Below are 72,089 nucleotides of genomic sequence, written 5' to 3'. Positions count from 1 at the left end.
AACAAGTGACTGCTCTGAGTATCTATTTTGTCTTTGATGAAAAGTCTAAAAAGATATGACATCTCAGGGGGTCAAAAATTAGGGTATGACAGTATCATTTTTAGATCTTTGATGGCAGATCGTTCTGGAACCTTCTGAGGTCTCAGCTTTAGATCTTTGATGATAGATCGTTCTGGAACATTCTGAGGTATCAGCTTTAGATCTTTAATGGTAGATCGTTCTGGAACCGTCTGAGGTATCAGCTTTAGATCTTTGATGGTAGATCGTTCTGGAACCGTCCAAGGTATCGACTTAGATCTGTGTTGCTTGTTTTTAAGTTGATAGGTGATTTTGAAAGAGAGATCTCTTCAGAATGAACCTTCGGCTTGATTATATCTGAGAGGAATGTTCGTCTGAATAGAATTCAGGGGAACACTGTATGTGATCAAGAACAACTTTGCTGAGGATATTCGTCCACCTGAAAAAAAATCAAGTTAGCGTCATGCAATGTCATGATGCATGTAATGTATGAGATTTTTGAACTAAAGGAGAAATATGCATGTTATGTATGCGTTTGTCATGAAACATTATATGTTGTGTATGAATATGCGTATGATATATTATGTATAATGTGTGATGTATGATGTATGATGTATGACTTATGCAGTCTTGAGCGTATCAAGCTTCTGGTTGGGAAAATAAATCTCCGCTAGCCATTTGGAAATGAAGGCATTGTGACCGTTGATGATTTTTGTCGTCTTGCTCGAGTATACTCGGCTGAGGGACCTTCTTTGAGAACCAGGGTGCTCTGTTGAAGGATCTTTGACTACCGCTTGGGGATGAAAGGTAATTTGAAAGTCCGACTTTGATGCCCTTTGAAGTTGGAATGAGGAAGATGCATAATCCTCCGATGCACTATTTGACCAAGTCCTGGTGTGGAGACCACACTTTCTGGGGATAGCACTCTTGAACAGTCCTGCTGGGGAGTAAGATTTCTCGAATCACTTTGTGAGAGAGAGAAATCTCATTGAGGAATTTGCTGAGAAGTGCATCTCTGTTGGGGATTTTTCTTCTAATGCTGGTTTCGGGATGATGTCCAAATGATTGGGACATTACCTGAATGCTATTCCTGTTTTTCTGGTAAACATCAATCATATTCAAATGCACATGTTCATTCAAAATTATCATTGGGACGTTTACGTATTCAAAACAGAAAAAGTGAAAATGTTAATTTTTGAGCCTGAGCTGCATTGATTTTTTTTGAAAAAGAGCCATAATAGGCTGATTAGTACAAGAAGACAAAAATCCCAGTAGTAGGAAATTGTCATAAGGCTTTGAAAAGTATTTATAGCTATGTGAAAATAATCCAGTCAAGTTTCAATTCTGCTATTGCCAATCTGTCTTCGAGTATCTCATCCCTCACTTGTTGGAAGAAAGTGATTGGACTGATCGGTGTCTTTGATGTGTTGAACCTTGAAGATGAGTAGGTAGCCAAACGGAACATAGTTGTACGCTTTATTCCCTAACTTTGCCTAGACTGCCTTTTCAGGTTTTCAATCCACCGAGACGCTCATTTTTGCCTAAGTTGCCCTTTCAGGTTTTCAACTTAGCGAGCTTTTCTTTAAGCGAAATACTTTTTCACTATGTCCGCATTTACAGGATGTGGGAAATCCTCGCCATCCATAGTGGTAAGCAGCATGGCACCGCCGGAGAATATTTTCTTGATTACAAACGGTCCCTCATAAGTGGGAGTCCACTTGCCCCTGGGGTCACCTTGTGGTAGGATGATGCGTTTAACAACCAAACCACCGGTTTGGTATGCTTGACTTTTGACTTTCTTGTTGAAGGCTTTGATCATACGCTTTTGGTACAACTGACCATGACAAATAGCTGCGAGCCTCTTCTCATCAATCAAGTTTATCTGGTCCAACCGAGTCTGAATCCAATCGTCTTCGTCTAGATCAGCTTCTTTCATAATCCTTAGGGAAGGAATCTGAATTTCAATTGGAAGAACTGCCTCCATACCATAGACTAAGGAGAATGGAGTCGCCCCTGTTGAAGTACGTGCTGATGTGCGATAACCATGAAGAGCAAAAGGTAACATCTCATGCCAGTCTTTGTAGGTTACTGTCATCTTCTGTATGATTTTCTTGATGTTCTTGTTGGCAGCTTCCACTGCGCCATTCATCTTTGGTCGATATGGAGAGGAATTATGATGTTTGATCTTGAACTATGTGCAGAGTTCAGTAATCATTTTGTTGTTTAAATTTGTGCCATTATCTGTGATGATCCTTTCAGGGATGCCATACCGACAAATGAGATTATGCTTGATAAATCGGGCCACAACATTTTTTGTGACAGAAGCAAATGAAGCTGCTTCTACCCATTTTGTGAAGTAGTCAATAACGACTAGGATAAAACGATGTCCGTTGGAGGCAGTAGGCTTGATTTCTCCGATCATATCAATACCCCACATTACAGAAGGCCAAGGAGCCGTCAGGACGTTTAATGGGACCGGAGGTACATGTACTTTGTCGGCATATATCTGGCATTGGTGACAGGTTCTGGAGTGATGATGGCAGTCTGTCTCCATGGTAGACCAATAATAACCTGCTCTTAGGATCTTTTTAGCCATTGTATGTCCACTTGAATGAGTACCAAAAGCACCATCGTGTATGTCTTCCATAATCTGTTCTGCTTCCTTCTTGTTTAAACAACGAAGTAAAGTCGAGTCATGGTTGCGTTTGTATAGGGTTCCATTACTTAGGAAGAATTTGGCAGCAAATCTTCTTAGAAACTTTCTATCGTTAATGGATGCCCCTTCAGGGTACTCCTGAGTTTCGAGATATCTTTTTACTTCATGGAACCATGGTTTTTCTTCCGTTCCTTCGGCATTGATCTCATTGCAATAGGTTGGTTCATCCTGTCTGTAAATGGTGATCATCGGCGCCTCATTGTCCCACCTGACTTTGAACATAGATGACATGGTAGCTAGAGCGTCAGCTAGTTGATTTTCTTCGCGCGGGATGTGTTCAAAAGTGATTTCTTCAAAGTAAGGAATCAAACTCAGCACATATTCTTTGTAAGGAATTAGATTCGGGTGCTTTGTGTCCCATTCCTCTTTGACTTGATAAATTACAAGTGCCGAGTCTCCGTAGACCTCCAGGAACTTGATTCTTAAATCGATTGCAGCTTTGAGACCCATAATACATGCTTCATACTCGGCTATATTGTTAGTGCAGTTGAAGCATAATCTGGCAGTGAATGGTGTATAACCTCCTGCAGGGGAAATGGTCACAGCTCTGATGCCATTGCAGAGTGCATTAGAAGCTCCATCAAAAACCATAGTCCATTGGGATCCTGGCTTGGGTCCTTCTTCCGGTCCTGGTTGCTCGTAATCAGTGACTTGCATAATGTATTCATCTGGGAAGTCAAAGTTCAATGCTTGATAATCATCCACTGCTTGATGAGCCAGATGATCAGCTACCACACTTCCTTTGATTGCTTTTTGTGAAGTGTACTGGATGTCATACTCTGTTAAGATCATTTGCCATCTTACTATTCTTCTAGAGAGAGCAGGTTTTTCAAACACATACTTGATAGGATCCATTTTGGAGATCAGGAAAGTGGTCTGGTTTAGCATATACTGTCTTAGTCGGCGAGCCGCCCATGCTAAGGCACAACAAGTTTTCTCGAGTAGTGAGTATCTTGTTTCACAATCGGTAAACTTTTTGCTAAGATAGTAGATTGCATGCTCCTTTCGGCCGGACTCGTCATGTTGCCCCAGTACACACCCCATTGAATCTTCTAACACAGTTAGGTACATTATCAGAGGTCTTCCTTCCACTGGTGGTAACAAGATTGGCGGTTTTTGAAGATATTCTTTGATCTTATCAAAGGCTAACTGACATTTGTCATTCCATCTTTCCACTTGATCTTTCTTCAACAGTTTGAAGATCGGCACACAAGTAGTAGTCATATGGGCAATAAATCTGGCTATGTAATTCAGACGTCCCAAGAATCCTCTGACTTGTTTCTCGGCACGGGGTATAGGCATTTCTTGAATGGCTTTGACCTTGGCAGGATCAACCTCAATACCTTTGCTGCTGACAATGAAACCTAAGAGTTTGCCGGATCTTACTCCAAAGGTACACTTTTTCGGATTCAGTCGCAACCTGTATTTCTTGAGTCTGTCAAACAGCTTGTGCAGATGACCCAGATGTTCTTCTTCGGTGTTGGACTTTGCAATCATATCATCGACATAAACCTCTATCTTCTGATGAATCATATCATGGAACAGAGCTACCATTGCACGCTGATATGTTGCTCCTGCATTCTTTAAACCAAAGGGCATTACTTTGTAACAAAAGGTTCCCCAAGGTGTTGTGAAGGTTTTTTTTTCCATGTCTTCGGGCGCCATCTTGATTTGATTGTACCCTGAGAATCCATCCATAAAGGAGAATACCTTGCATTGTGCAGTATTGTCAACTAGTACATCGATGTGAGGTAAAGGGAAATCGTCTTTGGGGCTTTCCCGATTCAGATCTCTGTAGTCTACACACATTCTGACTTTCCCGTCTTTTTTAGGCACAGGCACGATGTTAGCTATCCAAGGAGGATAACTCACAACTTTCAGAAAGCCAGCATTGAATTGCTTTTCAACCTCGTCTTTGATCTTCTTTGACATATCGGGCCTACTCCTCCGCAGTTTCTGCTTAACTGGAGTACCACCTTCTTTGATCGGTAGGCGATGAACCACAATATCTGTGTCAAGGCCAGGCATATCTTCATAGGACCAAGCGAATATCTCAACGTAGTCTTGTAACATTTGAATCAGTCTTTGCTTGACACTATCTTCTAGATCAGCCCCTATCTTGACTTCTTTCTTTTCTTCGTCATTGCCCAAGTTGATAACCTCAATTGGTTCTTCATGCGGCTGTATAGTCTTTCCTTCTTGTTCTAACAGCCTTGCAAGTTCTCTTGGTACTTCACAATCTTCCTCACTTTCGTCCTCAGTTTGGTATGTCAGATTTTCAAAGTCATGACTGGCAATAGCAGAATCGTTATCAACAGGATCCAGAGTGAATGTGAATCTGCATTTATATATGTGGGTGTGTGTAAGAACACATAGCTATTTGAAAAATGAATAAAGCAAAGAAAAAGGATCACAAAATTTGAATATGCAAACGTCCCATGTGTTAGAACAAGATTTGTTCTGATCAATATTCTTAGTTTTGATGATAACAAGGATATGAATTTTGTGAGATGATGTGGTACTCTAATACATTGCAATTTCCCTTTCAGGAAATATATAAAGAGTATGCACAAATCAGCGCTCAGAAGCTTTGACTCAGAAGGTTCAGCATGCAACATCAGAACATGGTCTGGCAAGACATCAGAAGATGGTCAAGGCAGAATCAGAACATGGGTCTATGGAAGCATCAGAAGAACTTGAGTTCAGAAGCAGAAGCACTGAAGTTCTCATGGTATCACGCTCAGAAGCACTTCAAGGTCAGAAGACAAGAAGATGTTATGCACCAAGCTGTTTGACTCTGATGATATTCAAACGTTGTATTCACAAACATCAGATCAGAAGCAAGTACAAGTGGCAGGCTACGCTGACTAACAAAAGGAACGTTGGAAGCTATTAAAGGCAACGTCAGTAGACACAGCATGAACAAGGCTCGAGGTAGTTGACAAAAGCGTGAAACATTAAATGCAATGCTGTACAGAATATGCAAAGCATTAAATGCTCCCAACGGTCATCTTCTCAAGTGCCTATAAGTATGAAGTTCTGATGAGAAGCAAGGTTGACGATTTCTGTGAATATTAACTTGCTAAAACGCTGTTCAAATCAAAGCTCTCAAACTTCATCTTCATCAAAGCTCACTACATTGCTGTTGTAATATATTAGTGAGATTAAGCTTAAACGTTAAGAGAAATATCACTGCTGTGATTATAGCTTTTCAGAAGCATTTGTAATACTCTTAGAATTGATTACATTAATTTGTAAGTAACTAGAGTGATCAAGTGTTGATCAGGATACTCTAGGAAGTCTTAGCTTGGGTCTAAGCAGTTGTAATTAGAGTGATCACGTGGTGGTCAGGATACTCTAAGAAAGTCTTAGCTTGTGTCTAAGCATTTGTTCCTGGAGTGATCAGGTTGTGATCAGGATACTCTAGAAGACTTAGTCGTGGACTAAGTGGAAAACCATTGTAATCTGTTGCGATTAGTGGATTAAATCCTCAGGTGAGGTAAATCACTCCGTGGGGGTGGACTGAAGTAGTTTAGTTAACAACGAACCAAGATAAAAATAACTGTGCAAATTGTTTTTATCGTTCAAGTTTTTAGACTACACTTATTCAAACCCCCCCTTTCTAAGTGTTTTTCTATCCTTCAATTGGCACCAGAGCGCCGGTTCTAAGGTGCAAGCACTTAACCGTGTTTAGAAAAGATTCAGGAAGAGAAAAACGCTTCAGTAAAAGATGGCTGGTGAAATTCCAACAGATCCACCTGCATCTACATCTGGCTCTGCTGAGCAATACAATGGTAACAATGGTTATACTAGACCACCAGTATTTGATGGTGAAAACTTTGAATACTGGAAAGATAAACTGGAAAGTTACTTTCTTGGTCTAGATGGTGAACTATGGGATCTTCTGATGGATGGTTACAAACATCCAGTGAAAGCTAGTGGCGTAAGGCTTACAAGGCAAGAAATGGATGATGATCAGAAGAAGCTTTTCAAGAATCATCATAAATGTAGGACTGTTTTGCTGAATGCTATCTCTCATGCTGAGTATGAGAAGATATCTAACAGGGAAACTGCCTATGATATATATGAGTCATTGAAAATGACCCATGAGGGAAATGCTCAAGTCAAGGAGACTAAAGCTCTTGCTCTAATCCAGAAATATGAAGCCTTCAAGATGGAGGATGATGAAAACATCGAGAAGATGTTCTCAAGATTTCAAACGCTAACTGCTGGATTAAGAGTTCTGGATAAAGGCTACACCAAGGCTGATCATGTAAAGAAGATTATCAGAAGTTTACCCAGAAGATGGGGTCCAACGGTGACTGCATTCAAGATTGGCAAGAATCTGAATGAAGTTTCTTTGGAAGAACTTATCAGTGCCTTGAGAAGCCATGAAATAGTGCTGGATGCAAACGAGCCTCAGAAGAAAGGTAAGTCTATTGCGTTAAAATCAAATGTTAAAAAATGTACTAACGCTTTTCAGGCTAGAGAAGAAGATCCTGAAGAATCAAAATCTGAAGAAGAAGATGAACTGTCCATGATCTCCAGAAGGGTAAACCAACTCTGGAAGAGCAAGCAAAGGAAGTTCAGAGGCTTCAGAAGTTCAAAAAGATTTGAACGAGGAGAATCTTCTGGTGAAAGAAAATCTGACAAGAAGAAGACTGTCTGCTATGAGTGCAATGAGACTGGACATTACAAGAACGAGTGTCCAAAACTTCAGAAGGAGAATCCCAAGAAGAAGTTTCATAAGAAGAAAGGTCTTATGGCAACATGGGATGATTCTGAATCAGAATCGGAATCAGACTCTGAAGGAGAGCAAGCCAACTTCGCGCTGATGGCTACAGAAGATGATGGATCAGAATCTACATCAGAATCAGATTCTGAAGAGGTATTTTCTGAACTATCTAGAGAAGAGTTAGTTTCCAGTTTAACAGAACTTCTGGAACTCAAGGCTCATCTTGGTATCAAATACAAAAATCTGAAGAAGCAGTTTGAATCTGAAACTAAGAAGCTGGAATTGGAAAATTCTGAACTGAAGGAAAAAGTTTTAAATCTATCCAAAGATAGTGGATATCCTTCTGAAACAGAAAAATCCATTCCTAGCATGAATCATATTCTGAAAGAATATGACTCAAGCTTCAGAAAGTTCTTATCTAGAAGTATTGGCAGAAGTCATCTCGCTTCTATGATATATGGTGTTTCTGGAAACAGAAGGTTTGGCTTTGGCTATGAGGGTGATACCTCACATAAATTTGAACCTATTAATGATCTGAAGATCACATACAAGCCATTGTATGTTCAGTTCAAATATGGCCATGCACATGATATTAGACTCACTTCACATGCACAGAGTTTTAACACTGTTCACACCAAGAAGCATGTGACACATCATAAGAAATATCATGCTGACAAACCTAAAGAATATCATGCTGTTCCTCCTATTAAATATTTTGCTAAACCCAAGTTCAATCAGAACTTGAGGAGAACTAACAAGAAAGGACCCAAGAAATTGTGGGTACCTAAGGAGAAGATAATTTCTGTTGCAGATATCCTTGGCGGCAAAGAGGACAAAAAGCAAAATGTCATGGTACCTGGACTCTGGGTGCTCGCGACACATGACGGGAAGAAGGTCTACATTCCAAGACCTGGTGCTTAAACCAGGTGGATAAGTCAAGTTTGGAGGAGATCAGAAGGGCAAAATCATTGGCTCTGGAACCATAAGTCTTGGTAATTCTCCTTCCATAACTAATGTACTTCTTGTAGAAGGATTAACGCATAACTTATTATCCATAAGTCAATTAAGTGACAATGGTTATGATATAATCTTCAATCAAAAGTCTTGCAAGGCTGTAAGTCAGAAGAATGGCTCAATCCTATTTACAGGCAAGAGAAAGAACAACATTTATAAGATTGATCTTTCAGATCTTGAGAAGCAGAAGGTGACTTGCCTTATGTTTGTTTCTGAAGAGCAATGGGTCTGGCACAGAAGATTAGGACATGCTAGTTTGAGAAAGATTTCTTAGATTAACAAACTAAATCTGGTCAGAGGACTCCCTAATCTGAAATTCAAATCAGATGCTCTTTGTGAAGCATGTTAGAAGGGCAAGTTCTCCAAACCTGCATTCAAGTCTAAGAATGTGGTTTCTTCCTCAAGGCCGTTAGAACTCTTGCACATTGATCTGTTTGGCCCAGTCAAAACAGCATCTGTCAGAGGGAAGAAATATGGATTAGTCATCGTTGATGATTATAGCCGCTGGACATGGGTAAAGTTCTTGAAACACAAGGATGAGTCCCATTCAGTGTTCTTTGAATTCTGCACTCAGATCCAATCTGAGAAGGAGTGCAAGATCATAAAGGTCAGAAGTGATCATGGTGGCGAATTTAAGAACAGATTCTTTGAGGAGTTCTTCAAAGAAAATGGTACTGCCCATGATTTCTCTTGTCCTAGAACTCCACAACAAAATGGAGTTGTAGAGCGAAAGAATAGGACTCTACAAGAAATGGCTAGAACCATGATCAATGAAACCAATATGGCTAAGCATTTCTGGGCAGAAGCAATAAACACTGCATGTTACATTCAGAATAGAATCTCTATCAGACCTATTCTAAATAAGACTCCTTATGAATTGTGGAAGAACAGAAAGCCCAACATTTCATATTTCCATCCCTTTGGATGTGTATGTTTTATTCTGAATACTAAAGATCATCTTGGCAAGTTTGATTCTAAAGCACAAAAGTGTTTCCTTCTTGGATATTCTGAACGCTCTAAAGGCTACAGAGTATACAATACTGAAACATTGATTGTAGAAGAATCAATCAATATCAGGTTTGATGATAAGCTTGGTCTTGAAAAACCAAAGCAGTTTGAGAATTTTGCAGATTTTGATATTGATATATCAGAAGCATTAGAACCAAGAAGCAAAGCTGCAGAAGCTGGCAGTCTCAGAAGCAATGGATCAGAAGATCAAGTTGCTGCATCTTTAGAGAATCTCAGGATTTCTGAAGAGCCAACAGTCAGAAGATCACCTAGACTTGCTTCAGCTCATTCAGAAGATGTGATCCTTGGGAAGAAAGATGATCCTATCAGAACAAGATCATTTCTAAAGAATGACAATCAGAAGCATTGATCAGAATCAGAAGGCGTAAAGTTCTTTCTGAAAAATATAGGTGTCATCTATTTTCGGATGGTGAACGCGTGTCTGTGCGGTTAGTAAAAAGAGTGCAGTTGAAAAGACGCCGATCTAGGTAACTGTGTTAAATCATTTCATTTACCACGTTCTCTCACCTAACGTCACTCACCATTTAATGTAATTGATTTCTTTTGATTCTGTAACTGTTCATTCTCAAAATTTTATTGCATATTGTTTTAAATCCGTCTCTATATATTCTTTTCAAATCATATCATTTATCTTTTTCGCTCCCATTCTCTCTTTCTTCTTGCATACTTTCTTTTAAAAAAAACTTCTTAGTCTCTTCTAAAACCCTAACCGAAAACCCAGAACTTGTTCTTCTTATTTGTTCATTCTGCTTCAATGGCTGCTTCTTCATCTCAAAATGTTGGTTCATCTGCTCCTCTCCATATTCAAGATGAAGAAAATTAGGAACTCACTCCAGTCGTTGCGTGCTCCATTCCTAAGGATAAATTAGAAGTTCTATGTGAACTCATGGTTGATTTTGATAACATTGAAGAACACCAATTTCATCTCAAAGAAGATATAATTTTTCAAGGATGGACTTTGTTGTTCGCTGAGTTCTGTGGACCAGTCTACCCAGATCTTGTCAAGGAATTCTGGGTACATGCAGTTGTCGCCCCTAAATCAATCTTGTCTTTCGTCCATGGAAAGTTTGTGGTAGTGACTGAGAACATCCTAAGGATGATGTTTGATCTGAGAAACCCTGAGGGAGCTTTTGAAATCGATCAAAGGGCTAATTGGAAAGATGTTTTATCTACTCTCTACACAGACGTAAATGAAACAAAGAATGTCAAGGACATGAGACACCTCTACAAAATCTGGACCAAGATTCTTCTTGGGTGTTTTTATCATAGGAAAGGGACACATGCTTCTGACTTCGTCAGCAATGAGCAAAAATACATTCTGTATTGCATTGCCACTAAGAAGAAGGTTGATGCTATCTACATTATCTTCAACCATATGTGGAAAGCTGTGAAGGATTCCAGAAATTCCTTCAGAGAAAAAAGTTGTACCACCATTCCTTTCGGTAGAATTATGACAAATCTTCTGGTTCATTCCAAGATTGTTGAGAACCTGGAAACTGAAGGTACTATCAAAGACCTTGCTGTCACCTCTGGGGCCTGCCTGACTGCTTTCACTTTAAAGAAGATGAAGGTGATTAAGACTATCATCAAGACTCCCCAACCTCTTGCTGGAACAAGAATCAGAAGAGAACCTGTTCTAGCTGAATTTGAAACCTTCTTCAATAGTGAGGTACCAGAAGTCAGAACTAGGTATCTAAAGTCACAAAAAGAGGATAAAAGTATTAAAGATCAAGAGAAAGGTGCTCCTATTAAAGTAAATCGCAAGAAGGAAGAAAGGACCAAAAGAAAGTTTGATCATCCTTCTGTTAATCAGGTGAAGGTAGTTCAGAAAGTTGCTGCTACCACTGAGAAAGAAGTAGTTCCGGAAGAAATCATTGCGAAGGTTGTTAAAGCTGTTTATGTTGATTTTGAGAAGAATAAGAAGGAAGCTGAGAAGAAGAAGAAGTCAAATAACAATGCTGAGATTGTTGAAGTTGTTGAGAAGGAGAAAACCAGAAAAAGGAAGCTGATAATTCAAGACTCCGATGAAGAAAATGATGTTCAAGAGGCTGTGAATCAGCAGGAAGTTCTGGCGAGCGTCAGAAGGAAAGAGATCTCTAGCGGCAAAACAAAGATTGTTGAAGAGCCGAAGAGTGAGAAACAGAAGAAGACTGAGGCTGTGGTCAAAGCTATTCAGAAAGCATCCAAAGGTATATGTATTTCTGAACCTGATTCTACTCCTGCTGGTATTTCAGAAGTTGCACCAATAGCGGTTGCCCCTATCCCTGAACCAGAAAAAGCCCCATCAGAATCACCTATAAATGTCCATGTTCTTACACCTCCATCTTCTCCTGTAACCATTCCTTCTTCTCCACCCACCATCAATCCTGTTTTAGATATACCACCTCTTCAAACTCTCTTTCCACCTCACTCAAATATCTCCATCTCTCAACCTCCTCCTCATGCCAACTTTGAACACATTCCTTCCACCTCTCAAAACAACCATAGTGGTTCTGATCTTCCAACCTCTGCATCACATGAGCAACTGCTCCGTGACTGCAACTACACTCCAAAGCCTCGTCCTGAAGCTGAACTGGTTGTGTTAGAGTCCGATAATGAAGCAGAATCTTCTTATAGGTTGGATAGAGAACCTCAACCGTATTTCATCCCCAACCCTGCCTTTTCAAAAACCAAAATAAAATCCCGCCTTGTCTACCCTATTGGTGTAATTTTTGAAAAGGTAAAGAGAAATCTCAGAAGTATCTTTGATACCCTCAAAATTGCTGAAAGTTCTGGCCTGAATGACGTCGCTATGAGGAAGTTCTGGAGGATCTTACGCAGAGAATCAGATGCTCTGTTTTTAGAACTTCAGGAAGCCTGTGTAGAAGCTGCTCCACGGCCTCGTGGAATTCTGAGAAGTTATGAAGATTTCTGGTTTGCTCGTCTCGGAGGGAGATATACCCTGGAAGAGAAGCAGTTTGTGGATGAATTGGAAGAAGCAAGACTGGCTGCTGCATTGGAAGTTAACCCTTGCAGGGAGATTGTGGTCTGGATACCTCAATATCCTGTTCTACTTGGGGATTTCAAGACTCTCTTTAAGGGAAAACCCTTCTAAGAAAGACCCAAGCTTGGTCATTCCAGAAGTTATTGACCCACCAGAAGTTGAAGGTCCTTCAGCCCCTAGGAATCTAGGTGCCATTCTTCAGGCACTTGAGAATGGAGATTCTGAGATTCCGGCTGCAGAATATGAAGATGTTTCTATGCAAGAAGCAGATGTAGAAGATCATGTTGCTGAATCAGTTCCTGTTGAGGAAATCCCTGCAAATGATCTATCAATGGAAGCTACAGATCACAATGCCATCCCGTTGGATAGAAGCTGTGAAGCTTCTCCTGATGAACCTTCCCGTCTTGCAAGGACTCTGGAAGTTCTTCAGAAGAACCAGGATGAGCAAAGCTCAGTCAATGCTGAGTTTAGAGCTTTCATAGAGAAGCAGAATGAGCACAACAATGGGGTTCAAGAGATGCTGGCCAAGATCTTGTCGAGGCTAGGGTCATCTTAGATTGAGTCTTAGTTGTTTTGTTTTTGCTTTTGCTGCATCTGTTTTGTGCATCTTCTCTTCCTTATCTTCTTGTACTTCTGTACTTTTGTCTGCTTGAACTTCAATGAAAATTATCTTTTTCTTCCATGTGTTTCTTTTTGTTTTTCATCTGAATCTTTTATGTTTTTGATGTTATGACAAAAAGGGGGAGAAATATGTGATAAATGATTTGATTTAATCAGTTGCTTTACTAACAGAACTTGCAAAGTTCTATGCTTTAAGCTGTGTTATTGCAGGAATTGAAGATTCAAGATCAACATAAGAAGCAACAAGATGAATCAAGCTCTTGGATTCTTGAAGCAAGCTGAGTGCTATGCAGCTTCAGAATCAGAAGCAAGAAGCAAGAAGGAAGAATGTTCAGATATTCTGATGATAGAATATGATCTGAAACATTGTGTCTATTTGTTATGATACATTTTATATGGCTCTGATACATATTATGTGTTCTGAAACATATTCTATGTTCTGACTCATTCATGCTGACTTTTGTCGTTTAGTTTTGTTCTGTAACATTTCAGGATGTAGAGATGCTCTGATGATGCTCTGGTACTTTCAATAATGTTCTGATACAATCTAGCATGAAGTGATGTAAGAAGAAATTCAAGCTCTGAAGCTGTCCCAATGGAAGCAGGAATCAGAAGCTGTGAATGTTCTGAAGATCAAAGATATTCAAGTTCTGAAGCTGTCTGATGGAAGCAGAAGTCAGAAGCTGTGAATGTTCTAAAGATGAAAGAAATTCAAGTTCTGAAGCTGTCCTATGGAAGCAGAAATCAGAAGTCATGAATGTTCTGAAGATCAAGCATATGTGAACGTCTCTACTGAAATACTCAGGGAAGTCTTTTATTTATAAAATTCTTCTAGTATTAATTTCAGGGGGAGATTGTTAATCTCAGGGGGAGACATATTCACATGCTTATGCTATAGCTGTGTAAATTGTCTTTAGCCGTCTGCTCTTTCTGATCGCAAATTCATATCATTTATATATGTTTTTGTCATCATCAAAAAGGGGGAGATTGTTAGAACAAGATTTGTTCTGATCAATATTCTTAGTTTTGATGATAACAATGAATTTTGTGAGATAATGTGGTACTCTAATACATTGCAATCTCCCTTTCAGGAAATATATAAAGAGTATGCACAAATCAGCGCTCAGAAGCTTTGACTCAGAAGGTTCAGCATGCAACATCAGAACATGGTCTGGCAAGACATCAGAAGATGGTCAAGGCAGAATCAGAACATGGGTCTATGGAAGCATCAGAAGAACTTGAGTTCAGAAGCAGAAGCACTGAAGTTCTCATGGTATCACGCTCAGAAGCACTTCAAGGTCAGAAGACAAGAAGATGTTATGCACCAAGCTGTTTGACTCTGATGATATTCAAACGTTGTATTCACAAACATCATATCAGAAGCAAGTACAAGTGGCAGGCTACGCTGACTGACAAAAGGAACGTTGGAAGTTATTAAAGGCAACGTCAGTAGACACAGCGTGAACAAGGCTCGAGGTAGTTAACAAAAGCGTGAAACATTAAATGCAATGCTGTACAGAATACGCAAAGCATTAAATGCTCCCAACGGTCATCTTCTCAAGTGCCTATAAGTATGAAGTTCTGATGAGAAGCAAGGTTGACGATTTCTGTGAATATTAACTTGCTAAAACGCTGTTCAAATCAAAGCTCTCAAACTTCATCTTCATAAAAGCTCACTACATTGTTGTTGTAATATATTAGTGAGATTAAGCTTAAACGTTAAGAGAAATATCACTGCTGTGATTATAGCTTTTCAGAAGCATTTGTAATACTCTTAGAATTGATTACATTAATTTGTAAGTAACTAGAGTGATCAAGTGTTGATCAGGATACTCTAGGAAGTCTTAGCTTGGGTCTAAGCAGTTGTAATTAGAGTGATCACGTGGTGGTCAGGATACTCTAAGAAAGTCTTAGCTTGTGTCTAAGCATTTGTTCCTGGAGTGATCAGGTTGTGATCAGGATACTCTAGAAGACTTAGTCGTGGACTAAGTGGAAAACCATTGTAATCTGTTGCGATTAGTGGATTAAATCCTCAGGTGAGGTAAATCACTCTGTGGGGGTGGACTGGAGTAGTTTAGTTAACAACGAACCAAGATAAAAATAACTGTGCAAATTGTTTTTATCGTTCAAGTTTTTAGACTACACTTATTCAAACCCCCCCTTTCTAAGTGTTTTTCTATCCTTCAATTGGCATCAGAGCGCCGGTTCTAAGGTGCAAGCACTTAACCGTGTTTAGAAAAGATTCAGGAAGAGAAAAACGCTTCAGTAAAAGATGGCTGGTGAAATTCCAACAGATCCACCTGCATCTACATCTGGCTCTGCTGAGCAATACAATGGTAACAATGGTTATACTAGACCACCAGTATTTGATGGTGAAAACTTTGAATACTGGAAAGATAAACTGGAAAGTTACTTTCTTGGTCTAGATGGTGAACTATGGGATCTTCTGATGGATGGTTACAAACATCCAGTGAAAGCTAGTGGCGTAAGGCTTACAAGGCAAGAAATGGATGATGATCAGAAGAAGCTTTTCAAGAATCATCATAAATGTAGGACTGTTTTGCTGAATGCTATCTCTCATGCTGAGTATGAGAAGATATCTAACAGGGAAACTGCCTATGATATATATGAGTCATTGAAAATGACCCATGAGGGAAATGCTCAAGTCAAGGAGACTAAAGCTCTTGCTCTAATCCAGAAATATGAAGCCTTCAAGATGGAGGATGATGAAAACATCGAGAAGATGTTCTCAAGATTTCAAACGCTAACTGCTGGATTAAGAGTTTTGGATAAAGGCTACACCAAGGCTGATCATGTAAAGAAGATTATCAGAAGTTTACCCAGAAGATGGGGTCCAACGGTGACTGCATTCAAGATTGGCAAGAATCTGAATGAAGTTTCTTTGGAAGAACTTATCAGTGCCTTGAGAAGCCATGAAATAGAGCTGGATGCAAACGAGCCTCAGAAGAAAGGTAAGTCTATTGCGTTAAAATCAAATGTTAAAAAATGTACTAACGCTTTTCAGGCTAGAGAAGAAGATCCTGAAGAATCAAAATCTGAAGAAGAAGATGAACTGTCCATGATCTCCAGAAGGGTAAACCAACTCTGGAAGAGCAAGCAAAGGAAGTTCAGAGGCTTCAGAAGTTCAAAAAGATTTGAACGAGGAGAATCTTCTGGTGAAAGAAAATCTGACAAGAAGAAGGCTGTCTGCTATGAGTGCAATGAGACTGGACATTACAAGAACGAGTGTCCAAAACTTCAGAAGGAGAATCCCAAGAAGAAGTTTCATAAGAAGAAAGGTCTTATGGCAACATGGGATGATTCTGAATCAGAATCGGAATCAGACTCTGAATGAGAGCAAGCCAACTTCGCGCTGATGGCTACAGAAGATGATGGATCAGAATCTACATCAGAATCAGATTCTGAAGAGGTATTTTCTGAACTATCTAGAGAAGAGTTAGTTTCCAGTTTAACAGAACTTCTGGAACTCAAGGCTCATCTTGGTATCAAATACAAAAATCTGAAGAAGCAGTTTGAATCTGAAACTAAGAAGCTGGAATTGGAAAATTCTGAACTGAAGGAAAAAGTTTTAAATCTATCCAAAGATAGTGGATCTCCTTCTGAAACAGAAAAATCCATTCCTAGCATGAATCATATTCTGAAAGAATATGACTCGAGCTTCAGAAAGTTCTTATCTAGAAGTATTGGCAGAAGTCATCTTGCTTCTATGATATATGGTGTTTCTGGAAACAGAAGGTTTGGCTTTGGCTATGAGGGTGATACCTCACATAAATTTGAACTTATTGATGATCTGAAGATCACATACAAGCCATTGTATGATCAGTTCAAATATGGCCATGCACATGATATTAGACTCACTTCACATGCACAGAGTTTTAACACTGTTCACACCAAGAAGCATGTGACACATCCTAAGAAATATCATGCTGACAAACCTAAAGAATATCATGCTGTTCCTCCTGTTAAATATTTTGCTAAACCCAAGTTCAATCAGAACTTGAGGAGAACTAACAAGAAAGGACCCAAGAAATTGTGGGTACCTAAAGAGAAGATAATTTCTGTTGCAGATATCCTTGGCGGCAAAAAGGACAAAAAGCAAAATGTCATGGTACCTGGACTCTGGGTGCTTGCGACACATGACGGGAAGAAGGTCTACATTCCAAGACCTGGTGCTTAAACCAGGTGGAGAAGTCAAGTTTGGAGGAGATCAGAAGGGAAAAATCATTGGCTCTGGAACCATAAGTCTTGGTAATTCTCCTTCCATAACTAATGTACTTCTTGTAGAAGGATTAACGCATAACTTATTGTCCATAAGTCAATTAAGTAACAATGGTTATGATATAATCTTCAATCAAAAGTCTTGCAAGGCTGTAAGTCAGAAGAATGGCTCAATCCTATTTACAGGCAAGAGAAAGAACAACATTTATAAGATTGATCTTTCAGATCTTGAGAAGCAGAAGGTGACTTGCCTTATGTTTGTTTCTGAAGAGCAATGGGTCTGGCACAGAAGATTAGGACATGCTAGTTTGAGAAAGATTTCTTAGATTAACAAACTAAATCTGGTCAGAGGACTCCCTAATCTGAAATTCAAATCAGATGCTCTTTGTGAAGCATGTCAGAAGGGCAAGTTCTCCAAACCTGCATTCAAGTCTAAGAATGTTGTTTCTTCCTCAAGGCCGTTAGAACTCTTGCACATTGATCTGTTTGGCCCAGTCAAAACAGCATCTGTCAGAGGGAAGAAATATGGATTAGTCATCGTAGATGATTATAGCCGCTGGACATGGGTAAAGTTCTTGAAACACAAGGATGAGTCTCATTCAGTGTTCTTTGAATTCTGCACTCAGATCCAATCTGAGAAGGAGTGCAAGATCATAAAGGTCAGAAGTGATCATGGTGGCGAATTTGAGAACAGATTCTTTGAGGAGTTCTTCAAAGAAAATGGTACTGCCCATGATTTCTCTTGTCCTAGAACTCCACAACAAAATGGAGTTGTAGAGCGAAAGAATAGGACTCTACAAGAAATGGCCAGAACCATGATCAATGAAACCAATATGGCTAAGCATTTCTGGGCAGAAGCAATAAACACTGCATGTTACATTCAGAATAGAATCTCTATCAGACCTATTCTAAATAAGACTCCTTATGAATTGTGGAAGAACAGAAAGCCCAACATTTCATATTTCCATCCCTTTGGATGTGTATGTTTTATTCTGAATACTAAAGATCATCTTGGTAAGTTTGATTCTAAAGCACAAAAGTGTTTCCTTCTTGGATATTCTGAATGCTCTAAAGGCTACAGAGTATACAATACTGAAACATTGATTGTAGAAGAATCAATCAATATCAGGTTTGATGATAAGCTTGGTCTTGAAAAACCAAAGCAGTTTGAGAATTTTGCAGATTTTGATATTGATATATCAGAAGCATTAGAACCAAGAAGCAAAGCTGCAGAAGCTGGCAGTCTCAGAAGCAATGGATCAGAAGATCAAGTTGCTGCATCTTTAGAGAATCTCAAGATTTCTGAAGAGCCAACAGTCAGAAGATCACCTAGACTTGCTTCAGCTCATTCAGAAGATGTGATCCTTGGGAAGAAAGATGATCCTATCAGAACAAGATCATTTCTAAAGAATGACAATCAGAAGCAGTGATCAGAATCAGAAGGCGTAAAGTTCTTTCTGAAAAATACAGGTGTCATCTATTTTCGGATGGTGAACGCGTGTCTGTACGGTTAGTAAAAAGAGTGCATTTGAAAAGACGCCGATCTAGGCAACTGTGTTAAATCATTTCATTTACCACGTTCTCTCACCTAACGTCACTCACCATTTAATGTAATTGATTTCTTTTGATTCTGTAACTGTTCATTCTCAAAATTTTATTGCATATTGTTTTAAATCCGTCTCTATATATTCTTTTCAAATCATATCATTTATCTTTTTCGCTCCCATTCTCTCTTTCTTCTTGCATACTTTCTTTTAAAAAAAACTTCTTAGTCTCTTCTAAAACCCTAACTGAAAACCCAGAATTTGTTCTTCTTATTTGTTCATTCTGCTTCAATGGCTGCTTCTTCATCTCAAAATGTTGGTTCATCTGCTCCTCTCCATATTCAAGATGAAGAAAATCAGGAACTCACTCCAGTCGTTGCATGCTCCATTCCTAAGGATAAATTAGAAGTTCTATGTGAACTCATGGTTGATTTTGATAACATTGAAGAACACCAATTTCATCTCAAAGAAGATATAATTTTTCAAGGATGGACTTCGTTGTTCGCTGAGTTCTGTGGACCAGTCTACCCAGATCTTGTCAAGGAATTCTGGGTACATGCAGTTGTCGCCCCTAAATCAATCTTGTCTTTCGTGCAGAGAAAGTTTGTGGTAGTGACTAAGAACATCCTAAGGATGATGTTTGATCTGAGAAACCCTGAGGGAGCTTTTGAAATCGATCAAAGGGCTAATTGGAAAGATGTTTTATCTACTCTCTACACAGACGTAAATGAAACAAAGAATGTCAAGGACATGAGACACCTATACAAAATCTGGACCAAGATTCTTCTTGGGTGTTTTTATCACAAGAAAGGGACACATACTTCTGACTTCGTCAGCAATGAGCAAAAATACATTCTGTATTGCATTGCCACTAAGAAGAAGGTTGATGCTATCTACATTATCTTCAACCATATGTGGAAAGCTGTGAAGGATTCCAGAAATGCCTTCAGAGAAAAAAGATGTACCACCATTCCTTTTGGTAGAATTATCACAAATCTTCTGGTTCATTCCAAGATTGTTGAGAACCTGGAAACTGAAGGTACTATCAAAGACCTTGCTGTCACCTCTAGGGCCTGCCTGACTGCTTTCACTTTAAAGAAGATGAAGGTGATTAAGACTATCATCAAGACTCCCCAACCTCTTGCTGGAACAAGAATCAGAAGAGAACCTGTTCTAGCTGAATTTGAAACCTTCTTCAATAGTGAGGTACCAAAAGTCAGAACTAGGTATCTGAAGTCACAAAAAGAGGATAAAAGTCTTAAAGATCAAGAGAAAGGTGCTCCTATTAAAGTAAATCGCAAGAAGGAAGAAAGGACCAAAAGAAAGTTTGATCATCCTTCTGTTAATCAGGTGAAGGTAGTTCAGAAAGTTGCTGCTACCACTGAGAAAGAAGTAGTTCCGGAAGAAATCATTGCGAAGGTTGTTAAAGCTGTTTCTGTTGATTTTGAGAAGAATAAGAAGGAAGCTGAGAAGAAGAAGAAGAAGAAGAAGTCAAATAACAATGCTGAGATTGTTGAAGTTGTTGAGAAGGAGAAAACCAGAAAAAGGAAGCTGATAATTCAAGACTCCGATGAAGAAAATGATGTTCAAGAGGCTGTGAGTCAGCAGGAAGTTCTGGCGAGCGTCAGAAGGAAAGAGATCTCTAGCGGCAAAACAAAGATTGTTGAAGAGCCGAAGAGTAAGAAACAGAAGAAGACTGAGGCTGTGGTCAAAGCTATTCAGAAAGCATCCAAAGGTATATGTATTTCTGAACCTGATTCTACTCCTGCTGGTATTTCAGAAGTTGCACCAATAGCGGTTTCCCCTATCCCTGAACCAGAAAAAGCCCCATCAGAATCACCTATAAATGTCCATGTTCTTACACCTCCATCTTCTCCTGTAACCATTCCTTCTTCTTCACCCACCATCAATCCTGTTTTGGATATACCACCTCTTCAAACTCTCTTTCCACCTCACTCAAATATCTCCATCTCTCAACCTCCTCCTCATGCCAACTTTGAACACATTCCTTCCACCTCTCAAAACAACCATAGTGGTTCTGATCTTCCAACCTCTGCATCACATGAGCAACTGCTCCGTGACTGCAACTACACTCCAAAGCCTTGTCCTGAAGCTGAACTGGTTGTGTTAGAGTCTGATAATGAAGCAGAATCTTCTTATAGGTTGGATAGAGAACCTCAACCGTATTTCATCCCCAACCCTGCCTTTTCAAAAACCAAAATAAAATCCCGCCTTGTCTACCCTATTGGTGTAATTTTTGAAAAGGTAAAGAGAAATCTCAGAAGTATCTTTGATACCCTCAGAATTGCTGAAAGTTCTGGCCTGAATGACGTCGCTATGAGGAAGTTCTGGAGGATCTTACGCAGAGAATCAGATGCTCTGTTTTTAGAACTTCAGGAAGCCTGTGTGGAAGCTGCTCCACGGCCTCGTGGAATTCTGAGAAGTTATGAAGATTTCTGGTTTGCTCGTCTCGGAGGGAGATATACCCTGGAAGAGAAGCAGTTTGTGGATGAATTGGAAGAAGCAAGACTGGCTGCTGCATTGGAAGCTAACCCTTGCAGGGAGATTGTGGTCTGGATACCTCAATATCCTGTTCTACTTGGGGATTTCAAGACTCTCTTTGACTTTTTGAGGGAAAACCCTTCTAAGAAAGACCCAAGCTTGGTCATTCCAGAAGTTATTGACCCACCAGAAGTTGAAGGTCCTTCAGCCCCTAGGAGCTGTCCCCATACTGTGCAACCACCTTCTTCGATCACAGCTTTGGCATCTTTGAGAGAAGCCATAGTTGGAGTTATTTTTGTAGCAGGAGTAGCAGAAATATGTTTGGTAGTGGAGACATCTGGAGAGACCACCTCAAAAGATTGGCAGGGAGTTTCGATGAACTCGTCATCCAACTCAACATACTTGGAGTTGCTCAGGTGGCTAACCACATATTCTTCTTCGCCATAAACTGTGACAACCTTGCCTTTTATTGGATACTTCAACTTCTGATGTAGGGTAGAAGTTACAGCATTTTCCCCATGTATCCAAGGGCGTCCTAGTAAACAGGAATATGCTGGGTGAATTTCCATTACGTAAAAGGTAGAATCAAAGATCTGAGAGCCCACTCGGATTGGGAGCTTCACCTTTCCGTACACTGTTCTTGTTGACCCGTCGAAGGCTCTTACCACAACATCGCTTGGTTGTAACACAATTCCTTCAAAGTCAAGCTTTTCCAGTACTGCTTTTGGTAACACGTTCAAAGAGGAGCCGTTATCTACCAGCACATGAGATAGAGTGGTGCCGTTACATTCAATAGAGATGTGCAGGGCTTTATTGTGATTTTTTCTAGCAGGGGTTAGATTAACATCAGAGAAACCGAGACCATTATTCATTGTTAGATTGGCAACACAATTTTCAAATTGATTGACTGAAATCTCTTGTGGTACATGTACAGCTTTTAGGAACTTCATCAGGGCATTGACATGAGCTTCTGAATACTTTAGAAGAGACAACATTGAGATTTTTGAAGCAGTGTGCCCCAGCTGTTCGACAATATTGTAATCACTTTTGCAGATGATTTTCAATATTTCCTCCATTTCTTGCTTCGACGGATCTTCACCAGTGACTTCCACCGGTACTTGAACTGGTTCAACTAACGGCTCTTTGCCTCGAGCGTCGATATCTTGATTAGAAACTGGGACCTGGACTGGATTAGTAGCAACATTTGGAGAAATTTCTGGTGAAAAGATTCTTCCACTCCTCATAATCTTACTAGTACCCACAATATTATCAACAGTCGGAGTAGTAAAATTCATGGCCTCTTCAGTCAATGTGTCTTGCTTAACTCCATGGACATAAACATTAGTGTCATAACTCCACGGGACAGCTTTGTCTGAGGAGTATGGAAACGGAGTCGGACTGGTAATGATTACCGATGCCACCTTGGGTGCAGCAGAAATTTTGAATGGAGCTTTGGTAGGGATTTTCAATGGTATGTTAGAAACCACTGAGACGTCCTCTATTCTCATCCCGTTTGAAAAAAACTTCGCATAAATCGTCCATAGAAGGGAGCCTTTCAAACATAATGATACGGAGATCCATCCACTTTTGGATTCCTATTTTCAGATTCTCACAACCATTGGGTAGGTGTGCACAATAAAAGCAATCAGGGTCACAACCTGGAAAGTAACCAGCTCGGATTAGCTTTCTTTTGACTTCAAGGAGTGGAGTTGACAATTCTCTCACATCATAGATATAAATAGTGTCTATGATAGCATTAACGGTCTTGTCATGTTTCGGCATGGGTGCAGTGATGACATTTGGAGTCTCTGGAGGATCGAACTCAATTTCCCCAGCATCTATCATGTCTTGTATTTTATTTTTCAGGGTCCATCAGTGATCTGCGTCATGTCCTGGACAGTTAGAATGGTATGCACATGTTTCATCGGGGCGATAACTTGGAGAGGAAGTGTTGACATTCTTTGGAGGGTCTTTCAATGTAATCAGATTTGCTTTTAACAAGTGTTGTAATGCTTGAGAGATTGGCACATTGATTCTGGTGAAGTTTCTTCTTGGTGCATCTGGTCGACGCGTATACTTCGGCGACTGATCTTTCTGAGGTGCAGATGCAGAGATCAGAACTGCCCCTACAGATTGGTGATGCTCACTTTTTCAACCTTTCTGACTATGCATTGTATTGACTTCGTTTCTCCCACTGATGGGCCTCTTTGTAGTACCAGAGGAGGAGCCTATTTGAATTTTTCCACTTTGAATACCGCTTTCGACACGCTCTCCAGTTAATATCAGGTCAGTGAAACCTGATGATGAGCTTCCCAGCAAATGACTGTAGAAAGGGCCAGTTAAAGTGCCCATGAACATGTCGACCAGCTCGCGATCAGATAAGGGTGGTTGAACCCTTCCAGCCAGATCTCTCCATTTTTGTGCATACCCTTTGAAAATTTCTTTTGGTGCCATAGACATGCCTCGCAGTTGAGTACGGGTTGGTGCAAGGTCAGCGTTGTATTGATACTGTTTGTAGAAAGCAGCAGCCAAATCTTCCCAAGTGTGAACTTTTGTACTTTCCAGTTGGTAGTACCACTCGAGTTGTGTACCCGACAGACTTTCTTGGAAGAAATGAATCCACAATTTGTTATCTGCCGTATGAGGTAGTATCTTCCTCACATAGGACCTCAAATGTAGTTTTGGGCAAGAAACTCCATCATACTTTGCAAAGACAGGAATTTTGAATTTTGGAGGAATAACAATATCTGAGACGAGTCCAAGATCATTGAAGTCTAAACCAGGTATTTTTTGTATCTCCATAGCTTTCATGCGTTCTTCCAACAGCTGGTATTTGTCATCACCCTGCTCGTCTTTGGAATGATAATCTTCTTCGTTAGAAGAGAGGGAGGGTTTGGCAGAACCCTGGTTGCTGTGATTGTCTTCTTGATCACCTTCACCGACTATTTCAGGGATCGGTGGCTTTTTGGGCCTTTTGACTGGGATTTTGACCTTCCTTGCAAGGTGACTTAAGCCTGCAGATCCTTTGGGCTTCTTTTTCTTCTTGATTATCAGGGATCTCAGTTCTTGTTGCCCCTTTGCTAGCTCAAGAATTGCTACCTGAACTTGGGCATTCTGTGCTTCGAGATTCTTGATGCTTGTTTCGGATTTCATCTCTTCTAACTGAAATAAACAGCGAGGAGATGAGAAACCCATCATGTGAACCTGTTATGTAATGTTTATGAATGAAATGCATATGCAATGTTTTCAAGGATCTTGGAATTTAGATTTGTTTAAAACAAAGGAGAAACAAACATTTATTAGTTAAACAATTTATTTCTTTTCTTTTGCCTCTTTTGGGCTTACAAAACAGAAAATGAAGGATCCCTCAGGTCTCCCATGGACGCTTTCTCTTTGCACCCAGGAATGTGTTGATCTGTTGTTCTTCTTGGAGTTGTCTGGTGAGCTCCAACACTTTCCTCTCATAGTCTTGACAGTGTGCTTTGAAGGTGTCTCTTTCCTCTTTTAGTTGAACCCAAGATTTGTGCAGCTCTTCTAGGTCAGTTGGCATGTCCGGATGTAGAATAACTCGAGGTTCGTCTCCTTCGACTTCTGGCTCAATAGTCACAGGTAGAATAGCGGGATATGGCATGATGAACTTCTGAGCATGAGCACGCACCCATCTGAGGTAAGGTTCCATAGGAATAGAGTTCCATTGCCCTAAAGTTTTGCTTTCTATTCTATAGACACTGCCCCACGCATGTATAAACCTTCGTCGATGTCTGTGGGAATCATCTTCGTAATCAAACACAATGCCACGGATAATCATGTCGTGAGGACCGTTTCTTCGTGCATATCCGAATTGGCGCAAAGCTACAGAGGGGTTATAAGTGATGCCTCCCCTGATGCCAAGGAGTGGCACATTAGGGTACTCTCCACAATGGTCAATGATAGTAATGTCTCTTTGAAAGAAGTTGTTCCACCGGATATCTGAATGAGACAAAGACATAATCCTGCGAGACCATTGCATCCTTTGTTCATTTCTCAACACTGATCGGGGAAGGTGTAATGTAAACCATCTAGCCAGTAGTGGTACACAGCACATAAGATTTCCTCGTTTCTTCATGGTACGAGTGTGTAGAGAATGTAGAATGTCTCCCAGCAAGGTAGGTATCGGGTTACGGGTTAAGAAAATGTTGATAATGTGCACACTTATGAACTGGTCGGGATTAGGGAATAAAACCAACCCATAGATCAAAAGAGCCACAACTTCCTCAAAAGCTAGGTAACTTTTTTTTTAGTAGTAATCGAGCCTTTTCCATTAAGAACTTAGCAAGCAAACCCTGGACTCCACTCTTTGTTTCCCAATTGGACTCGATTTCTGATTTTCGCAAATGTAAGGCAGCAACAATGATTTCAAGTTTTGGAATCTTTTCTAAACCAGTGAAAGGTAATTGATCTCGAACAGGTAACCCAATCAGTTCAGAGAACTCTTCCAATGTGGGTACTAACTGGTAATCAGGAAATGTAAAACAATGGTGTTCGGGATCAAAGAACTGGAACAGGACCCGTATCATGTCTTCTTCAAACTTCGAGGTAACCAAATGGAGTAGGTGACCGTGCTTTTCGGTGAATTGAGCATTCTTGGGAAATTCTGATATTAAGTCCTTAAGTTCAGATGGTACTGTTGAAATATTGATTCGGATGTAATCTCTGGTAGCGGGAGCCATTACCTGCAATAATAGAACAAAGGTAAACTCTTCGATCCTTGAAATGATTAGTGAGAAAATGATATGCTTATGATGCTTATGATGTCATGATGTCAAACATGTGGCACACACAAACAAATCAAACAATAGCCTTAGGTTTAAAGGCTTGCATGAGGTTGATAGGTGATACCCTCCCCTACTGAAGTTTAGTTGGTTAAAACCTGTCCTAGAATAGTATTCGGGTTCTATGATCCTTGGAGGTAACATCTCAATACGGCGCTCGGACGGCCGATCAAAATATTCCACGAGGATAACTAACTTCGATCAATTTCAAAGCTAGTTGTCATACCCCGAAATTTACCCGATATAATTCGTATCTTCTAATTTATTAAGGGTGTTAAAAATTAAGAGCCATAGGGTTTAATATATCAATTATTAAACTCGACCTCTTATAAAATTCCTTTATAAATTGGTTGAAATAAAAAAAAGGGGTTGGAATAGCAAGTATTTTGGGATCTAAACAGTGGGCCCAGTTGTTACGAGAATTTTATGATTTTTTGGAAAAATCATTTGGGTTTTTACTAACATTTGTTTTTTATTTAAATTATTAAACTTTCATTAACATTATGATTATTATTAGGTAGAATTAGGATTAATTAGGTTTTTATTCGTAATTAGGTTTTATTAATTATATAATAATTAGGATTATTAGTTTTATTTGGGTCATTAGAATTAATCACTAGGATTATTATTATTAGTTATTATTGTTATTATTATTAGGTTTTTAAAATAAAAAAATAAAAAAATAAAAACAAAAGACCAAAGAGGTGAACACGTTCTATCAGCATTCTATCAAAAATTTCCAAAACCAACCTGTTCCAAATCTTCCAAAATTTGCATAAAATTATTCTTCAATTTAATTTCAACCCTAAAAGACCCCAACTATAAAGCTGAAGAGATTAGCAGTAAAGAAGGGGACGGAATTCGGCCTCCAAAAACCGTGAACACTCAAAAAAAAAAAGAAAATCGAATTCAATATTAAAGGCTAATTCAAGGAGTCCTAGTGATCCAAAGACGTTTCTGGCACATGATAGAAGGTTTCTCGGTGATCCTCCAAGGCCGCAGCATCAAGAGTCACGTCGAGACTGGTCACGGTTTGCTCACATGAAACTTACGTTCGTTTTCGTAAATTTAGCATGCCTAAACTATGTTTGATTTGATATTATTGATTGGTACAAGGTTTACATCGTTTCTGGGTTGGTAATTGTTTCTTTGCGTGCTTATATAATAATCCACCATTATTGAGTTTTAGGGTTTTCTTTTGGGGTTTTCTGATACAGGATAAATTGGACCGAAATAAGGGCATGGTTGGAATTGTGATAATGATACGAGTTTAGCCATAGTCTCCTTTTTTATTTTCATGCTTGTTTGAGGATTTTGTGTAAATTACAGGTGTAGTATTTATTAGCTTTTACAGCTAATTTTCGGAAAGAGGCTGCAAAAATACATCTGCAGGTTGCAACGATGAAGAAGACTGGGCAGCGCATGTTTTGGTTTTTTTGTTAGTTTCTTTGTCCGTTTTTTTTTTATATATAATGTTTGTAAATAGCGCTATTAACAGCAAACACCAAGTGCTTGGGTGGAGAAATCGTCCGTCCTAAGGATTCGAGCGCGGGGGGAGGGGTTCGAATCCCATCTCCTTCAAATATTTTCTTCATTTTCTTTGAGTCTTCTTGTTTGCAGGTTCAGTGTGTTTCAGCCCCCAGGGTTCACCATGCGCCTCTTCATCTGGCCAATGGATCAGCATCATCTTAGATCTGATGCATATAAGGTGGAAGTGTATCATGGAGCCTCAAAGGTCACACACACCAGATCAATGCCCAGGTTTTATAAATTATTTTCTATTTTATGGTTTGTTTAATTGAGATTAGGAATTAACTAATTATGATTAATTAAATTAATTTTTAAATTAGGATTAGGGAAATATAATTAAATTAGGATTATGATTATAATAATTATTTCTTTCGATGGTATTCTCGATTATTCGAGTAATTTGATTAATTAATTTTTAATTATAAATCGCAACAACCCTAGGAAAGCTTATTAATGCATTAGGGTTTATCTAATCCCATTGAGCACGTAGCCAAAGATATTAGGATTTAATTTATTATTCGTTCCGACTAAAGCTATTGGTCGCAATGGTTAATAATCGATTAATTATTTAATCAAATCCAATAATTAAAATAATAATTATTTTGCTAAATGGTTTTAACCATCTTATTGGTTATGATGATTAGCATATTTCCCCTTATCAATTCGTTATTATTTGTAATCGAATCTATCGATTATGAGGGGTAACGATAAATTAATAATTAAAATACTTTAATTTGCTAAAAGTGATAATCGAATCAATCGATTAGAATTGCCAGCAATCCTTTACTAATCTGTTAACTATGGTGATCGAATCTATTGATCATTGCGGTTAATAGTGCCATATCAAATCAGGGTTGTACGCCCGAATTTTAAAACACTAAACCACGATACTACAGATTTTCATCTCTTCAATTATGCGATGTTCAAACTACGATAAGGTAATTCAAAATACCTTCGAACTTCGCATTTCAAAACAATTCAAAACAACTTCAAATACAATCAAATTCTAATTCTAAGGCGTACAATCCTGTGCCCGAACTACGTAGACTCTGATCCTCCATAAGGAGGTACGTAGGCACTTGGCAACAAGGCGAGTCCCCCTCCTCAAAATCTCAATTTTCCCCCTGTTCGATTCTTTAGCTATAAAACCTTAACAGTTAGCCATAAACCTTTATCTTTAAATGTTAGCCTTTAGGAAAGGGTTGAGGGTGCCTAACACCTTCCCTCGACCTGAATATAGTATCTTACCCCGATCTCTCAACTACGTAAGGTTTCCTATTCGCCTTGGTAGAATAGGTGGCGACTCTAGAATCTTTATTTTTAGGGCAGGTTGCTACACTAGTCACTTAATAGGCCACAGGTCAAGTTCAACTAAAAGGTTCTAAGACAAATTAGTGTTTAATGACATTTCAGAAGCCTAACATACTCCTTGATCGTTTTCAAGGGATATCAATACAGACCAAAGTGTCGCACTAATGGTGACTACCAGATCAACCATATCGGTACATGCCGTACAGTTTCCTTGGTCTATTGTCACATACTTAAGGTATCTCGAGATTCGGGTTAGAATCTTTCACACAAGCAAATACCCAAACAAACCTTTGAAAAATAGATCAATCAAGACAAGCAATTGAAAACATCGAAGTGATCTATACTCTAAGGTAACCCCTTTTGAAAACATTTTGTTTTTTGAAGTCCCTAGTAGAGTCGCTAGTTCTGTCGCCCTCGGTTTTTTACCGTACCTCTCGTGGAGAGATATACGAACTGACACTCTTCTCTTTGCTTTTGTGTTTTTGAAAAATCAGAGAGTCGCCACCGACTTTTATTTTATCCAATTAAGGAAAGGTTTATAAAAGAAAAAGAAAAAGACCTTTAAGAAATTCTGGGTAAGGGGGTTGGTTATACAAAGGGAATGTGTTAGCACCCTTTGTATCCATGGTTATCCATGGGCTCTTAGTTTGCTTAGCTCACTTGTTTTGAATCATTTTTTTTCTTGCCTTGAAATGCTTGTATGTGGTTTCAAATACCTTTGTAAATTGACTTTGTAATGATCCTTGTGCGGATGTATACAAAGTGTTTTATCTTTCGAAAGATGTTTTGAAAAAGAAAAAAAAGAACGTTAACTTCGTAATAATCCTTGTTTGGATATATACCAAGTATTGTCTTTTTTTTTTGAAAGTTTTATTTTGAAAACAATGATATATGAGACATTTGTTTGTTTTGATTTGAGCAAGCAAATTAGGAGGTCTACCCTAAGTTATAAGGTCTTTTCCTATTTCCTTTAGAAAATTCTCCTTTCACCGGATGTAAACGAAAGTTCGATTTTTTGCATTTGAAACAGTAGAATTTGATTTTGATTTTGAAAAGAGTAAAAGAGGGATTACCCTAAGAGGTGCAAATTTGATTGTGTTTTGATTCAGATATTTTATCTTTGAAGTTAGTGATCTAACGCTTCAGTTTCTATTCTTGACATACACGCAGTTTTATATGTGCTGGAATTAAAATGCGGAATGTAAAATGCGGAAAGTAAATCTACGCTATTACATCGATTGTGCGGGAAATGTAAACTACGCTATTTACATGAATTTGACAACCTATACACTTGATCTAGGAATTTAAATTTGCAATAAGATAAGAGAAATATTTTTGGATTTTTTGTATAATTGATTTTAATTAGAATTAATGCATGATTAATTTAATTAAAATGAGGAAAAAGGTAGAAATAAAATATAAACCTAAGAATTAAGTTTAAAATATGTTCAAAATGCTTATTAATTAATTTTAAAATAAAACTAATTTTTTTGGAATTTTTGAAATTGTTTTGAAAACTATTAAGTTAAATAACATATAATTATGCAAATAATTACATAAATAATTAAAACTTAAAGAGAAAAATATTCTATATATGTACAAAATTAGTCTAAAATATATAAACTAAATTTAATATAAAGAACAAATTTTTTTATGATTTTTTGATTGGTTGAATAATTAAAAAGCAAATATATAAATATATACTAATTAATTAAACAAAATATTTTAATTATTAAGAAAAATAAAATATTTTTATGTCAAAAAAATAATAGATTATTTTATAAACCTAGAAATATTTTTATTATATTTTTTTGATTTTTGAAACTATTTTAAATTAATTTTGTAAAGAAAATAAAATAAAATAGAAAATATATAAAACAATAATCATGTGTGGCAAACCCCTAGGGTCTATGGTGAACCTGCAAGACAAGGAGCGTTAGATGAGAGAATTAAAATGATCTAATGGACAAGAACGTGTGGCGCATGGCAATAGTCTAGTCAGCGAAGCATCAGATCCGAGAATAAGACAAAACGCGCGCTTTTTCAAACTGGCCAATCAGATGGCGCCATGCCTTCGTCTTCAACCTCCAGCCAATACTTTTAATAGCGTTTTTTGCCAAAAAGCGCTGTAATAGATGAAACTCATCCCTGCAAAATAGCGAATAGGGGTAAACAAGCATAGAAATTTTTCGCGACATATCCATTTGATTCGTCATGATTCACTGAATTCAACCATGCCCTTAATTTTGTCTAATTTTGCCTTTTAAGAAAAACCCTAAAATAGAGTTCAAGAACCCTAAAATGGTATCTTCATGGATACATGTTCAAACTTCAATTAACCATCCAGAAACGATCAGAACAATGAACTAAATTCAAATATATGATTACATCGTGCTAGATGTGAGTGTATGATGAGATTTTGTTAAGTTTTTGTTTGCACAAACCGTGAGCTATGGTGCTCGATTCATTGTGTTTCAAAGCTTGAAACTGATTGGAACAGGTTCAATGATGCTCAGAGATGATGTTTGAGTGTTTAGTTAGGATTAAAAATGACTTAAACTGAAAATTCAAATTTCAAGTTTCTTTGAAAATTTCAAATGTGTTACAAGTGAGTTACAAACATAGGTTTGGTTCTGATCTTCCTCTTTTTCTTAATGAAGTGTTGTACTTCATTTATAGGCAAAGAAAGTGCTTAAAAACTAAGCTAGGAAGCATTGATGATTTTGTTGAATTTTTGAATATTATAACATATGTAGCTTTGAATTCAAGCAACCATGGCTTGATTTTTCCACTCTCTTCTGCTGTACTAGCTTCTTGTGGCAGAGTTGAATGTTTCTTGATGACCTTAGCTTAATATCCAAGCCACATAACATTATCCTTCCATTTCTTTTTTTAATTTAATCTTAAATGTAATAAAATTAAACCAAAAAAAGAAATAAAATGTTATGGGCCTTTGGTTGATCATGGGAGGCCCTTAGCATTGTTAGAAACATGTTTGGATCATGGAAATTTGGTCTCCTTTGGAAAAAAACACTTTTGGTCAATGTTGATTTCATGCATTTTCCCAAAAAATAGCCAACTTCAACAAGGCATAAATCCCTCAATTTTTATCATATGAAGGAGTTCTTGTACTTGTTAGAAACCTCAAGATGTCCTATACAAGCCACTTTGGAAACTTTTTTTCATTTGGAGAAGTTATCTTGATGTTATGGCCTTTGACAAAAAACCACTTTTTGTTGACTTTGAAAATGACCTGTAATGTCTTGGTTCATATTTTTCAAATGGTGAATCTAATGACCATGGGACCAATTGCATTTGAAAGATAATTGAATTTCTTTAGATCCTTAGAACACTCACAGCTTCTGATTCCTGCTTCCATCGTGGACAGCTTCAGAACTTGAATTTCTTTGATCTTCAGAACATTCACAGCTTCTGACTTCTGCTTCCATTCAGGACAGCTTCAGAACTTGAGTTTTCTGGATCTTCTAGAACATTCACATCTTCTGATTTCTGCTTCCCTCGGATAGCTTCAGAACATTGAATGTCTACCAATCATCACTTCATGCTAGATTTGTATCAGAACATTGTTGAATGTACCAGAGCATCATCAGAGCATCTCTACATCCTGAAATGTTACAGAACAAAAACTAAACGACAAAAGTCAGCATGAACGAGTTAGAACATAAAATGTATATTCAAATACATGATATGTATCAGAGCCAAATGTATCAGAGCATTTAGGCTAAAAACGTGTATCAGAGCAAATAATGTATCAGAGCCATAACATTATATGTATCAGAGCAAATAGAATTTTGTCAGAACAGGATAGACAATGATATTCAAATTCTATTATCAGTGCTTCTGATTCATTCTTCTTTCTTGCTTCTGATCTCTGAAGCTTGACAGCACTCAGCTTGCTTCAGTTTCCAAGAGCTTATTCCTTTTACAGAATAACGCTTCTTATGGTTTTGCTTCTAGTGTTTGCTTCTGAAGATTCACTTCACTTCTCTGTACCTGCAAAACACTTAAACCATATAGAACTTGCAGTTCTTGTTAGTGAATGTGTGACTGATTAAATCAAATCATTTATCACAGTATTTCTCCCCCTTTTTGTCATATCATCAAAAAATAGAAAAGATTCAGATGAATAAAACAGAACACATGGAGGAAGAAGATGATTTCATTAAGGTTCAACCAATGGGTACAAAAGTACAGGATGAAAAGATCAGATGCACAGAAACAAAACAGATGCAAAGAAAAGAAAGAAACAACACAGACTCAATCTAAGATGGCCCTAGTCTTGACAAGATCTTGGCCAGCATCTCTTTAACATCGTTGTTGTGTCCTTCTTGCCTTTCAATGAAAGCATCATACTTGTCATTGAGTGAGCTTTGCTCATCCTGTCTCCTCTGAATCGCTTCTAGAGTCCTTGCAAGACGAGAAGGTTCATCAGAAGAAGCTTCACCGCTTTCAACCACAGGAATGGCATGTTGATCTGCAGCTTCCATAGAAGTATCATTTGCTGGGATATCCTCAACAGGGTCTGATTCAGCAACATGATCTTCAGCATCTGCTTCTTGCATAGAAGCATCTCCATACTCTGCAGCAGGAATTTCAGAGTCTCCATTCTCTAGAGCCTGAAGAATGGCAGCTAAATTCCTGGGAGCAGAGGGACCTTCAGCTTCTGGTGGGTCAACAACTTCTGGAATGACCAAGCTAGGGTCTTTCTTAGAAGGGTTTTCCCTCAGAAAGTCAAATAAGGTCTTGAAGTCTCCAAGCAGAACAGGATACTTAGGAATCCAGAGAACCATGTCCCTGCATGGGTTTGCTTCCATTGCAGCAACCAGTCTCAACTGTTCCATCTCATCCACAAAGGGCTTCTCCTCAGCAGCAACACAATTTCTGAGAGGATGGTAGTATATACCATTATCTTCCTCCAGAAGGTAACCAGGGTAACCAGGGGCAGCAGCCACTAGTCTTTTCTGAACTCCCATTGCTTCTACTTGAAAATCCTTGCGAAATCTTCTCCAGAGATTTCTTGTAGAAACATCATCCAGACCATTTAGGAATGCATCCTTCAGAAGGTCTAGACTGCTAATCACCTCATGTCTGAAGAGTTCCAGGTATGTAGAAGGTTCAGGTTCAGGCGGATTGAAGGTGAATTTGTAGTCAGGATAGAGAAGACAGTAGGGTTGGGATTTTCTGGTAGGTAATGGATGAGATATAGAAGGTGGAGGTGCGGTGGTTGAGGAGGAGGGGATATCTGAGAGAATGATTGATGAGGTTGGAGTGTCAGATGGGATGGATTGAGGAGAGGGTGGAGTATTTGTAAAGGGAATTGGTGAGGGGAAATTATCAGAAGGAGTTGGTGGAAGAATGCTCAACGGTGTGGGGTTTAGAATGGGAGAGGAGAAGGATGATGGAGAAGGATTTTGTAAAGTGAAGTTTACTTTTGGTCCAGAAGGAGGTGATTGGGGAGAAGGTTTAGGGACAGAAGGAGGTGGAGTATAAACCTGCCTTGAAGATCTGGTTCTGTGTAGGGAGTCTCTGATCCTCTTATTTCTGTATTCAGAAGATCCCACCTTGTCAGGATCATAGGTGACCCTTAACTTCTTGGCTCTTTCAGCCTCATCTTCTTCAGCCTTTCTTTTTAACCTCGCCTGTCGTTCCTTCTTATCCTTCTTCAGAATATCCTCTTTAGACGGAAGTACTCTGCCACGGATCCAAGCAGGATCAACATCTGATTGCTTCCTCACGCAATCTTCCAAGTAAAACTTGACAACTTGATCAAGTTCTTTATGAAACAGAGAGATGAACCCTTTAACAGCAATTCTTCTAGACAGAATGTCAGGAAAGCTTGTGCACATAACAGGTACATTCTTAATGACTTACAGTCCGAACAGATCAACACCATTGAAGATGGGACCTTGAGTTACTCCAAGAAAATGCGAGGCATTACGATTTCTGATGGAGTCCACCACTTTGCTTTCAATCAGAATGTCTGAAATCATCCTTCCGAAAGGAATGGTTGTTCTTGGAATATGAGGGTACTTCGCCCTTTCATCTTCTCTTGACTCAAAGATAGAGGTTTTCAGATTCTCAAATAGAATATGGGAGATGTTGATCTCTATCTTTTTGCCAATGCAGAAAAGAGTATACTTGTGAGTTGGACTGATGAAGGAGGAGCAGCGCATCTTTTTTCTATGGTGAAGAGAACCCAGAATAATCTCAGCCCATACTTTATAAAAAGGCCTTAAGTTGCCTGTGAAGTGAGAATCAACTCCAACAGCTGTAGAGATTTGTTTTTCAACTAGAGCCCAGTCAATTGTATGTGGTTGAAACTCAGACCAACCTTCTTCATCATCAAGATTGTACAGCTTTCTGATGAGTTTCTCAGTGATAGTCACTTCATGCCCTAGCACGAATGAAATGATGGCAGTTGGGGTAACTGTTGCATGTACCCAAAACTCCTTTACAAGTTCAGGATAAATTGGACCAACCAATCTATCAAGATATTTAGACCATCCTTGCTCAAAGATTCTTGCATCACACTGAAAGCCATTTGCTTTAAGGTTGTTGACGTCCACAGCCGATTCACATAGAACTTCCAGTTCTTTCGTGGGTATTAAGCATGTTTTCAACGGAGCATCATTTTTGCTTAAACGGTTCTGTGTGGAAGTGATACTATCTTTAGAGATTGATGAACGAGAAGATGGATTCATTATGATAATGCTTTGTGATCAAATCAAGAACTAGGGTTTGAAGAGAGATGCAACGAGATGAATGCACAAAAGAGAGAGAAAGAGAGAAAAAGTGGGAATGAAGATGAAGCGGGTTATTTAAAAGATTTAAAAAGAAATCATTATGCATTTAATGAGAAATGACATTAGGAGAGAGAACACAGTAAATGAAATGATTTAATACAGTTACCTAGGTCGGCGTCTTTTCAACTGCACGCTTTGTACAAACCGTACAGACACGTGTTCATCATCAGAAAGTAGATGACAGCTGTAAATATCAGAGAGATTTTACGCCTTCAAATTCTGATTACTGCTTCTGAATTGATCTAATTTCTCTTCTGGAAATACTCCTTCTGAAGTGTGCTGATATAAGTCTGAATGATCTTCTGATCCATTACTTCTGATGTACACAGCTTTTGGAGGTTTACTTCTTTGTTCTGCAGCTTCTGATAAGACAAAACTGTATCTGCAGAAATTCTTAAGCTCTTTGTTTCATCAGAAACAAGTTTATCATCAAAACAGATGTTTATTGATTTGTCCACAATCAATGTTTCAATGTTGTATATTCTGTAGCATTTAGAGCATTCAGAATAATCAAGAATGAAACATCAATGCTTTAGAGACAAACAAAACAGATGGTTCCAAGACTAATAAACTTTCTTTTCTGAATTCCTACAAACATAGTTTCTTCAACAGATTTAAGAACCAGAACTTGAAAGACAATCTTTCTTCCCTTCAAGTGTTGATACCAACTTGAATCCAGGTGTCATGTCATGTTGAATGTTGTCTTCTTTGTTATCAAGAGAATCTGCAAAAGAAATAATCTTTTTCTTTGGTACCCACATCTTCTTGGGTCCTTTCTTGTTAGATTTTCTCAAGTTCTGATTGAACTTGGGTTTGACATTATAAGCAATAAGAGGAACAGCATGATAATTTTTAATATGAGTTTCATGATATTTCCTAGGTTGTGTCACATGCTTCTTGGTGTGTGTTATGTGAAAACTTTGTGCATGTGAAGTGTGCCTAATATCATGAGAGTGGCCATACTTGAACTGATCATACAATGGCTTGTATGTGAGTTTCATTTCATCAACAGGTTCAAGTTTGTATGGGGTTTCACCCTCATAGCCAATGCCAACTCTTTTGTTTCCAGACACAGCATATATCATAGAAGCTAGCTGACTTCTGCCAATACTTCTAGATAAGAACTTTCTGAAACTTAAATCATATTCTTTTAGAATATGGTTTAGACTAGGAGTGGATTTTTCTGAATTAGAAGGAGATCCAACATCATTGGATAATTTTAAAAGTTTATCTTTCAATTCAGAATTTTCCAATTCAAGCCTCTTTGTTTCAAATTCAAATAGCTTTTTCAGCTTTTTGTATTTAATACAAATCTGAGACTTGGATTCCAGAAGTTCAGTTAATCCGGAAACTAACTCATCTCTAGTAAGTTCAGAAAATACCTCTTCAGAATCTGATTCTGATGTAGATTCTGATCCGTCATCTTCTGTCGCAATCAGCGCACAGTTAGCCTGCTCATCTTCTGAATCATCTTCTGACTCATCCCAGGTTGCCATAAGACCTTTCTTCTTATGAAACTTCTTCTTGGGATTCTCCTTCTGAAGATTTGGACATTCATTCCTGAAGTGTCCTGGTTCATTGCATTCATAGCACATGACCTTCTTCTTGTCAGATCTTCTTTCATCAGAAGATTCTCCATGTTCAAATCTCTTTGAACTTCTGAAGCCTCTGAACTTCCTTTGCTTGCTCTTCCAGAGTTGATTTACCCTTCTGGAAATCATGGACAGTTCATCTTCTTCTTCAGATTCTGATTCTTCAGGATCTTCTTCTTTGGCCTGAAAAGCGTTAGTGCATTTCTTGATATTAGATTTTAATGCAATAGATTTACCTTTCTTTTGAGGCTCATTTGCATCCAGCTCAATCTCATGGCTTCTCAAGGCACTGATCAGCTCTTCCAGAGAAACTTCATTCAGATTCTTTGCAATCTTGAATGCAGTCACCATCGGACCCCATCTTCTGGGTAAGCTTCTGATGATCTTCTTTACATGATCAGCCTTGGTGTATCCTTTGTCAAGAACTCTCAATCCAGCAGTCAGAGTTTGAAATCTCGAAAACATCTTTTCAATGTCTTCATCATCCTCCATCTTGAAGGCTTCATACTTCTGGATTAAGGCAAGAGCTTTTGTCTCCTTGACTTGAGCATTTCCCTCATGAGTCATTTTCAAGGACTCATATATGTCATAGGCTGTTTCCCTGTTAGATATCTTCTCATACTCAGCATGAGAAATAGCATTCAGCAAAACAGTTCTGCATTTATGATGATTCCTGAAAAGCTTCTTTTGATCATCATTCATTTCTTGCCTTGACAGCTTTGCGCCACTGGCATTTACTGGATGTTTGTAACCATCCATCAGAAGATCCCATAGATCACCATCTAGACCCAGAAAGTAACTTTCCAGTTTATCTTTCCAGTATTCAAAGTTTTCACCATCAAATACCGGCGGTCTAGTATAACCATTGTTACCGTTGTATTGCTCAGCAGAGCCAGATGTAGATGCAGGTGTAGGTGTAGTCTTTTCACTTTCATCAACCATCTTTTACTGAAGCGTTTTTCTCTTCCTGAATCTTTTCTAAACACGGTTAAGTGCTTGCACCTTAGAACCGGCGCTCTGATGCCAATTGAAGGATAGAAAAACACTTAGAAAGGGGGGGATTGAATAAGTGTGACTTTAAATCTTGGACGATAAAAATAAATTGCACAATTATTTTTATCCTGGTTCGCTGTTAACGAAGCTACTCCAGTCCACCCCCGCAGAGATGATTTACCTCAACCTGAGGATTTAATCCACTAATCGCACGGATTACAATGGTTTTCCACTTAGTCCGCAACTAAGTCTTCCAGAGTCTTCTGATCACACACTGATCACTCCAGGAACAACTGCTTAGTTCACTCCTAAGACTTTCTCTAGAGTCTACTGATCAACCTGATCACTCTAGTTACAAACTGCTCAGCCAACTGCTAAGACTTCCTAGAGTATTCTGATCAACACGATCACTCTAGTTCCTTACAACTTAATGTAATCTATTCAAGAGTTTACAAATGCTTCTTACAAGCGATAATCACAACTGTGATATTTCTCTTACAGTTTAAGCTTAATCTCACTAAAATATTACAACAGCAATGTAGTGAGTTGATGAAGATTCTGAGCTTTGATTGAACAGCGTTTCAGCAAGTTTAATATAAGTTGTTTTGGTGCAGAATCGTTAACCTTGCTTCTCATCAGAACTTCATATTTATAGGCGTTGAGAAGATGACCGTTGAGTGCATTTAATGCTTTGCGTGTTCCGTACAGCATCGCATTTAATGTTATACGCTTTTGTCAACTACCTCGAGCCTTGTTCACGCTGTGTCTACTGACGTTGCCTTTGGTAGCTTTAACGTTCCTTTTGTCAGTCAGCGTAGTCTGCCACGTGTACTTCCTTCTGATCTGATGTTTGTGAATACGACGTTTGAATATCATCAGAGTCAAACAGCCTGGTGCATAGCATCTTCTGATCTTCTGACCTTGAAGTGCTTCTGTTGCGTGATACCATCTTCTGATCTTCAGTGCTTCTGATCTCATGTTCTTCTGATGCTTCCATAGACCCATGTTCTGATTCTGCTTCGACCATCTTCTGATGTCTTGCCAGACCATGTTCTGATGTTGCATGCTGAACCATTTGAGACACAACTTCTGAGCGCTGAATTATGCGTACTCTATATATATATTTCCTGAAAGGGAAATTGCATTGGATTAGAGTACCATATTATTTTAAGCAAAATTCATATTATTGTTATCATCAAAACTAAGATAATTGATAAGAACAAATCTTGTTCTAACAAGTTGGTTCTGCTGCAATATTGTGGCATAAATTGCATCAAGGGTGGCTGGTTAATTGGCATTTTGTGGTTGGGCCTTGGGAGGTTGAACGTTAGGTTGAGGTGCTTGCTGCTCTAAATCTTCTTCAAATTCATCGACAGCAGCATTGTTAGCTGTAGCAACCTGCTTAAAATTTTACGTTCAAACGAGAGTCGCCACTCACTTTATTTGGGCAAGTGAGAAACCCTTAAAAATTATAAGAGATTTGGGTAAGTAGGTTAATTAGACAAAGGGAAGGTGTTAGGCACCCTTTGCCTCCCTTGTACTCAAGGGGGCCCGTTTAATCTTTAGGTTTAGGTTTTATAAAAAAAAAATTGACAATTGTTCAGTAATAGATTTAAAAAAAAAAAAGTTAGCCTATGCCCAAAAGGGTAAATCTCAGTTTTGTTAAAGCCATTGTCGAGGCAACACAAAATTGTAATAAAATTAATAGGCCTCAATGCATCATCATTGGCCAAAAACCTTTAAAAATAAAAAAAAAAACATTAAAATTCAACAGAAGCCTCAGATGTTCATCATTGGCCAAAACAAAGATTTTTTAAAAGGGGCCTCATATTAAATCATTGGCCAAAACAAAGATTTTAAAAAAGGGGCCTCATATTAAATCATTGGCCAAAATGGGAAAAAAATATATTGACAATAGAAAATACCCTTTGTAATAAAATGGCGGCCTCATACCAAAAGATTTAATCATTGACCAAAAAGGTAAACCTAAGGGAACAGAAGGCCAAAAGCCATGTATAGTAAAAATAGGCCATTGTTAGATCTAAACAACAATGGCCAAAAATCCTGTTTTGGGGGAGGCCTCATAGGTAATCATCGGCCGAAAATGTTTGAGTTTGTGATTGAGTTTGAATGATTTGAAATCGTGTTTGAGTGGTTTGAAAATTACGTTTGAAAGGAGAAAGGGTTTGTCAGCTCTTGTCGGTTGATCGACAAATGGCGGATTAGGGATGTTCAAGACAAACCCTAAGACAAACCCTCAAAGGGAGAAGAGAAAAACGTAGAAAACGTAGTTTGTGGGAAAAAGCGTAGTTTTGAGTATGTGTGAATTTGTGAAAAAAGTACGTCAAATTGGAAGAAGGTCCCTGATAGGATTGTCAAAGGTCCTATTTATAGTGTTAGAAAATTAGGTTAAAACCCACAAAAGAAAAAACTTAAATTTTGTCATTTTTAGAAATTAATAATAATAAAATAATAATATTAATTATTTAAATAATAATAATCCTAATACTAATAATATTAAAATTAATAATACTAAAATTCTAATAAGAGTCAGTAATCATATTTAATAATATTTAATAAAATGAAAACCCTTGTGATAAGATAAATGGACTGACTGGTTTTGGGCCCAAAATACCTGCTAATTACACCCCAGTAGTAAATAAAAATAGTTTTATAAGAGCGTGGGTTTAACAATAAATATGTTAAACCCCATAACTCTTAATTTTAATACCCTTGATAAATTATTAGACGAGAATTGATCGGGAAAATTTTGGGGTATGACAGCTTCCCCTATTCAATCTTCTTAAACCTGAAGAGGTAGATAGGCACGTCTGCCTATCGTGATCTAAAGGTAGAAGGGGATTGAATATTGAATGCCCTGAAATTTACACTTGTTGGGAAGAAGTTCCGTGGGAGATGGGCTTAGAGATGCCATCCAGATGTTGATCAAGATGTTTGTCTAAAGCAGATGTTTTTCAGACTGAATCATATGCATTGATTGTATATGAAGGAGAGATTCATCAAAATGAAGTAATGTCTTACGGAAGACTACTTGGAGAGGTCCCGGAATAGGATATATCATTGACAGATGTAAAGGAGATTAGGCTTCAAACAAAGCTCGGGAAGAACTGTATTAGAGAAGACTGACTGAGAAGTTCCTTGAAAGAGCAAGATATGTCTTAGAAAAGATTGGATAAACATTTGAAGAATATTACCTAAAGAAGTTGAGATATGTCTTAAACAAGACTACCTAGAAAGGCTCCTATAAAGGATATGATATGTCTTAAACAAGATTAAACTAGAAAATCTACTAAAGAGGATATGAAACGTCTTAAACAAGACAACCTAGAAAGGCTCCTAGAAAGGATATGATACGTCTTAAACAAGATTACCAAGAAAGGCTCCTAGAAAGGATATGAAACGTCTTAAACAAGACTACCTAGAAAGGATATGAAACGTCTTAAACAAGGCTACCTAGAAAGGCTCCTAAAAAGGATATGATATGTCTTAAACAAGACTAACCTAGAAAGGCTCCTAGAAAGGATATGAAACGTCTTAAACAAAACTACCTAGAAAGGCTCCTAGAAAGGATATGAAACGTCTTAAACAAGGCTGCCTAGAAAGGCTCCTAGAAAGGATATGATATGTCTTGAACAAGACTAACCTAGAAAGGCTCCTAAAAAGGATATGAAATGTCTTAAACAAGACTACCTAGAAAGGCTCCTAGAAAGGATATGAAACGTCTTAAACAAGACTACCTAGAAAGGCTCCTAGAAAGGATATGAAACGTCTTAAACAAGGCTACCTAAAAAGGCTCCTAGAAAGGATATGATATGTCTTAAACAAGACTAACCTAGAAAGGCTCCTAGAAAGGATATGAAACGTCTTAAACAAAACTACCTAGAAAGGCTCCTAGAAAGGATATGAAACGTCTTAAACAAGGCTACCTAGAAAGGTTCCTAGAAAGGATATGCTATGTCTTGAACAAGACTAACCTAAAAAGGATATGAAACGTCTTAAACAAGACTAACTAGAAAGGCTCCTAGAAAAGGATATGAAACGTCTTAAACAAGACTTCCTAGAAAGTCTCCTAGAAAGGATATGATATAGTCTTAAACAAGACTAACCTATAAAGGATTAGAAAGGTCTTAGAGAAGACTATCTAGAAAGGATAAGAAGCGTTTTGATTGTTTCTGAATTATCTTTGCAGAAATACCCGGAATGAAGCATTAAAGTTGTATTTGTGTCTTGAATGAGCGCTAAGATTGAATCGTTGATACGATCGTCTTTACACCGTGTCTGGATGAAAATTTTCTTTTGATTGTGAAATGACCTGAAAAGGTAGAATTAGTTTCATGCAATGTCATGATGCATGTATTGTGTGATGAGGTTCTCGAAATAAACGAGAATGTTGAATGTTATCCGTATAATGTGAATGAGGTTCTCGAAATAAACGAGAATGATGTATGTTATGCATGTATTGTGAATGATGCATGGATGGACTATATAGACGAAGCATATTGGTAACTTTGTATAGAAATTGTTGGTTGAGAAAATAAATCTCTGTATGCTGCTGGAGATGATGACAAGGTGATTGTGTTGAGAATTCCTGTCTTCCGTTCGAGGATATCCAGCTGGGGATTTTTATTACCGCTTAGGGATGAAAGTAGCCTGAGTGATTTGATCCTTATGTATCCTGACCCGGGACAAGAGAGAAGAATAGTCTTTTGAGTGTCTTCTTCTATGGGGATAGAGAGTTTGAATAAACCTTGTTGGAGGAGAAGATTATGTCGGAGAACCGACAGTATTGGAGATGTAAACTGTGTTGGGGAACCAAGTATCTGTTGGGAAGAGAATATTTGAAGATAACTTCTCAAGGATTACTCTGTGAAGATATTTTGTGAAAACAACTCTGTGGGGAAGATTCCCGGCGATTTCAATTTTTCATTGCCCCATGTCTTCAGGTACCATACGTGGTCCTTCGTTTGTGGGAGTCTACCTGCCCCTAGGGTCAGTAGCCTGATATACCTGACGCTTGAGATGATTGGAACCAGAACGTCGAATGAGAGACTGGTACTGACACCATCTAATACTGGTAGCTAAACAGCTCTTCCTGAGATTGGTGACCAATGCAACATGCCCCCAGTGATGGACTAGCATTTATGGTTGTTCAACGCCTTCGAGAGATTTGATGAATCGTGACCAGGTTTCCCCTGGATATCTGAATGCTTACTCAACAGAGTATTTCGACTTCTTTTGTGCCCCTGAGGGTGATCAGAATTTAAGATATTCTTGCTCGAACTCAACGGAGTTCTGAAGACAACTTGTCCCTTGAGAGAATTAAACTTTTCATCAGCAGCTCATGATGGAAGCTTTCCTGGTGTCAAGTACTTGTTCATATGCAAAGAATGTTTAGTATGAGAAATATAATTCTAATGCAAAGTTCTTGTTTGTCTTGAAGTTTAAAGAAGAATTTTTTTGAAAGGATGTCAAAACATCGATTTTTTTTTTTGTGTGAAAGGTGGTGTGATACCAACTCAAGCGTTTTAGCAGAACTCCTAAGAGTCAGTTTACCGTATTCTCGTTACAGTATGCTTTCAAATTAACCCTGCTTCAATTAGGACTTTTGAGGGTTGTAACGTGGCCAGGTTCACGGTTTTTAGAAAAAAGGATTTTTAGGCTCAAAATTTTATTAGTGCCCACCCCCTTCGTAATGTTCTCCAACCTAAGTTCAGTTAACTTGATGCGAGCATTCATCCTTTAAGAGGAGTTTGAGACGATTGAGGAATCGATGAGGTGTTTGGACATGGCAGTCACTTACCTTTTATTCTTGGTGTCTGATCACACGATCTTGAATTTATAGCCATGCAACTTTTCCTTTTTGTTGAGGATCTTTTTTTATTTCCCTAACTTTTGCCTGGACAAATTCTTTTGAATTCCGAGTTTGAAGTCCAGCGGGATGCCCTAATTTTTGCCTAAGTCACTTGTTTTCAAGTTGTTGACTCAGCGGGCTTTCTTTTCTCTTTTTTTTTATTCTTTTCTTTTTTTTGAACAAGTCGCATGAGACATATTTGATTTGTTGGAAAGATTGTGACTGTCTCATTCCTTTGTTGACGAGGATATACCATTGTGGTATCGTCATATTTTGACCTCCTAATGTGAGGGATAACCATTGTGGTTTTGACTTTCCTCAACCTTTTGAAGGATAACCATTGTTGTATCCTTAGATGCGAGCTCCTGATGAATTTTGAACGCTCAATCAGGTTAACTAAACACTACCCTGCCCCTAGGTTAAATGTGAGGGTTTTTTCGTATAGAAAATAAACTCCTACTTCAAGGCTCAAAGGGGTTGACAAGGGATTAACTTCCTTATATCTCCAGTGTTTGGGGTTTTGAAATAAAGCCTGTACATCATCAACAGGGTTTTACTCGAAAGCACACCATTTGAGATTATGAGTATTATTTACTCTTCATTCTCCCTTCAAAGTCATCATGCTTTATCACCAAGAGTTTGGTATCAATAACAAAGATAAACACGTTAGAGCGAGAGCGAATGAATTTTTTTTCAAGACAAACATATTCAATGCACCATTATTATAGTTCAAAAACAAACAAGTATGACATATAAGCAGTATTGAATCAAAACAAGAAAGACTACGCATGAACATGCAAGATGATGTAGAGATTGTCAAAGTTGGGGAGATTTTCTCCGTATGGACTTATTGCTTCAAAAGATCCGTTGATTCGAAGGAGAACTTCAAATCTGGCTTGCAGGTGTCTATTAGGTCTTGAATCTTGTCTCTGAATGGATGACAATCATCAATCGAATGGTCAAGTGCCCCAGAGCGGGAGACAACCCAAGTGTTAGTATCTGAAGCTGCAGATTACTCTAGATTACTTCTAGGAAGAAGATTCTGACGAAGTCACACAAGAGTTGCAAGTGTCCAGCTCCAAGGAGAATAAAATAGTAAGAAGATGAGAGGCTTGTCCGTTGATAGCAGCTTCGTCTGAAGAACTTTGACTTTTCATATTTGGACGTCCTTCTATAAGAATCAAGCTCACCATATCCAATGGGTTATAGCCTCTGATTCGGGGTACGGTACTTTTGAGTTTAAAGGCATATGGCTAAAGGAAAATAAATCCTCTTACCCCTTGTTAGGAATTGTACCTTTGCCCCCCCCCCCCCAAGTTATCCCAGAGCGTCTTTGTAAGCCTTTCTATGTTCTAAGATGAACCCCTTAATGACTAGATACCTCTTAAGTGTATCTATGAAGGAACTTCTTTGTTGAACTAATCCTTGCTCGATGACAACCTTTATTGTACTTACAATCCTGTTGCGAAAAGGCATTGACATGTAGCTGGCATGGTGAAAGGCGTCATTTTTCTCTTTGTAAGACCAAGTTCATTTCCGTCTTTCAATAATCTATCCTTCTCTCTCCATAGTTTGTGATCCTTTTTGGTCTTCTTCGTGAGTCTCGGGAAATCGGCTAGCACGGCAAGTGTGGATACGGGCGAAGGTAGAAATGCCAATGTAAATGTATGAATGCATGAAAATGCAAATGCGTGCGTATACAAAAAAAACTCCTCTTTTTGTGTATTATAACCCCTTGTATGTAATGCATTGCAGACGTGCGACAGATATAATCCTAAGGATAGCCTATGCAGATTTAGGGGTTACATTAGATCCTAGTGAAATCCGTGCAAGCTAGATGTTATGACGCGCCAATGGAAATCCCTTAGATTAGGGAGTACGCAGAAGGTAACGGATGGTGACCATTCAAGACAATCACCAAATCTCATGGCCATCGAGAGGCCGTTCGACGTGCACTAATGAAGTTGTCCCTCGTGGGAAGGTTCTCTATGCGGAACATAACCTATCTAAGGACGATATCAGACGAGGTGAAATCCCTACAGGCTAGGGATTGGCGATGCATAAATGGAAATCCAAACCCTACAAGTTAGAGGGTGCGCGGGAATAAGCACGGGGTGACCGTTCAAGACAGTCACTAGATCTTATGGTCATCGTGAAACCAATCGACGTGCGTTAATGGGAACGTCCTTCAGGGGAAGGACGAAGTCATTGTAAAAACACATGGACATAAAAGAAAATCCCTACAGGCTAGGGAGTGCGTAGGAGCAAGCACGGGGTGACCGTTCAAGACAGTCACTAGATCTCATGGCCATCGTGAGGCCAATCGACGTGCGTTAACGAGGATGTCCTTCGTATGAAGGATGCGATTTTGGAAATAGAATCCCTACACGCTAGGGAATGCGTAGATGTAAGCACGAGGGTGACTGTTCAAGACAGTCACTAAGTCTCATGGCCATCGAGAGGCCAATTGACGTGCATGCATGGAAATGTCCTTCGTGGGAAGGACGTCACCTTGTAAATAGAATCCCTACAGGCTAGGGAACGCGTAGAAAAACCTGCAGAATTGAAACACATATATTCGTAGCATATAAATCGCAAACATATAACAAAAAGCACAAAAGTCATAAGTTCATAGGTTCGGCATGACGGCTTAGGGAGGCTACCCTTCCCATTGGTATGTTCTAACAAGGGTCTCATGGGGTCGTTCGTAACCTCCGAGACTTTTTTGTCTCTTTGGATTTTAGAACAACTCATTTGTCCATGAGGTTCGAGTTTTAGGGGTAGGTTCTCAGAGAGATCAGCCAAATACCAAGTCCTTCCCTCAACAAAGTCAAGCCTCGTTTTGGACATTTCCGGATATTCAACCCACTCTGAGTGGAATTATCAATAAGACTCGTAGGCGATTCAAGTCCCCCCTGGTCTTAAGGATAATTTCCACACTTAGGTTTTAACACAATTTATATAACTTCACCAACAAGTATAATAAAATGATAATTATATATACAAAATAGCAATAATAAAATAATTGTATAAATATCCAACAAAAAAAACTTTGAAAATAGATTACCTTTTGTATTATTCTTATATAAAAGGAGAGGATGTGAAGAAATTAAAAAGAAAACTTGTGTGGAGATTTTAATTGGAAAATAAAATATTAAACAAAGCTTAGAAAACATAAATCGAGTATTTAGAAAAAATTGAATAGTTAAATATAGATTTATTGTAAATTAATAAATGTAAGTTAATGGTTTTGATTAATTTTAATGTGTGCTTAAAAACTAATAATATAATAATATTGGAAGAAAAATATATTTTTTGTGTTTTGATATTTTTGATCTAAACTATTTTGAATCCTAACAACTTATTGGATTATAATTAATAAAACTTGATACAAACAAATTTTAGGGGTGTAATATTTAAAATAGAAGCAACATCAAGTAAAAATGTAAAATGGCCCATAAATCCAAATAACACAAAAGCCCTAAGTTAATTATAACCAAAGTTAGGAGAAATTGTAAAGTAGGAACGTTAACAATAAACAGGGGCAGATTATGTATACTATTCCCCTTCTATTTTTCATTTTTTTTGTTCTAAACCAATAACCAAATGAAGCTTGCCACGTGGCTATGTTAAATAGTAATAAAATAGAAATTAAAACTAATTAATAAAACTTGGGGATAGAAATAGAAAAACAAACCTTAAAAGTTCTTTCTCTCAATGCTTCGTCTCTTTCCTTTGATCTGCTCTTCATCCTCTATCTTCTACACAACTTCAAAGAAAAAAGAAGGAAAAAATAAACAACAAAACCATGTAACAATACTCACAAGGAATCATTACCGTCGGGTCCCATGACGGCGCTGTTGTGACTAGATGCAATCGGAGGCTTTGCGAAATCGCGCCGGTGGTGGTGGCCGCAGTGTTGCGGATCGGAATGGAGATGTTAGGTTGCGGTGCACTCATGGCGGCCGGTCGGAGTCGTCGGTGTTGGAATCTAACGGAGGTATGCCGGACTGATACTGTGGTGCAGGTGGGATGCGGATCGGCCGATGGTTTGATGTTCGTCGGAGGAAAGCTGTTCCAATCGCGTGTGATTTCGGTGCGGCTTTTCGAATCCGACGACGTTCCTTCTTTCTTTTGATTTGTCGATTCGTGAATGGATCTTGATCGATTCTATTGTAGCCGAATTTGTTTCCCAAATCTACACCTGTAAGAAAGAAGATGATCCGTTTTTCTTATAATATTAATTAGAAAATTTTTTTTTTAAGATTTACAATAATAATAATAATAATTATAAAAATTGTTAGAATTATTAAATAATAATAACAACAAAAAATTAATAATAATAATTATTATAATAATAATGAAATTGTTAGACTTAGTAATAAATAACAATCACAATAAAATGATTTAACAATAATAAAAATGTTAGTAGTAATAATGAAATATTGTTAGTAGCATTAGTTATTAACAATATTTATAAATATTAGGGATGACTAATAAGAAACTCAAAAATAAAAAAACTTAAAGATTAAACTAGGGTGAACCTAATTTTTTTAAAAATAAGTTCCAGCAGAGTCGCTAGCTGTAGCAACCTGTTTAAAAATTTACGTTCAAACGAGAGTCGCCACTCACTTTAACTTTATTTGGGCAAGTGAGAAACCCTTAAAAATTATAAGAGATTTGGGTAAGTAGGTTAATTAGCAAAGGGAAGGTGTTAGGCACCCTTTGCCTCCCTTGTACTCAAGGGGACCATTTAAATCTTTAGGTTTAGGTTTTATAAAAAAAAAAAAATTGACAATTGTTCAGTAATAGATTAAAAAAAAAAAAAGTTAGCCTGTACCCAAAAGGGTAAATCTCAATTTTGATAAAGCCATTGTCGAGGCAACACAAAATTGTAATAAAATTAATAGGCCTCAATGCATCATCATTGGCCAAAAACCTTTAAAAATAAAAAAAAAAAACAATTTTTTTAAAAGGGGCCTCATATTAAATCATTGGCCAAAACAAAGATTTTAAAAAATGGCCTCATATTAAATCATTGGCCAAAATGGAAAAAAAATATATTGACAATAGAAAATACCCTTTGTAATAAAAGGGCGGCCTCATACCAAAAGATTTAAACATTGACCAAAAAGGTAAACCTAAGGGAACAGAAGGTCAAAAGCCATGTATAGTAAAAATAGGCCATTGTTAGATCTAGACAACAATGGCCAAAAATCCTGTTTTGGGGAGGCCTTATAGGTAATCATCGGCCGAAAATGTTTGAGTTTGTAATTGAGTTTGAATGATTTGAAATCGTGTTTGAGTGGTTTGAAAATTACGTTTGAAAGGGGAAAGGGTTTGTCAGCTCTTGTCAGTTGATCGACAAATGGCGGATTAGGGATGTTCAAGAAAACCCTAAGACAAACCCTCAAAGGGAGAAGAGAAAAACGTAGAAAACGTAGTTTGTGGGAAAAAGCGTAGTTTTGAGTATGTGTGAATTTGTGAAAAAAGTACGTCAAATTGGAAGAAGGTCCCTGACAGGATTGTCAAAGGTCCTATTTATAGTGTTAGAAAATTAGGTTAAAACCCACAAAAGAAAAAACTTAAATTTTGTCATTTTTAGAAATTAATAATAATAAAATAATAATATTAATTATTTAAATAATAATAATCCTAATACTAATAATATTAAAATTAATAATACTAAAATTCTAATAAGAGACAGTAATCATATTTAATAATATTTAATAAAATGAAAACCCTTGTGATAAGATAAATGGACTGACTGGTTTTGGGCCCAAAATACCTGCTAATTACACCCCAATAGTAAATAAAAATAGTTTTATAAGAGCGTGGGTTTAACAATAGATATGTTAAACCCCATAACTCTTAATTTTAATACCCTTGATAAATTATTAGACGAGAATTGATCGGGAAAATTTTGGGGTATGACATTAGCCTCACCTTGGTTACCTTGCTCATTCATACCAGGCTCGGGAGTGTTAAGGTCGTAAAGCCAGTTGTCAGGATTGTCTAAATTTGTAAGACCGGGATTCAGAAAAATGACGCTTCTAACTTTTTCATTCTTCACCATTAGAGGGTAACCTCCAGCTTTTCTTACTTTTAACAGGAGACCAGCTCTACAGTTGTTTATGTCCATGAACTCTGCTGGCAGTGATGGTAGGATCTGAATTCTTCTTCCCCAATTTAGGTGAACTGCGATGGGGGTGGCAATGCCTCCAATACAGAAGGGCACAGTCCCATCTCTCGATACAAGGTTTTGAATATAAGCCATCAGGAAGGTACTGGGGTTTAAACGGAGGTTTGGCATGAAAGCACAGTGAAGGACGTACAACTCCTTGGTGTTAACCTTGTTGTTGTTGGTCCTCCCAAAAATAGTGTTGGCCATAGTGCGGTGAAGGTAACGAATGTTTGGATTGTGGATGTGGGTTGAGTAGCGTCCCTCGAGGGCGACATTTTGTTCACTGGATATTCTCTCCCATAAGTCATATGCCATTCTGCCCCAATCCATTTCTCGGGGGATACGGTATTGCACATTGTCTCCACGAGGGAAATGTAGCATTTCGCTCAACGCATCCTGGTTCAACGTGTATTCTTGTCATACGGTGGGAGAACTGAATTTTTGAAATGTCGCGGATAGCAAGAGTCGCCAACGACTTTTATTTTATCCAATTTATAGAAAGGCTAAAAGAACAGAAAAAAACTTTTAAAAAGACTTTGAGTTCGGGGGGTAAGTTATACAAAGGGAATGTTTAAAGCACCCTTTGTATCCATGGTTATCCATGGGCTCTTAATTGCTTAGCTCATTTGTTTTCAAAATGTTTGAGAAGTTTGAGTAAAAGGATTTAAATAAGGACTTTAGCTTGTAAAATAAGCGTAGCCTTTTTGAAGGTTTGTTGAAAGAGGAAAATTGAATTTAAACCAGAGCAAGCAATTAGGAGGAAATTACCCTAAAGTTTATAAAAAATGTTCTTTTAGCCTTTCAAGGCTGGCCATACCATAGGAGGGTAGGAAGTCCTATTTTATTGGATTTAAAGGGTCATCGATGTTATCGTTCGCCATAAGACTGACCCTTGCCATAAAGAGGGCAGGTAGTCTAAGGGAAGGATATAATAGTCATTTTTAGGCAACAGGCGAGGATACCTTAGCAATGGGGACGAATCATCATTTACCGAGGCAACATCGAGGGACAAAGTTGATGATGAATGAACTGATGGAAACATTTGCTTTACGTATTCTCGGAATCGAGGGACTTCACTATTTTCACAAGTGAAGGCAACAAGCAACAGTAATAAGGCAACAAGAGAGGTTACCCTAAAGTGTGTGTGTGTGGCACAATCACGTGGTTCAGTTCAGTTATTTATCTTGTAATTAGTTATCCTAATTCAATTCAGGGTTGCACTCCCTAGGATTACTAATCACACAGTTAATATAAATAAAATTAAAGGCAGAAAATAAAATCCTACGCTATTACAATGAACACCTGCGGGGAAGGGGAGATAAAAAAAAAGAATAATAAGGGAAAAAAATAAAAAAGGGCAAATTAATGCCAATGCCTCGAGCCTTCATCGCATCCCTGATCAACCCTGAAAATTACGAGCGAAGAAGAGAAAATGTTAGTGCATTAAAGATCGTCAAACCTAATTTATCGGGATAAATCAGGGTTTAAACAATGAGCTTATATAAATAAATGAATATTCTAAATAAACATTTAAGAAAATCGAAAGTTCGATTAAATATAAAATGATTAAAATAATTATTGGATTAAATCCTAATTATTTAATTAATTAAAAGTATGTACGAAAAATAAAAATTACAAATTAAAAAAACAATTATTAATAGAATTATGGAAAAAATCGAGTTTTCGATTAAAATAAATAAGTAAAAAATTTTATATAAAACTAATTTATAAATTAATAAAAATAAATAAATAAAAAAGATTATAATAAAATAAATAAATAAGGTTTATGTAATTAAAAATAAAAAAAATTAAAAAAAACTTAGCTTTTGATTTGGTGTGGTACACTTGTGGAGGTGTATGGTAGACTGCTTGCTTTTGGCGCGTTGGATGAGAAGATTAATGAGATCAGATGTCTGTGATGCGAAGGTGCATGGTACTGGCGTGGATCATAACGCGCAGGATCCCTAGGTGTTTCAAATCTGGACGCGCGCGCTTTTGGGCCAATTGGGTGATGACACGAAGTCATCTTCTTCCTCCAACCGTCGGGTTAGACCTGACATCTACCCACGGCTCTTTCCCTCCATAGCTATAACCTTCCATTTACGAATACAACAAGGATACCACAAAAAATGTTCCGCGACCACTCCCTCGTGATCGTCTAACCCTCACGAATCCATTGGTACCTGTGGTTAGGTCTGATTTTACCTAATAAAGAAAACCCTATTTTGAAACCTAACACCCCAACAATGGTGAAACGCACATAATGGCGTTTTAGCGCAATTAAATTTCCAGAATCGATCAAGGCATCAATGTAAACATGAATATGCAACCAAAATACATTAATTATGTGTGTATGATAGGATCCGATTCAAGATTAGAAGGCTCAAAATATGACTTACAGTGGGATGTTCTTGATGCTTTAAGGTATGGGACTAATCGAGACAGCTTCAGGGAAGATCAAGGAAGGTGTTTGACTGCTTAATTCTCCTTGAATTGGCCTGCAACTAAGAATTCAGTTTTGGAATTTTCTTGAATTCTTAGGACTCGAGTTAGGGCTCTTTGAGGTAGTGAAAACATGAGCCTTGCATCTGGAATCATTATCTACTTATAGTAGAATGATTTAGGTCAACAAAACTGAATTGAATCTCATTGAATCAAAGGATTGAAATTTGATGGAAATTTGATTTTCAAAATCTTTCTAAACTTGTCCAATTTGCTTCAATCTTGCCAATCTCCTCTTTGCACGAATTTGGTATCAAATAATGTGTATTTTGATTATTGATTCTGATTAAAACTCTCTCTCAAATCAAATCTTTGGATATTTTCTCAATTATTTGATTTATATTGTATTTTTAATGAATTAAATTCAATAAAAAATCAAATATTAATCAAAAATTCGTGGCATTCAGATTTGAGACTCTTGCATACTTGGGAAACAAGTTTGGACCCTAAAACGTTGGGCCTCTTTGCAAAGAAATCCATTTTGAGGCCTTTTATTTCTCATTTTTCCCCTTAAAATTGTCCAACTTTGACAAGGCATATCTCCTTCAATTGTTAAGATATGGAAGAGTTCTAGGACTTTTTGGAAACCTCAAGATGTCCTCTATAATCCACTTACGAAGCTTTTCTCCATTTGAGGATTTTATCTTGATGATATGAGCTTTGACAAAAAACTGCTTTTGGTTGACTTCAAAAAGGACCTATAATCTTTTGATCCATATCTCTCAAATTAAGCATTTAGACTTGGCATGTGAGAGACAAAGTTATAGAGAATTCAATTTCCTTCAAAATGAGCTTTGGATGGGAAATTTCTGATATTCCTTGTGAAAGTTATGACTGGTCAAAGTTCAATTGAATTTAGGTCAAAAAACCCTAATTTAAAAACTTTAGGTTTTGTTGATTTCTAAACTTTCCTTGATGCATCATGATCAATCCTTGATCAAATGATGGATGATACTTCAAAATAAGGTTGTTGACAAAAAATTAGGAATTTTGACTGTACTTTGACCACAGTTGACTTTTAGGTCAAACTAGTCGACTGATGACTTTCTGAGCAATTGACTGGGCAATCCTTGGAATTGAAGTTTGTTCTTTGCCATAGAGATAGTTTGAAACATTTGTAGCAACCTGCCCTAAACTTAACCTTTAGAGTCGCCACCTATTCTACCAAGGCGAATAGGAAACCTTTATACAATTAAGAGATTCAGGATAAGATACTATATTCAGGTCGAGGGAAGGTGTTAGGCACCCTCAACCCTTTCCTAAGGTTTGCGTTATAAAGTCAAGGTTTATTGATAAAAAATAAAGAAAGATGACAGACAGTTAATAGAGTTAAAGGCTAATTATTTGAACATGATTAGAGTTTGGAGGAGGGGGACTCGCCTTGTTGCCAAGTGCCTACGTACCTCCTTATGGAGGATCAGAGTCTACGTAGTTCGGGGAAGGGTTGTACGCCCTTAGGATTATAATTTGATTTGATATGGTTTGAAGGCTTTTTGAATGGCCTATCGTAGTTTTGAATAAGGATGAAAATCCGTAGTTTGATTTGAAGTGTTTTGAATGTTTATATTTGGGAAGTGTTTTAGGATTGGGCGTACAACCCTGATTTTAATATGTACTATTAACCGCAATGATCAATAGATTCGATCACCATAGTTAAAAGATTAGTGGCGTATTATTATCAATTTTAATTGATGGATTCAATTATCACTGATAATAAATAAGAATATTTTTTAGAAACTTTGTTATTTAATTTGTATCATTATCCCTCGTTATTGATTGATTCGATTATAAATAATAATGAGTTTCAATGGAAAAAGAGTAGGATAATCATCGCAACCAATAAAAATGGTTGAAACCTTTTAGCCAAATAAAACTATTTATTTTAATTAAATAAGTATTTTAAAAAAATTGATTATTGCTCATCACGATTAATGGATTTAATCGAAACGAATCAATAAATTAGAAATTTAATATTTATAATATATTAATTTATTTAAGAAAATATTTTATTATTATATAAATAAATTGTAAAAGAATTAACTAAAATATTTAAATTAATTAAAACATATAAAATTAGTTAGGGTTTATATTCAGTGTGGTTTGGCTGGAAGTGCATGATATAGGGATCAAGTATGGGTGCGTTGGATCTAAGTCAGTGGAGAATTAATGGTCAGATCTAGAGGGCTTATAATGCGCCCCGTGATGATGCACGCACAAGATCAAGAGTTAGAAATTTCAGAAAAATAATATGTGGGAGCTGGGTATCGAACCCATGCCCCCTAGGTCAAACACACTTTACCAACCCAACCAGGACGCGCGTGTGTTAAGAACACGCATCCAAAGAATTATATGTAAAACAACGAAAACCACAAAAATTCTGCGCGCGAAATTCAAATAAACGAATCAAAGAAAGACACCTCATCGTCTTCCCCAAAACAAACCTGTAAAAACTAGACATTTAGCTACGATTTTACTACGAATTCGTTCGTAGCAGATGTACCTCAAAAATAATGAATTGCACACATGCATATATAAATTTTTCGCGACCTTCCTATTACCTTCGTCTGGGCCATTCGAATTTAACCCCACCCTCGTTTTGTCCTAATTTTGGCCCTAGCAAAAAGCCCTAATTAAAACTCTTGGAACCCTAAACGGTCAACAATGGTGAACAACATCAAACAGGCCCAGAAATTCAATTAGAGTTCAGGAAACATTCATAGCAATCATACAAAGCATAACACACAAACAATTTAACATATGAATGCACAAATCATGCTACTCGATCCAAAATTCAGAACAACCTACCTTGGCTAATTAGAGATTGTTCTGGGGGTGCTGAAGTCGTGTGAGGGTCCCGATCGATTCAGAATGCTCCAAGGAACGTGTGTCTATCTTCAAACCTCTCTGCAATGCCTTAAATCCTTGAAACCGATTTGGAGTTATCTTGAAGAATTTTGTCTTCTTGATTGCTCTACTCTGCTCCGATTTTTCAACCCCTAATGCATTGGTTTATGTTGTATATTTATAGGGAATGAATTAGGTCTAAAAAAGAGTCCAAAAATCTCTTGCATCCAATCTTGAAGATTTGAGAAAATTTGATTTTATTCTTTAATGGAAGCTTACTATTTTTGTTCAATCTTGTGCCAATATCTCCCAATCACTTATGCACGAAAATTATATTGCAATTTGTCATTAATATGATTGGAATTGGTTAATATAATTTCCTAAGTCCAATCTTTGATTTTTTCTTTTAATTATATCACTTTAAATCATAATAAAATTATATAAAAATCTAATAAAATGATATAATTCGTGGGACATGGTTTGGATTACTTGAATAGCTTGTGGACCAAGATTAAGTCATAAAAGGATAGGCCCATTTGCAAAAAATTCCAATTTGAACCCCTTTTATTTCACATTTTTGCCTCCAAAATTACCCAACTTTGACAAGGCATATCTCACTCAATTTTTAAGCTATAAATGAGTTCTAGGACTTATTTGGAAACCTCAAGATGTCCTCTATAAGCCACTTTAGAACATATTTTTCATTTGGAAATTTTATCTTGATCATATGCCCTTTGACAAAAAACTACTTTAGGTTGATGTTTGAAAAGGACCTGTAATCTTTTGTATCCTATCTCCCAAATGAAGCATTTATGGCCTTGGCTTGTGAGAGACAAAGTTGTAGAGAATCCAATTTCCTTCCAAATAGGCTTTGAGTGAGGAATTTCTAATGTTCCATGTGAAAGTTATGGCTAGTCAAAGTTGAGTTGACTTTCTCCTAAAGAAACCCTAATTTGAACCTTTTTGCATTTGTTCATTTCTGAGTTTCTATTGATGGATCATGATCTACCTTTGATCAAATGATGGATATATTCTCACACACTTGATGTTGACCAAAATTGAGAGGTTTTGACTGTGCTTTGATTATGGTTGACTTTTAGGTCAAACCAGTTGACTGTGAATCTTTTGAGTTGTTTGAACAAGTAAACTTTGGATTTGGGCCTTGGCTTTTGACATAGAGGTATCTTGGATCATAATGGACCATGGATAACTACATTAGAGACCTTGTTTTTCTAATTCCCTCAGGAGAGTACCAAACCCTAGCTTTAGGAGACTCTTGCTCAGGAGAATGACTGGATGAATCTCTTGAATTTTGAATCATTGTGAATGGAATATGGAAGGCAAATTTTGGGGTATGAAAGCTGCCCCTGTTCAATCTTCTTAAACCTGAAGAGGTGGATTGGCTTGTTCTCCTATCGCGATCTGATGGTGGAAGAGGATTGAACACTAGAATACCCAGAAATTTGCGATTGCTGGTGTAGGAAACAGTTTTTTTTAGATGGGCTTAAAGATGCCATCCAGTTGTTTGACAAGATGCTTGTCCAGAGCATATGCTCTTCATACCGGGATCATATTGATTGCATCTGAGGAGATGTGAAGTAATGTCTTACATAAGACTACCTGAAGAGGTTCCTGAATAGGGTATATCAAAGGTTGATGCGAAGAAGCTTAGGCTTTGAACAAAGCTTAGGAAGAATGTCTTGGAGAAGACTAACTAAGGAGTTCTTTGAAATAACAAGGTATGTCTTAGAAAATATTGGATAAATATTTTAAGAAGGCTACCCAGAAAGGCATGATATGTCTTAAACAAGACTCACCTAGAAAGGCTCTTAAAAAGATATGAAACGTCTTAAACAAGATTCACCTGGAGAGGATTTTAGAAAGGATATGGAATGTCTTAAAAAGATTACCTAGACAGACTATGATGCATATTAGAGAAGACTATCTATAAAGGCTCCTAAAAGGGACATGATATGTCTTAACAAGACTGCCTAGAAAGGTTCCTAGAAAGGACATGAAATGTCTTAAACAAGACTATCTAGAGAGGTTCCTATAAAGAATATGAAACGGCTTAAACAGGACTACCTAGACAGGTTCCTATAGAGGATATGAAACGTCTTAAACAGGACTACCCAGACGGGTTCCTATAAAGGATATGAAACGTCTTGAACAGGACTACCCAGACGGGTTCCTATAAAGGATGTGAAACGTCTTGAACAGGTCTACCTAGACAGGTTCCTATAGAGGATATGAAACGTCTTAAACAGGACTACCCAGACGGGTTCCTATAAAGGATATGAAACGTCTTGAACAGGACTACTTAGACAGTTTCCTATAAAGGATATGAAACGTCTTGAACAAGACTACCTAGACAGGTTATGGTACGTCTTAAACAAGACTGCCTAGAAAGGTTCCTGGGAATGGTACGATACGCCTTAAATAAGACTATAAGGTTAACTTAGATATGTCTCAAACAAGACTGGCCTAGAAAGGCTCCTGGAGAGGATAAGGAGGGACTGGATACATGTTTTAAGAAGATTACCTAGAAAGGTATGATATGTCTTAGACAAGACTCACCTAGAAAGGCTCTCGGAAAGGATATGAAATGTCTTAGACAAGACTAACCTAGACAGGTTCCTAGAAGGGATATGGTATGTCTTAAACAAGACTAACCTAGAGAAGTTGATAAGCATCTTGGAAAAGACTACTTTGAAAGGTAAGAAATTCTTTGATCGTTTCTGAATTGCCTTTGAAGAAAGACTCGAAATAAAGCATCAGAATTGTATCTGGGAGCGTTAAGATTAAATCGTTGATACGATTGTATTTGCACTGTAGTTGGATGATAACATCTTTTTAATTATGAAGTGACCTGAGAAGGCAGCGTTAGTTTTATGTAATGTCATGATGCATGTGTCATGTAATGGTATTCTCAAAATAAATGAGAATTATGTATGTATGACGATCCCACATTGCAGGTCGCAAATAATACAGGCGTGGGAAGACCAATTACGCAACAATGCTCCTTGTGTGATACTAGTGTGATTTCCCCAACATCAGAAATTTTGAGAGACGTGCCCCCTAATCTGAAGGAGGGGTCTTTAGAGGGAACTCGAGTTTTACCATGTCTTGCCACGAACCTGATATGTACTGCCCCAGTATTTGAATTCTTGAAAGATATGCCCCTAGTCAATAGGATCCTTGATTGTATGCCCCTGTTTTAGGAAAACCCTCTGGACGTGGTTTCCCCATTCAATAGTCTTTATCAGAAATGATCGCCTTTGATTAAACCAATTTCGAGATCTCCTTGATGCTAAGTGTTAATTTGAATGTGAAGCAGATGCTTTTCAGAATTAGCCATGCGTTTTTTTTGTCGTATCTGATGGACAAAAGTTCGTTGAATACTCAGAATGAGATGACGTTTTCTGGGATATTTCCTGAAGAGGTTCCTTGAAAGGATAGGAAGTTGTCTTAAACAAGACTGTGCTTTAAACAAAGCTCAAGGCGAAATGTTTGTGAAGAGGGTCAAAAGATTCCTATAGAGGATAAAGACTGTTTTAAGGAATGTGGCGTTTTAAACAAAACTTAGGAAAAGACATCTTGAAGAAGATTACCCTAGAAAGGGATGGGAGATCGTCTTAAAGAAGACTCGGTACTTTAAACAAAGTTTGACAAGGTTCTTGGAAGCATAAGATAAATTCGAACGTGTTTTAAGAAAGACTAACTGAAAAAGTTTACGGGTATCCTAAAGAAGGTTGCCTAGAAAAGTTCCTGGAAAAGATGAGGGATTTTTTTTAGATAATATTACCTGGAAAGGCTCCTAGAAAGGGTAAGGGATGTTTTAAAGAAGACTACCTGAAAAAGTTAAGAGATGTCTTACAGAAGATTACCTAGAAAAGGTTCTTAGAAAGGAATATGTCTTGGAGAAGACTATCTGAAAAGATTCGAAAATAGAAAGGACGAGGAGGTGTGTCTTAGAGAAGACTTTCTGAACACGGCTCCTAGAAAGGATAAGAGATTTTTGAACCTGCCTTGAAGAAGACTACCTGAAGAGGTTAATAGACGTCTTTAACGAAAACTACCTAGAAAGGCTTCTGGAAAGGGTGTGAGAGTGGCATTGACACCATATGATACTGAGTGACCTTTGCAACGTGCTCCCAGGTAATGGGCTTGCCCCCAAGTAAATAGGAAAACAATGGGCCTTGCCCTTGTGTATACAATAGCTATCCGAGTCCGGCGTAAGAGATATTTCCTCTTTTTGATGTGCTTCTTAAGCTACTTCATCAGTCAGTAGGATTTTTAGCCATTAGCCATGCCCCATGCAACTTCTCCCTGATGTTTAAACATTTGAATCCACATAGACAAGTGTACTTTATAATGAAATTCATAAGATGCGAATGCATATGTCTGTCTTGAAAGTTTAAAAACATTTTTTTTTGAGTAAAACGAAGTTTTTTTTGTAAGAAAGTGATATCAACTCAAGAGTTATAGTAGACCTTAGGGAGTCGGGATACCTTTTGGTAACGGTATGCTTTCGAACTAACCATGCTTCAGTTAGGGCTTTTAAGGGTTGTAACGTGGCATGGTTCACGGTTTTAAGAAACAAAGGATAGTGGCTCAAAGTTTATTTGTACCATCCCCATATTTGTGATGTTCTCCAGTCCTATGCTTAGTTAACTATACGTTTAAGCTCCAAAAGACTTTGGGAATACTGATATTTATGATGGTTTAAAAACCAAAGGTTTATTTGCAAAGGAAGTCATCCTCCTTTCTTGTAATATTTTCCTTTTGTCGAGGGTATGTAGTGACCTCTTTTCGACTTTGTTATCCATAACTTTTGCCTGAACTGTTCGTTTTAAAACTACAGTCAGCGGGATGCCCCAACTTTGCCTAAGTCTCCTTAATAGGTTTTGACTTAGCAGGCCCTTGCATTGCTTTCTTTTTTCTTTGCGGCTATTGACTGCTAGACTTAATGATGACGGGGAACCATCGGTGATTATGTTCAGAGGAACAGTTTGGAATAATTAAGTTAACTGAGCAGCTACCCTGCCCCAGGTTATGTATTAAGGGTTTTATTTTATATGAAGGAAAACTCCTACTTCTTTAGGCTCAAAGGGGTTGATGAGGGATTAACATCCTTATATCTCCATTATTTAGGAATTGAAACAATGCCTGTACATCGTCAACACGGTCTGTTCGAAAGCGTAACGTATGAAATCGTGGTATCGTTTTCGTCATTCTCCCTCTAAAGGTGTACAGCTTTTAACGAGAGTTGAATATCGCAAAGAAGAAAACTAGGTAAAAACACAGTTTTAAATATAGTGAGAACACTAGGAATAAATTAAGACAAACGTAAGTGTCATACCCCAAAATTTGCCCACCGTATTTTTATACTCAAGCTCATTCGAACATCAGAAGCTCAAGATTTGACTAACTGTACACTCTCCTAAACAACAACCCTCAAACTAGGGTTTTGGTCTTTTCAAAGAAAAATCAGGTTCTGACACCTCAAGTGGATCTCGGGGTCTCTCACATATCTTATAATATCCTCATGACAAGTTTCAAGCTTTGATTCCTCAGAATGTTCAGTCAACTGCTCAAACGATCAATAGTCGACCTAAAAGTCAAACCATGATCAAACCACAGTCAAAACTTTTGATTTTTTGTCAACATCCTCATTATGAAGTATAATTCATCATTTGATCAAGGACTGATCATGATTCATCAAGAAAAGCTCCAAAATCAACAAAACCTAAAGTTTCTAAATTAGGGTTTTCATAGGAGAAAGTCAACTAAACTTTGACCAGCCATAAATTTCACATGGAACATCAGAAATTTTCCATCCAAAGCTCATTTTGAAGGAAATTGAATTCTCTACAACTTTGTGTCTCACATGCCAAGGCCAGAAATGCACCATTTGGGAGATATGAGCCAAAACATTACAGGTCCTTCTAAAGGATCGCAAAAAGTCATTTTTTCTCAAAGACCATAACTCGGACATGGTAGAATCAATTGAGATGAAACCCAAAGAAGCCTTCAGAGGACTCTTTGAGCTTTCCAAAAAGTCCTAGAACATCTTCATGTGACAAATATTGAATGAGTTATGGCTTGCGCAAGTGGGGCGATTTTTGAGAAATGCACATGAAGAACTTTGAGTTTTTTAAACCAATGGGCCTAAGACATGGATTCCAAACACATCCATGGGCTTCATATTCACTCATAAACTAATTATTTTCTTTTTATAGTATTTATTTTATTTATTTGAATTTTAATTCATTTAAATATTAATAAAATACATAAATATGAAATAATTAAATTTTAAATCAAGGTTTTGATTTTACAATCAAATTCAATCATCAAAATACTCCTCATTTAAAGGAAAATTCGTGGTAAACAAGAAGGGAAGAATTGAATCAAGATTCTATGCAAAAATAGAAAAGAATTATATAATTTTTATCAAAATTTCTTTCTCCAAAGTTGCATAAGGATCCAAGCCCAAGGTTTCAACCTAATCCACTCCTCATATATATACAAAAAACCTGCAAGCAAGAGAAAAACCCTAACAAAAATCCTTGCCACATAACAATCTCCAAAACTCGCAAAAACATCAAGAAGAGTGACTTTCGAGTTCTTTCATTACAGCCTTTTTCAAGAGCAAGAAATCATCCAATTATCTTCTCAAGGTGGTATAAATTTAGAACCGGTGGGACGAGGATTTAACACCGGCAAGGAGGACCACCATTGTTAGGGTTCCGATTTGCTTTCCTTCGAACCTCATTATACGAGCGTGTTTAGCCAAAACGGATGTGAAAATCAGACTCAGGATGATCGATTTACGTGACATGGGTACTCTTTGGTTTTTGTTAACGTGTTGCATGAGTTATTTGGTTTTTTTAGATTTTGCTACCAAGAATTACAGGAAACCGCAGCCAAATCGCAGCAAGTATGGAGGTAAATTCGTAGCAAATATTGAAGTCTGAAGGTTGAAGATGATGAGATAGGGTTGGGACTTGCTGACTTCACGTGTCACCGCGTGATTCGTTGGTCAACCATTGGAGAACTCTCTCTCCGTTTCCTAGTGGACCCCGCTCAGGTTTGTGGGTCCCGGGTCTGACTTATTCAAACTTTTTCCAATTAGTTTCATGTATTATATTTATTGTATTTGTTTCAATTACCAACAACTAACAAACGCAGTGCAGCTGGCAGAAGTCATCTTAAATTAATATCATAGACCTGGGTTCGAACCAGGCATGAGACCTTATTTTTTCAAACGAATAATTCACTGATTGCATGTCTAATCCTAAGCTGCGCACACGCTGGACCGTCGTTCTCAACCACAGGATCTTCACGAGATCAGATCCTACGCCCCTAGAAGTGCATGACTACCATAGGGTCTCAGGAGCAGCCACACTTGATCACCAGCTAAGCCCTTGTTTCTATTTATTTTATCTTATTTTTATTGTACAATTCTTTTTTACATCCTTCATTTATTTATTTATTTATTATCATATTTTTTGTTTATTTAGACTCATAACATAAAATTACATAATAATTTTATAATTCATTTTTAATCGAAAACCCGACTTTTTACAAATTTATCAATAATTGTCTTTTAAACAATAAAAATTATCATTTTTGCATGTGCTTTTAATCGATTATTTTTATGGTTTGTTAACCTCGATTTATTTATAAACCCTAGAATCCTCAGGTAGGTGTTATCCACTAACGCTTTTTTTAGCCTTATAAACCTTTTGGGTCACAATAAGTTTTCTTAAATAAACCTTTTTAGGTTCAGGGTTTGTAAACCTTTTTAGGGTTTGTAGAACATTCATACACTGAAATTCTTCCCTCTTATGCAAATTTTCAGGGTTACCTCAAGATTTTCCTACTACGCGCCGTGGCAATCAAAAAGCTAAGTTCTGATCCCTTTTTTTATTATTTAAATTATTTTACCTTTTTAATTTTTGCCTTATGGCTTAAATTATGATTGGTTTCGTCTGGTAATGAATTCCTCCTACACTCACTGTTCCACTGTCCTTTTTCATTTAATTCTCAGATGATCAGGGTCAGTCGAAGGTTCGAGGAAAATCAAGGCTGAAGACTGCCATTTAATTTTATGTTTTAATTTCCCCCATTCCCGCAGGTGTGTATTGTAATAGCGTAGGGTTTTTATCTTTCCGCCTTTAATTTCCTGTAATTTTAAACTGCGTGGTTAGTAATCTTAGGGAGTGCAAGCCTTTAACAGAAGTAGATAACTAACTATAAGATAAATATCTGAATTAACCACCTGATTGATGCACACACTCACCTTTAGGGTAACCTCTTCTGTTGCCTTGTTGCCTGTTGCCTCTAATTGTAAAAATAGTCAAGTCCCTCGATTCCGAGGATACCTCAAGCAAGGTTGCCTTAAAGAATAAAAATCATCTAGTCCCTCGATGTTGCCTCGGAAGAATAAGATGATTGTCCCATTGCTAAGGTATCCTCGCATGTTGCCTAAAAAGATTAATGACTATTATATCCTTCCCTTAGACTACCTGCCCTCTTTATGGCATGGGACAGTCTTATGGCGAACGATTACTCGATGACCCTTCTACATCCAATTGAAAGACTTCCTGCCCTTTCATGGTATGGATAGATCCTTTCACCCGAAAGACTTAAAGAACAAGAAAGACAACTTAGGGTAGGTAGTTCTTAATTGCCTGCTCTATTCGAATTCAAACTAAAAACTTTTTTTTACTTCTTTTCAAAGAATCTTTTCAAAAGGCTACGCTTATTTACAAGCTAAAGTTCTTCTTCAAAAATCTTTTCAAAACAATTCAAACATTTCAAACAAAGTGAGCTAAGCAATTAAGAGCCCATGGATAACCATGGATGCAAAGGGTTCCTTACACCTTCCCTTTGCATAATTTACCCCCCGAACTCAAAATCTTTCAAAGGTCTTTCCTGTTCTTTTTGCCTTTCCTAATTGGATAAAATAAAAGTCGGTGGCGACTCATGCTTAACCGCGACATTTCGATTATAAAAAGTCAGTTCACCGTATTACAGTAAGCAATGCATTAATGATTATTGTAAAGTACATGGCATATGTTGTAAGACCAATGTTTAAACAAACGGAAAGAAATTGCGAATGAAAACGAAACTAATGATCTAAGAAATCCTCCTTCTAGCCACCTATGGCATTAGACTTGCGAGGATCTTCGAACTCAATGAGCCCTTCTTCAATTAAATCTTGGATCTTGTGCTTCAACGGTCCATAATCCTCCGTATCATGACCAGGACTATCTGAATAATAAGCGCACCTAGCATGATGCTTGTACCCAGGAGCGGGGTTAGCTGGTGCTGAGTATGGAGGTAGCAGAGTTACCAAGTTCTGACTGAGCAGACATTGCAGAGCTTGAGACAGTGATGTTAGAACAAGATTTGTTCTGATCAATTATCTTAGTTTTGATGATAACAATAATATGAATTTTGCTTAAGATAATATGGTACTCTAATCCAATGCAATTTCCTTTTCAGGAAATATATAAAGAGTACGCATAATTCAGCGTTCAGAAGCTTTGTCTCAAAGGGTTCAGCATGCAACATCAGAACATGGTCTGGCAAGACATCAGAAGATGGTCGAAGCAGAATCAGAACATGGGTCTATGGAAGCATCAGAAGAACATGAGATCAGAAGCACTGAAGTTCTGATGGTATCACGCTCAGAAGCACTTCAAGGTCAGAAGATCAGAAGATGCTTTGCACCAAGCTGTTTGACTCTGATGATATTCAAACGTTGTATTCACAAACATCAGATCAGAAGGAAGTACAAGTGGCAAGCTACACTGACTGACAAAAGGAACGTTAAAAGCTATTATAGGCAACGTCAGTAGACACAGCGTGAACAAGGCTCGAGGTAGTTGACAAAAGCGTATAACATTAAATGCGATGCTGTACGGAACACGCAAAGCATTAAATGCACTCAACGGTCATCTTCTCCAACGCCTATAAATATGAAATTCTGATGAGAAGCAAGGTTAACGATTCTGAACAAAACAACTCCTATTAACTTGCTGAAACTCAGTTCTACTCAAAGCTCAGAATCTTCATCTTCATCAAAGCTCACTACATTGCTGTTGTAATATATTAGTGAGATTAAGCTTAAACGTTAAGAGAAATATCACAGTTTGTGATTATAGCTTTTAAGAAGCAATTGTAATACTCTTAGAATTGATTACATTAAGTTGTAAGGAACTAGAGTGATCGTGTGGATCAGAATACTCTAGGAAGTCTTAGAGGTTATCTAAGCAGGTTGTAACTAGAGTGATCGTGTGGATCAGTATACTCTAGAAAGTCTTAGAGGGTATCTAAGCAGTTGTTCCTGGAGTGATCAGTGTGTGATCAGAAGACTCTGGAAGACTTAGTTGCTGACTAAGTGGAGAACCATTGTAATCCGTGCGATTAGTGGATTAAATCCTCAGTTGAGGTAAATCATCTCTGCGGGGGTGGACTGGAGTAGTTTAGTTAACAACGAACCAGGATAAAAATAACTGTGCAATTTATTTTTATCTGTCAAGTTTTTAAAGCTACACTTATTCAAACCCCCCCTTTCTAAGTGTTTTTCTATCCTTCAATTGGCATCAGAGCGCCGGTTCTAAGGTGCAAGCACTTAACCGTGTTTAGAAAAGATTCAGGAAGAGAAAAATGCTTCAGTAAAAGATGGGTGATGAAACTGGAAAGTCTACACCTGCATCTACATCTGGCTCTGCTGAGCAATACAACGGTAACAATGGTTATACTAGACCGCCGGTATTTGATGGTGAAAACTTTGAATACTGGAAAGATAAACTGGAAAGTTACTTTCTTGGTCTAGATGGTGATCTATGGGATCTTCTGATGGATGGTTACAAACATCCAGTAAATGCCAGTGGCGTAAAGCTGACAAGGCAAGAAATGAATGATGATCAGAAGAAGCTCTTCAGGAATCATCATAAATGCAGAACTGTTTTGCTGAATGCTATCTCTCATGCTGAGTATGAGAAGATATCTAACAGGGAAACGACCTATGAAATATATGAGTCCTTGAAAATGACTCATGAAGGAAATGCTCAAGTCAAGGAGACTAAAGCTCTCGCTTTAATCCAGAAGTATGAAGCCTTCAAGATGGAGGATGATGAAGACATTGAAAAGATGTTTTCAAGATTTCAAACTCTTACTGCTGGATTGAGAGTTCTTGACAAGGGATACACCAAGGCTGATCACGTAAAGAAGATCATCAGAAGCTTACCCAGAAGACGGGGTCCTATGGTGACTGCATTCAAGATTGCAAAGAATCTGAATGAAGTTTCTCTGGAAGAGCTTATCAGTGCCTTGAGGAGTCATGAAATAGAGTTGGACGCAAATGAGCCTCAAAAGAAAGGTAAGTCTATTGCATTAAAATCCAATATCAAGAAATGCACTAACGCTTTTCAGGCTAGAGAAGAAGATCCTGAAGAATCAGAATCTGAAGAAGAAGATGAACTGTCCTTGATCTCCAGAAGGCTAAATCAACTCTGGAAGAACAAGCAAAGGAAGTTCAGAGGCGTCAGAAGTTCAAAGAAATTTGAACGTGGAGAATCTTCTGATGACAGAAGATTTGACAAGAAGAAGGTCATGTGCTATGAATGCAATGAGCCTGGACACCTCAAGAATGAATGTCCAAATCTTCAGAAGGAAAATCCCAAGAAGAAGTTTCATAAGAAGAAAGGTCTTATGGCAACCTGGGATGAGTCAGAAGATGATTCAGACTCTGAAGATGAGCAGGCTAACTGTGCGCTGATGGCGACAGAAGATGACGGATCAGAATCTACATCAGAATCAGATTCTGAAGAGGTATTTTCTGAACTTACTAGAGCTGAGTTAGTTTCCGGTCTAACTGAACTTCTGGAACTCAAGTCTCAGATCAGTCTCAAATACAAAAAGCTGAAAAAGCTATTTGAATTTGAAACAAAGAAGCTTGAGTTGGAGAATTCTGAATTAAAAGAAAAACTTTTAAAATTATCCAATAATGTTGGATCTCCTTCTGATTCAGAAAAATCCACTCCTAGTTTAAACCATATTCCGAAAGAATATGATTTAAGTTTCAGAAAGTTCTTATCTAGAAGTATTGGCAGAAGTCAGCTAGCTTCTATGATATATGCTGTGTCTGGAAACAAAAGAGTCGGCATTGGTTTTGAGGGTGAAACCCATACAAACTTGAACCTGTTGATGAAATGAAATTCACATACAAGCCATTGTATGATCAGTTCAAGTATGGCCACTCCCATGATATTAGGCACACTTCACATGCTCAAAGTTTTCACATAACACACACCAAAAAGCATGTGACACAACCTAGGAAATATCATGAAACTCACATTAAAAATTATCATGCTGTTCCTCCTATTGCTTACAATGTTAAACCCAAGTTCAATCAGAACTTGAGAAAATCTAACAAGAAAGGACCCAAGAAAATGTGGGTACCTAAGGATAAGATTATTCCTATTGCAGATATCCTTGGCTGCAAAAAGGACAAAGCACAACATGTCGTGGTACCTGGACTCTGGATGCTCACGACACATGACAGGAAGAAGGTCTATGTTCCAAGACCTGGTGCTTAAGTCTGGAGGAGAAGTCAAGTTTGGAGGAGATCAGAAGGGCAAGATAATTGGCTCTGGAACTATAAAGTCTGGTAACTCTCCTTCCATTTCTAATGTACTTCTTGTAGAAGGATTAACACATAACCTCTTATCTATCAGTCAATTGAGTGACAATGGTTATGATATAATCTTTAATCAAAAGTCTTGCAAGGCTGTAAATCAGAAGGATGGCTCAATCCTATTTACAGGCAAGAGGAAGAACAACATTTATAAGACAGATCTACAAGATCTTATGAGTCAGAAGGTGACTTGTCTTATGTCTGTTTCTGAAGGGCAGTGGGTCTGGCACAGAAGATTAGGTCATGCTAGTTTGAGAAAGATTTCTCAGATTAACAAACTGGATCTTGTCAGAGGACTCCCTAATCTGAAATTCAAATCAGATGCTCTTTGTGAAGCATGTCAGAAGGGCAAGTTCTCCAAACCTGCATTCAAGTCCAAGAATGTTGTTTCTACCTCAAGGCCATTAGAACTCTTGCACATTGATCTGTTTGGCCCAGTCAAAACAGCATCTGTCAGAGGGAAGAAATATGGATTAGTCATCGTAGATGATTATAGCCGCTGGACATGGGTAAAATTCTTGAAACACAAGGATGAGTCTCATTCAGTGTTCTTTGATCTCTGCATTCAGATTCAATCTGAAAAAGAGTGTAAAATCATAAAGGTCAGAAGTGATCATGGTGGTGAATTTGAGAACAGATACTTTGAAGAATTCTTCAAAGAAAATGGTATTGCCCATGATTTCTCTTGTCCTAGAACTCCACAGCAAAATGGAGTTGTAGAACGAAAGAATAGGACTCTGCAAGAAATGGCCAGAACCATGATCAATGAAACCAATATGGCTAAGCATTTCTGGGCAGAAGCAATAAACACTGCATGCTATATTCAGAATAGAATCTCTATCAGACCTATTCTAAATAAGACTCCTTATGAATTGTGGAAGAATAAAAAGCCCAACATTTCATATTTCCATCCTTTTGGATGTGTATGCTTTATTCTGAACACTAAAGATCATCTTGGTAAGTTTGATTCCAAAGCACAAAAATGTTTCCTTCTTGGATATTCTGAACGCTCAAAAGGCTACAGAGTATACAATACTGAAACATTGATTGTAGAAGAATCAATCAATATCAGGTTTGATGATAAGCTTGGTTCTGTAAAACCAAAGCAGTTTGATAATTTTGCAGATTGTGATATTGACATATCAGAAGTTGTTGAGCCAAGAAGCAACGCATCAGAAGCAGAGCTTCTCAGAAGCAAAGAATCAGAAGATCAAGTATCAGCTTCTCTGGAGAATCTAAGCATTTCTGAAGAACCATCTGTCAGAAGATCATCCAGACTCATCTCTGATCATTCAGAAGATGTCATTCTTGGAAAGAAGGATGATCCAATCAGAACAAGAGCATTCCTTAAGAACAATGCAGTCTGTCAATTAGGTCTTGTGTCTTTGATCGAGCCAACTTCTGTTGATCATGCTCTAGAAGATCCAGACTGGATAATTGCTATGCAAGAAGAACTGAATCAGTTTACAAGGAATGATGTTTGGGATCTTGTTCCTAGACCAGATGGATTCAATATAATCGGCACAAAATGGGTCTTCAGAAACAAGCTCAGTGAGAAAGGTGAAGTGATAAGGAACAAAGCCAGACTGGTGGCTCAGGGTTATAGTCAGCAAGAAGGGATTGACTATACAGAAACCTTTGCACCAGTGGCCATGTTAGAATCTATTCGTCTATTAATTTCATTTGCCACTCAACATAACATCACTCTCTATCAGATGGATGTTAAGAGTGCCTTCTTAAATGGTTATATAGATGAAGAAGTTTATGTCCATCAACCTCCTGGTTTTGAAGACTCTATGTCTCCTAATCATGTTTTTAAACTTAAGAAATCATTGTATGGATTGAAACAAGCCCCCAGAGCTTGGTATGAACGCTTAAGTTCTTTTCTTCTGGATAATGGTTTCACTAGAGGAAAAGTGGACACTACTCTCTTTTGTAAAACCTTTAAAAAGGATATTTTAATTTGTCAAATATATGTAGATGATATTATTTTTGGAACATCTAATGCTACACTTGGAAAGGAGTTTGCTGAGTCTATGCAGGCTAAGTTTGAAATGAGCATGATGGGAGAACTCAAGTATTTCCTTGGAATACAAATAAATCAAACATCAGAAGGAACGTATGTTCACCAAACCAAGTATGTGAAGGAACTTCTGAAGAAGTTTAATCTTCTAGACTGCAAAGAAGCCAAAACTCCTATGCATCCAACATGCATCCTAGGTAAGGATGAGGTAAGTAAGAAGGTAGATCAGAAGTTATACAGAGGTATGATTGGATCTCTTCTATATTTGACTGCTTCTAGACCTGATATTTTGTTCAGCGTTTGTTTGTGTGCTAGATTCCAATCAGATCCTAGAGAATCTCATTTAACTGCTGTTAAGAGAATTCTAAGGTATCTGAAAGGTACTACTAATGTTGGCTTAGTTTACAGAAAATCTAAAGAATACAACTTAGTAGGATTCTGCGATGCTGACTATGCTGGAGACAGAATTGAAAGAAAGAGTACTTCAGGAAGTTGCCAATTTCTTGGAAGTCATTTGATCTCCTGGTATAGCAAGAAGCAAGCAACTATTGCTCTATCAACAACAGAAGCAGAATATGTCGCTGCTGCTGGTTGCAGTACACAGATGCTCTGGATGAAGAGTCAGTTAGAAGATTATCAGATATATGAGAGTAACATTCCTATATTCTGTGATAATACTTCTGCTATATGTTTATCTAAGAATCCTATTCTTCATTCAAAGGCTAAACATATTGAGATTAAACATCATTTCATAAGGGACTATGTTCAGAAGGGTGTTATATCTTTAAACTTTGTTGATACAGACCATCAATGGGCTGATATCTTTACAAAACCCCTGGCTGAAGATAGGTTTAAGTTCATTCTGAAGAACATCAGTATGGATTTATGCCCAGAATAAGAAGATGAGAAGTTCTTATGTATGAGTATCCTCTGAAATGAATATGGATTTTTTAATCAGAAGTTCTGATTGAAATCTTTTAGAAATTATGATTCGGTTATTACTAACGTTTCATTGTCTAAGTTGATTCAGAACCTCTTTTAAAGCAAAACAGCTGTAACGTTTTATCTCGGGATGGTAAACCTATCGTTACTGTTCATGGATAAGCGCGCGTGCAGTTGAAGGGACGCCGACCATAGGTAACTGTGCTAGTCACCTCATTTGTCTTTATTATCTCTCCTCATGTCACGTAACAATAAATGCTATCCATCATTTGTTTCACTTTATTTTCTTTTAAAAACTCTTCAAACGCTTCTCCTTCCCTCTTATATTTTCTCTATTACACTCTGTCTTTGTTTTCCTTCTCTATCTCTTTGTATTCCTCATCAAGTTTTTTCTCTCTCTTCCGTTTTCTCCTTCCCTGCTCAAACCTAGCGTTCATCTTGAATCCTTTGTCTGGATCTCTTAATCATGCTCTAAGCCTGTTGAAGATCTATGACTCAAAGGCGACAGATCTCTGCATATCTCGGGATGGCTCTCCTAATACCTCTCA

General features: G+C 37.7%; 1 protein-coding gene across 4 annotated transcripts; it reads right to left on the bottom strand.

Moving 5' to 3' along the window:
• Window positions 1–30,844: 30,844 nt before the first annotated feature.
• LOC131609400 (uncharacterized) lies at window positions 30,845–48,560 on the bottom strand. 4 transcript variants are annotated; one of them, XM_058881099.1, is made up of 3 exons: window positions 48,172–48,560; window positions 48,032–48,103; window positions 36,482–39,589 (listed from the first exon to the last, which is right to left on the bottom strand). In XM_058881099.1, the coding sequence occupies exon 3, from the start codon at window positions 38,409–38,411 to the stop codon at window positions 36,492–36,494; it is 1,920 nt and encodes a 639-aa protein (XP_058737082.1). In that variant the 5' UTR covers window positions 38,412–39,589; window positions 48,032–48,103; window positions 48,172–48,560; the 3' UTR covers window positions 36,482–36,491. The 4 variants fall into 4 exon arrangements, 3 of the variants coding, with proteins under 3 accessions (XP_058737082.1, XP_058737083.1, XP_058737081.1); XM_058881100.1 differs by having other exon boundaries at window positions 48,032–48,095; XR_009286149.1 differs by lacking the exon at window positions 36,482–39,589 and adding an exon at window positions 30,845–31,201 and having other exon boundaries at window positions 48,032–48,560.
• Between the last annotated feature and the right edge of the window lie 23,529 nt (window positions 48,561–72,089).

This window comes from Vicia villosa, linkage group LG6 (genome assembly GCF_029867415.1).
Source record: "Vicia villosa cultivar HV-30 ecotype Madison, WI linkage group LG6, Vvil1.0, whole genome shotgun sequence".
Classification (NCBI taxonomy): domain Eukaryota; kingdom Viridiplantae; phylum Streptophyta; class Magnoliopsida; order Fabales; family Fabaceae; genus Vicia; species Vicia villosa.
This window is presented reverse-complemented; position numbering and strand designations above follow the sequence as displayed.

Coding starts and splice junctions, on each gene's coding strand:
- LOC131609400 (XM_058881098.1), bottom strand. CDS start 38,411: ATGGTTGATGAAAGTGAAAAGACTACACCTACACCTGCATCTACATCT.